General features: G+C 40.4%; 4 protein-coding genes across 21 annotated transcripts in view; 3 read left to right on the forward strand and 1 right to left on the reverse strand.

Annotated features, from left to right (window-relative positions):
- Positions 1-9,167: 9,167 nt before the first annotated feature.
- On the forward strand, positions 9,168-17,425 carry LOC111259912 (uridine phosphorylase 2). 6 transcript variants are annotated; one of them, XM_022832289.2, is made up of 7 exons: positions 9,168-9,261; positions 10,474-10,649; positions 11,416-11,583; positions 11,822-12,122; positions 12,538-12,646; positions 12,814-12,996; positions 13,250-13,465. In XM_022832289.2, exons 2-7 carry the CDS (start codon positions 10,645-10,647, stop codon positions 13,393-13,395), a joined length of 912 nt encoding a protein of 303 aa, XP_022688024.1. In that variant the 5' UTR covers positions 9,168-9,261; positions 10,474-10,644; the 3' UTR covers positions 13,396-13,465. The 6 variants fall into 6 exon arrangements, with proteins under 6 accessions (XP_022688024.1, XP_086824196.1, XP_022688021.1 ...); XM_022832286.2 differs by having other exon boundaries at positions 9,204-9,261; positions 9,499-10,649; XM_022832287.2 differs by lacking the exon at positions 9,168-9,261 and adding an exon at positions 9,304-9,860.
- Positions 16,329-19,101, forward strand: LOC147753564 (phosducin-like protein 3). Of its 4 annotated transcripts, none has more exons than XM_022832293.2 (5): positions 16,329-16,449; positions 17,365-17,491; positions 17,670-17,841; positions 18,312-18,550; positions 18,709-19,101. In XM_022832293.2, exons 2-5 carry the CDS (start codon positions 17,365-17,367, stop codon positions 18,852-18,854), a joined length of 684 nt encoding a protein of 227 aa, XP_022688028.1. In that variant the 5' UTR covers positions 16,329-16,449; the 3' UTR covers positions 18,855-19,101. The 4 variants fall into 4 exon arrangements, with proteins under 4 accessions (XP_022688028.1, XP_022688029.1, XP_022688027.1 ...); XM_022832294.2 differs by having other exon boundaries at positions 16,373-16,518; XM_022832292.2 differs by having other exon boundaries at positions 16,378-16,536.
- Positions 19,102-19,490: 389 nt separating this feature from the next.
- Fim (plastin-2 fimbrin) lies at positions 19,491-53,655 on the reverse strand. 9 transcript variants are annotated; one of them, XM_086968065.1, is made up of 10 exons: positions 53,514-53,651; positions 50,971-51,584; positions 50,363-50,448; positions 46,138-48,349; positions 28,299-28,412; positions 26,924-27,080; positions 26,517-26,670; positions 26,075-26,282; positions 24,856-25,839; positions 19,491-24,560 (listed from the first exon to the last, which is right to left on the reverse strand). In XM_086968065.1, exons 5-10 carry the CDS (start codon positions 28,344-28,346, stop codon positions 24,369-24,371), a joined length of 1,743 nt encoding a protein of 580 aa, XP_086824191.1. In that variant the 5' UTR covers positions 28,347-28,412; positions 46,138-48,349; positions 50,363-50,448; positions 50,971-51,584; positions 53,514-53,651; the 3' UTR covers positions 19,491-24,368. The 9 variants fall into 9 exon arrangements, with proteins under 9 accessions (XP_086824191.1, XP_086824192.1, XP_086824189.1 ...); XM_086968066.1 differs by having other exon boundaries at positions 46,138-48,352; XM_086968063.1 differs by lacking the exon at positions 50,363-50,448.
- Positions 53,656-55,579: 1,924 nt separating this feature from the next.
- gem (transcription factor CP2 like gemini) overlaps positions 55,580-62,411 on the forward strand; it is a 12,975-nt gene continuing 6,143 nt past the window's right edge. For both annotated transcript variants that reach the window (XM_022832281.2, XM_022832283.2), the window contains exon 1: positions 55,580-56,093. The gene's annotated coding sequence lies outside the window, so the exon portion shown is untranslated. The remainder of the gene's footprint in view (positions 56,094-62,411) is intronic.

Here is a 62,411-nt window from a genome sequence, read left to right on the forward strand (position 1 = left end):
CTCCCCCTCCCCCTCCCACTGTAAGCTGTGTTCTGCACGCAGAACAACGGCTACCTTAACAACACAGTGTTTAGGATATTGATCGTCTTTTCTACACCATTGTCTACTTCTACAGGCACCATACTACTTCTACCATATATATCCATTTATGAAATGCCTCTTATTATTATATAAAATAACTTTAATCGTCGACGTTGGACAATCCATGTATGTTCATATTTTTATATGTGTAAGAGAATTCATAACATTGGATTTTAGGCGATCGACTTTTTTTTCTGATTATGAGCAAATTACTCTTGCCATACTTAGTACGTAACTGGCTGCGCTGTTATATCTTAATAATTACGATAGATATTCGTTTGCTAATTAAAAGTAGTAGTCTATGCAGATACCAGTCCCTCTAGTGCACTACATCATGTTTCGTATACCTATTTTAGTTTTTTTTTTTTTTTTTTTCACTATAAACTGTAACAAATCCTATTTATCTCATTATATATTGATATAGTTGACTAAATTCCTTCTTAAATTAACGTTCACTTAGTAATATATGACTCTTTATATTTTGTTTGCTTCGTAATCGCTTATTTTTTAACAGCTAGTTAAAGTCAACAACCAGACGTCCTTTAAAACCTCCAATTTTCGTTCCCTCAAACCTCGAAAATAGCTCGAAAGCAGAAAACATGTTGCGATGTTATCACCGACCCCCTCTAAGCACCCTAGCATCGTTACTACAAAAGACAACCTGCCAACTCACTTTATTTGTTTAGGAGGTTTTGAACGAAAGACTCCATTGAGTCTCCTGTCCGAAAGCAACAGGAAATTCTTGATGAGTCTAACCTTGCTGATGGGATGCTCTAACATTTCGTTCCCTACACTCCTCAGCGATATGACCTAGTTTGTACCGTACTCATACCACGAGTTCCGCTCTATCACCATACTTCTATTGTATAAATGACAGCCAACGGATTTCTCCTAGAAGCTGATCACTAGAATCACACAGTCATTATTACAATTAGTATCTATACCACAACTGCTGTTAGAGTCAGGTTTTTTAAGCATCATAGTCGCAAATTCTGCTGACGCGGCCCTTTGGTGCCGACATAAGCATTCGGTACGGTGGCGTGACGTTGACGGCGTGATGACCGCCACGGCTACACCAACAGCATTGATACGAACCTTGTCGATTATGACGTCCTTGGTCGTCTTCATCTATAGCTAACATTGTCGCCCACTCACGGACGTCTTTCTCTATCCCGAAAAGGTTCCCAAGTATATTTCCCTATGCTCATTGCCCATCGTTATTGCTGTCGCTATATGGCCGCTGCACGAACGAACTCGACAAGCAACAGATGAGTAAGTGAGGCTGGCCGTTGCCTGGTGGTGCTCAATGGAATTCCATAACGGATATCGGGCTATCGAGCCGATCGATCAACAACTACCCTAGTCCCCACACAGACAATTCATCCCATCGCTCCCAAACGTTACTGTCGACCCTTTTTCTGTATGCCCCCCGCCACCCAATGTAACTGGAGGAACAGTTCAAAGCTGGCAGGCTGGCAGACAAAGCAAGTCCTACCCTATTCGGTACACTCCCTACCTCTGATCTGTCTTCAATCCTCTATTGTACCTTACCGTCCCCTTGTCTCCATTTTACCTTTTTCATATCCATGTCCTTCCTAGGTCTCTGATGCGAGAGACGACACTTGCAGCCGGCTTTTTGTTTGTTGTCGGTGTGCATAAAAGCCATCGTTGTTTGATATATGTAAAATAATTTTTTTATGTAGTATAACGGGATGCCGGAATCGGTTTGCACCAACATAAGCTCACGCGACAATCGAAGAACATACAAAACTTTATACGGCTTCAGGCCGTCCACCCTAGCCGTCCTTACCAATGATAAATACAGATCCTGCAAAGTCTCTAGCAAACTTCAGAGCTGACAATTTTCCATTCCAATTCGCAAGTCTATCTTTAAGATCTTGGATTATCTAGCATCATTAGCAGATGTCTAAATCGACACGCCATCTCTAAAAAAAAGGAAACATAACACCGGACGCATCTGAGAGATTGAACGCCCTGACAAAAAATATTGTATTTGCGTTACTCGTCAATACGGTGCCGTTCCAGAAAGTGCGTGTAGACATACTGTGGATACATTATTAGCAATAGGGTCCTACGAGGCGGCCTCGAGCGTTTTGTGCCAAGGCCTAAATGTAGTATTTTTTACATTAAAATGCGATAAACTTTATTTTTTGCAGAGATCAGGAAAGCGTAAATAATATGGTAGCTAAAAAGTGATCCCTCTGACTAAGCCACTCCCTCGCGACATACGAGACCTAGATACACAAACGAATAGATAATATCGTTAAATATAAATAAATACGAAAAGGTGATTGGTCTGAGGCCGTCAGTTATTATTATATGATATATAACCGTAAATCGTCAAAAACTTAGCGTTCGAGGTCGGATCGATGCTTCTTGTCAAAGAATAAAAGCTGTGTATGTAAGCATACCAGTGCTACCCGTGCGTGCAAGTATATGCACGCGCATACAAAGGAACTGCTCAGTAATCGCTGTTATATCAACCTCATGAGCGCGAAATCATCAAGTGCGCATAACAGTGATATAGAAACCGCCCATTTTTTTTTTTATTACGATTTATTTCGCCATAAGAAACCCTGTGTGCTATTTTAGTCGAATAGTAAAGCTTGAATGTTTTGTAATGCCGATGCTTACTGGTACAGTACGAGTGTCCGTAAAGGACCGAACCGTGAGTCAAAAGTAGCGAAATGGGGAAGTTTAACCCAATCGTTCCCAGAGCAGCTGGTTTCCTGAGTTCCGCGATGGCGACCCGCGATACGTTCGCCGAGGTTTACCTTATATAATAAACTAAATACATTCGAACGTAATGGTCCCATTATTAGTAAACCCTTTGTCGATAACGTATTTGCCACTCCTCTGTAACTGCGATAAACTCAAATATATCAAAGTTTTACCATTGCCTAATTTACTTTTTCCTGCTTGAAGCATCCTAAAAGCTCGCGCTTCTCTTGAATAAAACCCATGTTACAGTTCTGGTGCAATACTCGAACAACACTTAGTGGATGCTGTGTAGATATTTCCATCCAGACTCTACTTTGTTTAAGTTGCTTATAATTTTGTGTAAAGCTTCCTGTACCTTCCTGTTCCTTCTTCGTTTACCTTTTGCGTGGAATGCATTGCGGGTTTAGACATACGGTTGGTTAGAATGAACGCCAGTTTATTTCTTGGCGTCTGAAGCGTCCGTCTGTGCTGACTGCTATTGGCATCGCCCATCATTACAATGGTAAGTTTATAAAAAGATAGATAAGAGAGCAGAAAAATCATTCAGTATAGTTCAACAAGCAGAACAAGGGCGATGTGCCTTTTTGGAACCCGTGGTTTTGAACTAATCCGTTCACAGCGTTAGCAGCGACGAGAGTCCTACAAACATCGTCAAGCATTGCGTTACTCTACCTCAGTGTTCGCTGGATGAGCTTTACCGAGCCCGTTCACCCTATGTCTTTTTCTTGTTTTTCCTCCCGTCATGGGTGAGGAAATCGACGATAGCAAGCAAGTGGATCTCCCTTAAGAGTGCTCGTTCCTTGCCTCGCAACAAGAGCTACCTCCATAGCACGGCATGTTTCACTATCCTAGTGCAGAGTACGAGGCTTCCTACTTCTTTGCCGGTATAGCACCGACGATGGTGCTGCTGTGCGTTTTCGTGGCAGCAAGCAGAGCCCTCGATTCCATACCCCCCCTCCCCCCCCAAGAGATGGGTCGATTCTCCAATAATTTTCCTTTTTTCCACTACTACTACTACTACCCGGTACCATAGCCCTGTATACTCTGTGCTTTATTCGCTTCTATTGGAACCTATTCTGGCTCAGTGTCTCTATTTATCCACCCCTGCTGCCACAACAGCCACTACCGGTGCTGATATCCCCAGACGCCGATGCCCTCTGTCGACTACCACCCCACCTCATAATACGTAGCGGGTAGCGGTTCGGAAAGTGCCTCGGCGTGGGAAGAACGTTGCTGACTGTTGTTCAGCCCGCATGTGCACCACTATGACTCGGGGGCTCTGCGTGTGCATGTACGTAGGTGTGTGTATGTGCGCGCAACCGGGACTGCTCGAAACAGAGGGTCCTATCTCTGGGCCCTCTGATAGATAACGGGTCCTTCACGAAACACACGACTTCCTGTTTGGTGACAGTGGACATGATATCGAAAGGAAGAGCGCACGTGCTCCCGGTGGTGCTGCTGCTTACACGGGAGACGGGGGGGGGGGGGGGGTTGATCCTTCATGGAGGCCTAGATGATATTTAAAGCCAAGGGGCGGCCGGAGTAGGAAGAGGGAAAAACAATAAACATGTAATGTTCGACTAATAAATGTGAATTTTACATTGTAATAAAAGTGATGAGACAACGATGTCAGCCAATGTGCTATACAGTTAAGTCACTAGATACGAAATACAGTCCTAGAAGGCTTCGTTTGGCAACACTCATTTTCGTTTGTGTTGAATGGGAATTAGGTGTCGCTTTGCAGCTCTCGCATTGACGAAAAAATACTTATATAAAATAGCTATAATTATAATAGAGACGCACAATACTTGCCACTTACATTAATGTGGAGGTCACCTCAATTAATCTGTGATGTTTCCGATGCCGATGAGTATAAATATTAACCTCATTTTAATGGATCACAACATTCTTTTTAACTAACATGTTGTAACACCGGGTGACAGTGTCCCCGATCGGGTTTCCTCCTTTTATTGACTTTTAGGTTCCTCCTTATATTGACTTTTAGGTATTCAAGCTAGTTCGGGCAGCCGTAAAAATTGTTCTCTCATCTTGTCCATCGTGCGTATACGATTGTGGTATTCCGATATGAAATTCTTGCTTTGCTCTTTAAGCGTGTCGTCATTGATTTCCCTTCATCAACAAAATTATATTTCCTATTTTTTTAAATCGACAGCAAAAGTAATTTATGAGATAACAAAAAATTGCAGCAGAGTGAAGATAAAATAACGTCATATAACAATTCGGTAGAGCACTTTCTTAGATATGAGTGTTGAACAGCGACGAATATAAGTAAGATGAACGTAAGAGATAAACGTTGTATCTGTTATCCTTCATTATTGCTTATCTTCATTTCGCTTGCTAATTTCGCAGCGTATAGACGATTATTCACTCTCTCGATTCACGAACTACCCAAACCTCCGTTCTACTGGTTCCTCTTTAACTCTCTGATCGTTGTCTTCATTGTTGCTCACTTGTTTCCAGTGAAGCCAGCAAATCCTAACAATTTAGGGTTAAAAATGTGATTAAAAGGCAGTTTTATTGATACTTACCACAAATAAAACAGATACGGGACTCTGCGCCACACGAACCCCTATCAGTAACACGTGAAAGTTGATCCTTGTAATAGGCACCTTAAAGTGAAGATACGACCTGGAGGTTTCTCTTCGGCTAACCGATTTTCTGTGATGGAAATCTTTACAATACGTTGTGATGCTAGCTGACTTCAAAATTTATCTCTGTAAGTAATCACTAACGACGGGCTCACGTGTGAAGCCTTTCATGTCCTATGTATGAAAACGTTATGTCCTTATACATATCTGCACAAATTGCAGTCCTTTGCAGAGGAACGAATTCATTTGTAGAAATATTAAATTCAACATGAACATCTTATTCGAGTGATCGATCGACTGCTTATAACTTTTGCCTTCACAACCGTCTTTTTTAAACAAACCAACACTAACTGAGTTGAATGTACGCCTCTGAGACGGATGCGAGCAGCGAATCAGATTGTAGTAGGTTTTATGACAGGCGAAAATTTCTGTGCTTACATCAGAATTTGCGAACGGATCATTGTAAAAAAAAAAAAGTCCCGTTCAAGATTAGGAAACGAACATGATCATTCTTGTTGAGTGAGTTCCACCTGAACATTTATCTTGAGAGCAACAGCATCGACTATTTCTAACAAATTTATTTCCCTTCGCGTTACTTTCCTAGTGATTAATCAGATATTTAAGAATTTACTCGGCCTATCCTCAAGTGATTACAACTGGCACGAACGCCATTTTAGACGCGGAACAATATACAGCTGGGCGCGATGACTTGATTAGATTTAGAAATTTCTGCTTACCGCTTCTTGGGTTACTATTGAACCCGTTGACTAGCCGTCAGCGACCTTTTACACCCGCAAAGAAAAAGAGACGACTGTTGGAGCACAAACGAGCGACTAAATAAGAACTCGTGCCGAGAGGCTCCGTTGTCGAGTGGTTATAGTGAGGCACCACGGACTAGTTGGTTGCTTTCATTGCCACGCAGATTGGAAATCGACATGATCGAATATTGAGAAAGCAATCTGTCCCGTAACTTCTCATCGTTCTCAATAAGCCGCTACACCCTGGCCCCCTTCATCATGCTCCTTGCCCCCTCAATTAAGTCAAGAGATTTCAATGAGCAACAAATACGAAGAGGAGGAAATTTGCAAGAGGCTAAGCAGATGATAATAGACAAAGAAGCATCGAGAGACGCAGTGTCGAACAGAAATATTGTAACCAGAAAGACCCCAATGTAGAATGGAGGATGGGGCCCAATCTGGGGTCATTTTGACAGAAAACGTTTGAAAAATGGTGAAAACTCATCGTTGACAATGTCTTCCTTAAACAATTAAACGGCAAAAAGCATAATCACCCAAACGCCAGCCCAACTTATTTTTCTGCTCCTTCCATGGCTCTCGTTCAGATCTGACCCGCCCCATCTTTAATTTGGGGTTTTCAATTTTTAAAAGCCTCATTCCATTCCCCTTCACTTCCTCTGCCACTCGTTAGCTACTCGACCTCTTCCCTATCCACCACGCCAGTCTCTTTCTCCTCCTCTGTTGTCTAAGTCGTCTGACCATTAAAATCGAGGTACCTGTCAACGGCCTCGTGACCGCGAATGAACACTTCCCACACTCACTGCTGGTGCTAGTGATTATCGCTGTTGTTGTCGTGATCGTTGTTTTCACTGCTATTCGTTCGGCCACCGAACTTCGACAGCGATAAGGCGATATTATCGGCGTGATCGCCGTTATCGGCTCTAGTAATACAATACTATCGAACCAATATCTGAGGTAGTAACGGAACGACACGGCACAGACCCAGCGATCGTTGGACTGTTGTCGTCCGCGCGCGAATCACACTACCGCACCAAACCCGACCCAGATGAAAAGCGGACCCACGACGACATTCAGCTCGATCCTGAGATCCTGGCACTTGCGGCGCAGGCTGAAACCCCTTCGATGGCTGGCGGGCGGGCCTGTTGTCATCGGCATAATTTCGAAAAATTTGCGAGCCATGAAAAGAAAATAGTTTTATTGCTAACTACGGGAAAATTGATTGAAAGATTTGCTTATAAACAAAGGCAGAATCGAATGGGTCGTTTGCATACTATGAAGCTGGAAACTGATCATTCAGCTTTTACTGCTGTCACATACAAAGGTATGGACACCTGCATACATTGAATCTATAGAGGCAATTGTTTCGGTGTTTCCCCAAGCGCCATGCATCGAATAAGGGGTAACAAGTTTTTATTAAGAAATATAAAGGTAAGCTAATATATAGTAGAATATTCATGTAATACTTAATTTTTCACAGCTTCACTTTTCATGAACTCACAAATTCACAACGGCAGACCACTAAACAACTTCGTCAAATTGACGGATAGTTTTCCCCTCGGCAATATTTTTGATCAACCACAAAGCATGAGATTATCGCATTATGTATAACCCAGCCTGTGGTGAATGGTGTATGTACTCAGTTTTTGCGAAATTTAGCAAGCTATACGACGTTACAGGTAAATTTACAGGCAATTTACCTGTTTAGCTCGCATGTGTAAAAACCTTCGCAACTTTCGAAGACATATCGCTTGCTTTCGATTTTAAAGCACTCGACCCGACGTTGCTTCAGTGAACTTTTTCATTTGTTTATGCATGAAATATTCCATAATATCCTCAAGTGGTTACAAAAGAGCATTTAATGGATCAGTCCAATGGTACTTGAACAGTAGTAGACCGCACGCGATTAAGCAACACAATCATAAAAGCAACCAAAATTGGAATTCATAGAGCAAGTTAAAGATTGTGCCGAGTGAAATAATGTCGTTTTCCGCCGACGTTGCCTTGTTTAGCTCTGAAAACTATGTTTAGAATTTAACGAACACCCGAAACTGGCATTTAGAGCGAACTCGATCTACTAGACCGGCCAGTTGTCTAGGTCACAAATTGTATGTGAAGGTTCCTTGCGAGTCTGAAGCACTGCGTACTGATTTGTCTGCTCCCCTGAGACGTTCAGGTTCAGTGTCAATGTTGATACGGAGACACTGATAAGAGCACGCTTTTGAGTGAACTCTTCACAATACCTACGTTCGCTGCGCATTTCGAAAAGAAATAGTGTACGAAAGCCCAGATGTATTTCAGTGACCTTTTTTTTTTGTATTTTTTTTTTACATTATGCGGTTGACCTGGCTCTGTTTACCAGTGCTCAATCGTGCTTAGCTAATAACCGCGTAGGTTATTCTACGTTATGTTTCGCTGCTCGTGAGTAACACTGGACAAACGAGCGGTGCTTTGAACTTTATAGAACCACTGTAACTAAAGAACGGGGCAAAAAATAACGTGATTAGACATGCATTGCGGGGGGCCCTCGATAAATACGAATCCGCTTCTGTCAGCATTAAGCAATCAACCAATGAAAAGTAGTGCTCGTCGTTATATTTGTTTCAACATATCTGATTCTCCGCTAGTCGAATAAGAGTACGCAAGTAAGGCATAAATGTGACGCTTACCGAATGGATCGGAACCGCTAATCATCCAGTGCCGATAGCGGCTAATGTTACGATGATAATAATACGGAGCTTTCAATATCTAGAAACGGAAACTTCTTGGAAGCTAGCCCGGTATAATTCAAACGTCACAGATTAGAGGAGGAATAAAATAATCTATAGGTATTACACTAAGAATTGACATTATACGGATCGAATAATTGTCATTATCTAGCTTTTGTTGTTAAAGTCGTTTTTATAAATACTAGATTTAGAAATAATTCAGTTAATTTTTTTTTTTTTCGCCAATATTTAGTGTGCTTGCGAAACAACGTAGTATTGATCAGTTGTGTAATTTGAGTGGTCAGGAAGCAGTATTCTATCCGAACAGCGTTGCAGTCTCACGCGGAACATAGTCTGATTTTTCAGGTAAATAGAAAACAATATGTAATTATTTTTGTCTTTGGAAATATTTATTGACAAACTTAGGGCAGGAAAATCGAAAGCCTCTAAAACAATGATGAAAGTAGTTGTGCTGGACATTATTGTCGAGAAAACAGACTTCGTGGCCGTTTTTTTAGTATGAATCATTTCGTATGAGCCGAAGATCAGCTATTGTCTATAAGCAACTTTTTTTTTTGTTTTTTCGCTTTACGGTCCTTGCAGTATGTGGACTAGGTAGCGCACGCAACAGAGTATAAAGTCATTGATCTTTGAAATAATTTAGAAATCATCTACGAATGCTAAAAAAAGATGATTCTGAAGTCCAGCCGCTATCAAACGTTGTACCCGTAGCGCCCCCAAACGGAGCTTCATGTACTTCTAAGCGGGGTTCACGTTACCACGAAAAGCCCCCCTACTATCGGTTAGTGAGTGACGCTCGCAGTGTGGTAACCACAGGAGCAGTTCATCGAGGATTTTCTTTGGAAAGAGTTTGAGTGAGATATTATTACCCTTTCAAGCGGACGCGTTTTTGCCGTTTCCTTTACAGAAACGGCTCCGTTTTTTGTGTCAAAGATCAAAACGAGGTGACACACCTGATTTTGATAAAGTATCTATTGAACCCATAGCACATGTTGGCATAACTCTAATACCTGTGTCCACACTTGGTGCACAATAGCTAAAATATTACTATAGTAGATTGAATCGCAATTAGGGTTTACGAGGTGTATTAATTCCCATACTTCAGATTCACCAATAGGTTAGCAAGGAGGAAAACAGATTGATGAATTAAGCGACATATAAATAGTGTTTGGAGCTTGTAAGCTAGACGCTAGTACATTGAAAGGTGCCAAACAAGTGCTATGTGGTGACATAATCGTCATGGACTTTTTACAACACTATGATTCCAATTTATTTTGTGTATTGCTATAAATATAGTCGTATGTATGTACGCATATGTAACACGCCTGTAGCTTTACCAGCCGTTAGCGGCAGCCGTAGCTACACCGCGGCATGTAGAGATGCTAAAAGTCTAAGAAAAAGAAGTTTAGCCAAAAAAGATATTCAGGCTTCTAATATTATATATACAGCATGGACGCAGGACCCGCCTTCAAGTAAGAAATATATGTACATACAATCACTTCTTTTGGTATTAGCCCTGTAGTTGGATTGCTAATCCCCAAAGGGTAAGTGTTGCAGGCCATCGTGGGAAGCTAGCACCGCCGATCGTCGCGTATGACAGTGTGACCGAGACGCAGAAGCGAGAGGGCAAGAGTGTCTCGCCGCGGCGCGTGAAATCACGTCGTCTCCATCTATTAAAACCATCAACAACTTGACGGTCGCACTGTAAAAAAACAAGTCCGAATCTCCATGATGTGAGTGCTGATACCATGTAAAAAAAATAGAACCTAAGTTCACACGAATTGCCTTTAGATCTGCTTGTACTCGGACACGGCAACGGCATGCGAGATATAAAGCCATACATTTACGCAGCGTGCAATATTTCGCGAAACGGAGTGAATATAAATCATTGATTATTCAACTGCTCCGAGGTAGCGGACAGCTTAAGAGCATATCGTACAGTTCTGCTAAGCTCGAAAGCAGTTACCTTAATAATCCTATTCACTCTTAAGCTATTACCATAACCTACGTAAGAAGTAGGACATTTCATTGCTATGAAGTGAGGTGTATTAGATAGATTGCCACTATTTATGGTATACACGAAAGCCTGGAGCTGCCCAAGAATGATTTTGTTGCCGACTGAACTATGACGACATTAAAAATTATTCACCACAATCTAGGTTTGTATTAGATGGCCGTAAGTGGGAAATACGCGGCGTTACAGATTCTGCTTGCCGACGGGTCTCATGATTCTATTCGTTATTACAGCGGCCGCTTAATCCCAGAAAGGGATCAGACGTAGTCAGCAGTGATAAACTCTCAACCATTCACTACTATACGAACGCTAGTTACCAGGCAGATCTGTAGAGTGTAGTGCGTTCAAAGGGAAAAGTAGAGAGAGAAAGCGAAGGCAGATCAGCAAACATATGTATGGAGTGTTATACACGGCAAATAGATATATTTGTTGGGGTTATAATAGCTTAATGGCGCTGTATGCTTCCTCTTCGTTTTGTTCTATAGGTCATCATTACCGTTTCAACCAATTCGAAACAAAGGTCTTATATCGATAGAGTACGACTCAATGTATCACATAGGCTTCACAAGCAAGCAAGACCTCCGAACTATGTTCGGGGATATTCGCTTTGTCTGCTTGGGAGGAACTGCCCATCGGATGGAAAAATTTGCCAGGTATATTGCACTTTTTCGTAGACTAACGGAGCTGTGACTTTTTTTTTAGTAGGGGTCGTTTTCAGCAACGATAAGGACGTATGAAACGTTCTGTGAATTAAGAAAAATCACTAAATGGCACGCATCTGTCCTATTATTTTCGTTTGTTTCGTTTTATTTCGTTATTTTTACTTTTAAAGTTTCGAAGTATTTCGCTACGAAGTGAGCCAGCATTGACACCGAAGTCGTCTCGTTGCAGGCTGCTCGTTCGAGAGCTTCCTGTGAAACTTCCGACAGGTTGTGATCTTTCTGACCTTTCTGCACACTCTCACCGGTACTCCATGTTTAAGGCGGGTCCAGTACTTTGTGTTAATCACGGAATGGGGGCTCCTTCAGTTTCGATCTTACTTCACGAGCTCTTTAAGCTGCTTCATTACGCAGGCTGTCTTCAAGTGACCTTCATACGGATGGGCACCTGCGGAGGTTTAGGGGTCCCCCCGGGAACAATTGTTGTCAGCAAAGAAGTTATTAATGAATTTGGAGAGCCCAATCATACATTTGTAAGTGGCCAAGTCACTGTGGGAACAGTTTACCACTGTAATATTTGTATTAATTCATGTACATACCAGCTTTGTAGCGGCCGCATGCGGCTTGGGGTTCACTAGCAAATCCATAATGAACTATTGAGCCTCTGTGAAAAAGCTCTAAACCTTTAATCTCGCCCAAACGGGCATCTCATAAAATACCTGAAAACCCTGCAACCTTGCGTTAATTAAATCTCATAATCTCACAATCAGTTCATAGCTATTGGGCTTCTTTTGTCAATTTACCTAACTTGGGCAATGACCAAAGGCTTAATTTGATCAATGAGCACGTGTGTACTTAGTGCTCCGACCGAACAACCAAATAATGATGTTACATTAGATAGATTTATCTCCATATCAATATTATAGTAATTGTCAATATTTGCCACAGTCTATACTTGGGAAACGTGAGGATCGCCCGTGCTTCCTGTCGCAAGAGCTTGCTGAAGAAATAATTTCAGTGGGAAGAAGAAGCTACCCCTCTTTAAGTATAATTTCCGGTGAGAGTCATCGCAAACGTAATTTTTTATATGTGAATCAATTTATTTTATGAATTTATGCTGTGCAGTCAGTCCTTCAACGCTCAACAAAGGTATATTAAGAAGAAATCGGTCGCCATTTTTACGGTAGTAAAGACTATCCTTCTAAAAAACATGCTAAAAAACAGGCAAAACGATGTGCACCAACGATTTCTACGAAGGACAGGCCCGGCTTGATGGAGCTTTTTGCCCTTATACGATGGAGTGTAAAAAAGCCTACCTTAATGAATTGCACAACAAAAACGGGGTAACAAATATCGAAATGGAAAGTTCCCTCTTCTCAGCAATGTGTCATTATGCTAATGTGCCCGGTAAGTTTTCCTGAACGTTTCATTTCTATATGGCTTTTCAGACCACAGCTGTCTCGTTTACGGTTTTTACCAGTGTAATTTGTTTACATTTGTTCGTGTTAAGGTTTCCAAACCAGTATTTGTTGGGAATTCCAATGGCAGTCAATCCAATTTTTTTTTTTTTCTATGGAACTAATAATTTTCGTTTCGTTCCCAAATATCGATCATTCGATCGAAATAACGTCTAATTTTACGTCTTTTTATCCCTTGATAGCGGCCATAGTGTGTGTGACTCTTGTCGAGAGGCTGAAAGAAGATCAGATCAGAGATGAAGGTACCGTCAGCCTTGCAGCAGCGCAAGAAATGCTTCAAAATGTTGTTCTTTCCTATATTAAGCATAAGCTTCAAGGGCAGACCTGAGGCAGCAATAAACGAACAGTTTTTCTTGACTTAATTACAATAAATATTAGGTTTTGCTTAGAATCACAAAGAGTTCTCTAGACTCAGCTATTAGTGGGTCATAATGATTGATTCTTAGACGACTGCTTAAAACCAGGTATTCTGAAAAGTATTTTTTGCTTAAAACCAGGTATTCTGAAAAGTATTTTTACGAAGGAAAGTTTAGGAGTGTAAGATTCCTACACTTGTATTTGTATTGTTTATTAAGTAGAGTATAATACAGTTTATAGACCCTTGTATAAATGCATCAGGGACAAGCAGCGCCTTGAGATAAGAGAAGGCAACAGAGCAATCTTTGAATCCAAAGATATTAAAACAAGGGATGTACAAACTGAGCCTCTAACTCAAGTTGTGCTATGATTAAGGAGCTTACGATAACTGTAAATGCATTCCAAATCCTTTTTACAGTTAAAAGAAAAAGGTGTTAGGTAATAAATGCCAGATCTTTTAACCTGATATTGAGTCATCGAAAGCTCTTGACAATTTTTCTAGTTAAATAGCGAAAGCTCTTGACAATTTTTCTAGTTAAATAGCTTTAAAGCCACATATTTTTTTATAAGGAGTCGTGCCGAGGCGTTATCGGTATCATGAGATCTGACAATAGTCACTATGTCAAACATATCGGAATGCCGTTATTCCGACACGCGATGAAAGGCAAAAATGCTGCCTTTCTTCTGCCCAATTCTGCTACGATTAAGGCACAAATGCTGCTCAAAACCCATAAACAATGCGTGATATTCGATCTGATGGCGAAGGAAACGGGCAAGAAATTGGGATTTGTCGCTGTCGTTTTAGAAATTTAGGGCAAAAGACGCGCCTCGTAGTGGTCAAGTAGCTACAAAACAATCGACGAAATCATAGCGACCGACACATGAATAGCCATGACATGTCAAGGAACTAAACGTCCAATACCAAGTACTTCTAAATCCTTTGAAGAAAACTAATTACGCCATCAAAATTGACGCGGAAGACTACTCGATCGTATTTCCAGCTGCGGAGGTCTAGAAACGCAACGAAATTGAGTCGATTCTAAAACGATCGATCGTGCTATTGAAATAAAAATGCAAATGTATTAAATAAAACTATTTCACAATCTGTGTCACTGACGCAAAAAAATGTGATGCTATGTGTTTAATGAGATTGGGAGAAAATCATTATTTTTTAGCTCCTAGCAAAAGGATCCATACGGATCCCTACTGTCTACAACAACTAGCTAAATTACCATAAGCCATCTTCCACAATGACAAAGCTAGACATATACATAGTTGGCTACCCGATCGTTGATTAAAACGGTGCATATTTAGCTCAGTAATCTTATTTACTCCTTTAATTTATAAAGGAGATTTGCTTAAAGCTTGTTTTTAAAAAAGCTGTTATTTATTTAAGAGAGATTTTTTTAGTAGCTGCTGCACCTTCATGAAAAACCTGCAATCACACACAGGCTCACGTTATTTTTGTGCTCAAATCAAATTCAGAAAATAATGCACGCATGGTTATGATATCTAGTGGTACTAGCGATAAGCAGACTGCGAGTTTTCGATTGCCGTGCCATCCATCGGTCCGCGTAGGTCCATGAGTCACACATAGAACACGAGCATTTCTACCTGGAAAACTGGTCGATTCGCATTTGTTGTATATATAACTATTTTCCAAAGTGAATCCACGACTATGTATTTGCCATAGTGAATCCACGGGAGATTTATTGTTCACTGAGTTTTCCAATCCTAGATACTTGGGCGTTGATTCGGTAACACGTTACATTGAAATGGCAGCTTTGGCCAAGAGAGCCGTTAACATCCAAGCTGTACATTCGTGATAAGCCTTTGTGATTGTGGCAATGCATCATTGCCCTTAAGATCATGACTTCTGCAGACCTGCTGGCTGATCTTCGGGCGTCCTTACTAATATCTTCATTGATCTTCAATGAATTTGCGTATCGCTGTGGCTTTCAAAGGACAAAAACTTCGTACTTCGGGTCGATTTTCAAGTGTTAAAGATATTTTCCTTTTGAACACATTTTTCCCGGAGTAAACTCAACCAGTTTTCATTCGCAAGTTTCTAGAAAATTGAGGTGCCTACCACCCCAGTTTCGGCGTGTGGTTCCAAGGTTATTCATTGTTAAAGTTCGCCTTTTATGATAGCCTGGTAAATGGGTCGTTAATACAGTTTTACAATTCAGTTCTTATCGTCGAACCTCTTTGCATGACCACGAAGCACAAAAATAAGTGAGCAAAACCTATGTATGACTGCTTGTGGCAAACGCTTTAATAAAAGGTTCGGTTTTCATTAATAAAGATATAATACGTGCAAACAGTATATACATACGCTAGAGTAACATACTACTCGATGGAGAGCATCTAAGATGACGTTTCAAAATTACTATTGCAGAACTATTTCACTATTGCAAAACGTATAGAAGTCCATTACTCTGTCCAAATAAGGTAGAAGCCGCTGCTGGTAAAAGTCAGTAAAACGAGTTGCATTTGCCTATTAACTCAAACTCCAATAGCCCAGCTAATAGGGGGAATCCTAATTAGAGCTTTAAAGATTTCTTAGAAGTATCCCGCTTTATCTCAACAGTTTCCTCTGTCCTTTTGTGTTCGTTATTAATTAGTTACAAAATTACATCGTGACTAGCATTCTGTACCCTTTTAGAGTAATAACTAACTCTTTTTAATTTAATCCTCTAAACAAAGAACAGTATGATTTGTAGCGACTTCTTATCGACCACTGTCCGGTTTAATTGGCGGCAATTAATCACATACGTGGTATTGACTCCATAGGATTAATTCAATCATAAACCCGAAATTCTAATGTACAAAGCAGCCTATGAGTATACGCGCCATTTGTTCATAGCAGACAACATCGAAATTATTTTCAAATTCTTGTGTTTATTTTGGTCATGCAAGCAATAAAAGGTCAGTCCCTCTTTCAAAATGGACAGTGTCGATTTTCGGAGCCTCACCTCGTGCTTCATCCAAGACAGCTGCGATTCTTCAGGGCTAAATTGCTGTAGTGGGTTTTTCTATATTTGGTTAAATCGTGTAGTATAGGAGAGCAGTGTACAGTGTGTTAAACGAAAAGGTTGCAAAACGTTGACAGGTATTTTCAGTTACTGGTAGTGAATCGAATATGCTCTACTTTGCGCGGCTTGTCATTCGAAGTGGAATGGTTTCAACTGAGGTTTTTGACGGATTTAGCTTGTAGGGTTACGACCTCGGAGGAAGAGGAGCATAATAATGAGTAAATAAGATAAACCATCAAATGCTTCGTGTCATTTGATTCACATGAAACCTCTCTGAAAAAATTCACTGAAAGTTTGACCGATTGCCGCTTTATAATTTTACGGTAGAAGCCGTCAGTGAAATGTCAAATGAGCGACCTATATTTTTTTGAATAACTCAACTGCCAACTTCCATGCCTCAAATGGACATTTAGTTTAAATCATGGCTGTAACTATATATACTGGTCGTTCAAAAGTTTAAAGCGGTGATGGTATTACTGCATCATTGGTATTTAATGACGGAAATGACTTCTTTTGTTATAATACAGTTGTAGATTGCTTAATGAAATCGTTGTTAGCAATCTTCATGATCGGACCAAACCTCCAGGGTTTCAAAGTGATGAGTCAAGCAAAGTTTTAAGCTTTATTTTGAAGCTTTATTTATTTTATTTTAGTTTTAAGCTGGCCGTGAAGCTAAGAAAGCTCGAATTAGATTGGTTTTGTTTGCTGAATGATAATTGCTGAACCGAAAAATGGTTTGGCTCTTGCAGCATTCCTTATCATTATTTGCCGCTTTTTGGTGCGCCTAATCTGAGGGCTGCACATTTGTTTGTAAATTAGAAAACGTCTGTTACGATAAATAACTGTTCTCACTAAATGATAAGTCATGCTTTGCCTTACGGATGTATACGTCTTCATCATTGCAGATGGATGTTAACGCAGCAGTTCAACAAGCGCTGGCAGATAAACTGCTCGAAGCAGCAAAAATAGCGGAAGACGAAATTGATCGTGAAATTGAACGTCTCGAAAGGCTTGACGAGGACGATCTTGAAGGTAATAGCTGCACTAGTAAAACATTGGTATATTTATTTCGAATACGAATTTTTCATGCCTCGAGTATTTTCTCATTGGTGAGACTCGCAGTAATAGAATTAATCGAGTAATCGTATAACACGCGATGATAGCGGTTATCAATAATGATTTATACCCATACTATCGTGTCTCTACACAGGTATTCGTCAGCGGCGATTGGCTGAAATGAAAAAAGCTGAACAGCAGAAGAAAGAGTGGCTTCAGCTAGGACATGGCGAGTACAGCGACCTTGCCAACGAAAGTGAATTTTTTGACGCTTGTAAGAAATCTAAGAATGTCGTTGTACATTTCTATAGAGACGAAACAATGCGGTACGTAGTGAACCATCAAAAATAGCATTGGTGTTATCTACTAGATAACAACTAATAGCATCTATAAACATAGGAAATTGCTATTAGAAGGATTAGTATACCATTAACTACTGGGGGTTACGTGCAAACAAATATGCCCGAAATGAAAATTTGATAATTTAGTTAATAAACGCAATTTGCTAGATAAGTATATTAATCTTGTTAGCGCATAAAGGATTTTGTTATAACGATTTTCTTGAACATGTCTCTAATCTTATTGGATAAAAAGTCACCTCTTTACGATGCACATATATTTACAATACTACCATACACAATGATCTTTGTGGAGAATAGAGAAAAATAGAATTCTCAAGTTCTTAAGGTCACCTTTGCAGTCGGATGATTTTACGTGGAAGGCTGAAATGATAGTTCTCTTCTAACATAACTAACTTTGTCTGTCATGTTCGATCAACATTTTCCGGTCACATTAGATGTGGCATCGTGGACAAGCATTTGCGGCTACTTGCTGGTAAACATCCCGAAGCGAGGTTTCTTCGCATTGCAGTAGATAAAGCACCATTCCTTTGCACCCGCATGAAGATTCGTGTGCTGCCTACAATTGTGCTATTTAAGGATTTTAAGAGTTGTGACTATATTATAGGGTTTGATGATCTTGGTGGGCGTGACGAGTTCTCAACAGAGATGATGGAATGGCGAATCGCACAGAAGGGTACGTTGTTTCGAGTTAGCTAATTTATTGAGAATAGTTGGATAACATTTATAAGCTAAATGAAAAATTATTCGATTTTTTTAAAAATACGAGGACCATTTCTCTTGCAGTGAAACTCCCTTGCCTTCGCAATACTTACGTCGTGCTTTCATTTTCAGCTGTTATCAATTACGCTGGAGATTTATCTTGTCCACCTGATGAAAAGCCTATAGAAAAGAGAAAACCAATTTTAGGCGGGATCATTCGGAAGAATATTCGAGGAAGAATTAGGAACGACTCTGATGACGAAGATACTGAACATTGAATAAAAATGTAATGGGCAAGAGAAGGTTAGGAAATAAGTAATTTTATAGCGAAAAATCTTCGCTTGCAGATTTTTACGCCAGGTTGTTAAAGCGGTGATGCAATAATAAAATCAGCGCTATATTTAACAAAAAGTATGTTTCGTAAAATGCTACGTACTAAGCATATATATTACTCAAATATGCTGACGAGTGTAATATATGCATAATACTAATAATAAATTCAACTAGTTTGAGAACTCAGATCTACTTGGTTCTTTTGTATTTCTTGATTAAGGATTAGCCGTGCTTAACTGGGTGCCTAGAGCCTAGACCTCGTGTTTTAAATTTGACGAATTTAATTGAACGAATTTTAATGCGTCGAGTACGTCATACAGGCTTATTTCAAATGACCTAGGAAATCCTATTTATGATCATTCTCATGATAGAGCCCATTTTTGCGTGATTTTATATTTTCTTAAAAGTTAGTTATTCTGCAAATAGGACATATAAATCTTATATAAACGAATACTAAATCCCAACTATTATGCAGCACCATATTTCAGCTCGTCCTTGTTTTGCTAGTTTAACTAGGTATTATCGATAATGACAATTAATGTCGATCAAAAAGTCTTTTTTTACCTAAATCGTGTGGCACATTTGTTTTTTGTATAAAGCCTCTGAGTTTATTTATCCTGTCGTTCATCCTATCGTAATTATTATCATCATGTGCATCACTTACATTGTACAGCATTGACGCTCACTCTGTTATTTTGTATATGTCCAAACAACTGCGATTCAGCGCTTGGCATTTTTCTTCGTATTCTTGACTTAATCCCAATTTCGCGTCACGATTCTTCGGTAGATTCAGCCTTTAAAAGGCCCATCTATAATAGGTCCTATTTAGTGAAGCTCTTTCCCGCTCCTACTGTTGCTTTCAATACTTCTTCGCGTCACTCTGTATTCAAGCAACAGATGCATCACATATCGATTTTCTTCCTTTCTTTAGTCTTCATAGCCTCTGTTTATTCGTTTTCGTAATATTTATATTTACTGCTTTTCTCAACTTGTTTTCTTCACTTGAGCATACACAGTCCATTCAGCCAGCCATGCTGGTTCACTATAGCCGGACAAAAACATCAGGCCTGACCTTTCATTCCAGGTCTTTGGCACTATACAACTTCAAGCACTCAAGTACTCAATTGTGGCAATAATAATAATAATAACGATAGCAATATTCGTACTAATAGTGATCCACTGATGAATTATGAATGTCCCGTTGTATCTTGGGCATTAGAAGAAAGAGAAGGCGCATAAATACTATAGAAAACAACAGTTACAACATTGACTAAGTGTCAAATCATATTTTAATTATGATAATATCATAAAAGGACAGCCTAAAGGAATAAGATTAATGTAATCAACACTCGTAAATCAAGAACAACTCTTGTACAGGTGAACCTATTTCATACTAGTGTTGACTGCAGTTAAGGTTTTTCCTTGTCCAATGTATGTGACTGACGTATGTCGTTCATTCGGATAGATGAATAGCACTGAATGAACTTATTAACTGCTACTTCGTATATATCTATACATGGTAGGCCAGAAGTAGGTTTCCAATTAAAAAAAAGCTGTTTTCTAGTTTCGTCAGATAACGCTTCAATTGTAACCCCACTTTTGTTTTACCTTGTATATATATATATATATATATTGGGTTGTTGTATTTTATAGATTTTTATATTTATGGCTCATGGATTAGCAAGATTAAATCCATCGATATCATTAACAGCATTTGAAATTTTCATATCGATATTGTTTTGCCGTGGAGTTCAAATATAATATGTATATATTTTGTATATATATATATATATATATATATATATATATATATCTATATGTATGTATATGTATATGTATATAAATAACAATTGAGGGAAATGGGTGCCAAAAACCAAACGAAAACGGTGCAGAGCATCAACATAAGTAGCAGAGAGAGTCTAAAAATATTCAATAGCACATATGATCTTTTCTTCAAATGGTACTTCTTTACCGAAATTTCATTTGTTTTTCTGGTAGTTTTCTGCCATTATCTCCGTGCCGGTGGGTGCCTATTTAAGAACAATGAGCTTGTAATAGCAATGCATTAATATTGTTATTAGCGACTTCCTGCTCATTACATGTTGACTTTCAGTGTGATCATTATTGTTATTATTAGTGTTATCCTGGAAGAACGGAAATATTTAGGGCGCCTGTTTGTTATCGATACATAATAATATACTCTATATAAAGATTTGCTTGGCAATTTGTTTTGGAATAGATTATGTAAAGGCACGCAATCAACTGGAAGAAGCTGGTAGCTGTCTTAGTCCCCAGCGGCGCCAATTGGTTAATATGTGCATTGATTAACTCGTTGAACAAACGATTATATCATCGCTTTCATATGCATGTATATAAAGCCGATTCATTAATTATAATAATTACTTAATTTAATGTTTGTTTGATTCGTTCCAAAATTATTTGCTTCTGCTTTGCTTGGGAAGGATGCTAGCATTTTTTCAATGCCAGTAACAGTTGTAACCGACATCAAAAATCAGCACATGGTCACCTAAAGGCAGTAACTGCGCTCGTGTAAAACGAATGTTCCTTTGACCCTATTGGTGTAGACGTTTTGATGTTACCAATAACTAAAAAGGGAATCAGAATGGAATAAAAATGGAATGAGTAGAAAATTATCTTCTGTTTATAATTCGGCGGCATCATTTTTGGCGTTTGTTGTTATTGTTGTTATCGCCAATTGTCAACTACCTCATTTTTCTACTTTTTATTTACTTTCTACACGTTTGTATCTTAATAATATTAATCACATCGCATTGTCCACTTTGCAGATGACATCTATATTCGATTATGACATATGCTGCCAAATTTCTTCACTGCATGCATATGCTTCTATTAACAGAATGACGAGGTTCAATAATATGGATATACTAAAAATATCATGTTGCGAATTTGCAACAGTTCTCCAATACGAAATTATCCTCGTCTAGTCCATAATACTGCGTAGAATCGAGAGCATCAACAGAAATGCAGATCATTAAAAATGGCGCGCACCAGAGCAGACGAAATAATTTCGACGCTAGTTGGAAGCTTGTGGACGTCTTAACTTACGCGTCTATTTAATGCGCAGAATACAGTGATTCAACGTAGGCGCACATGAAAGGTGTTAGATCCTTCACTGGGAGCAAAAATCATCTTGACTTCAGTTTTAACGTTTGATAGTACATTCCATTTCTATGCTAATTATTTTGCTTCCCTTATTGTTTTTAGTTTACTCACTTCGTTATACATGCAGACACACACAGCTTCAATCGAAAGGTTGGAATGCCAGTGCAATGCTTTTGTATAGATACGTATTTGTTTTAAATATATGAGGACGTAATTTTTAAATGTACGGCTAGGCTAGTGTGATTATGAAGTTGCTTTTTGCAATAATAACAATAACCATTAATGAATTAGTCATCAAATCCAATGTAATTCGTCGTCACATGGTGAAAAGCATTTGTTTCCTGATTTATCCCATCGCTGATTGGTGATATTCGAATGATGTCAGTAATCATAACGATAATAATATAACCATTGTAAAAAATGTCCGCTTACTTCTCTCCTGCTCAAGGACAACGTACAAAAATAAACGACGATACCGCCTCTGCTATTACACACCTAAATATATTACAGGATTGTATTTTTTCTCCGCATTTATATTCGCCTGTCGGCATGGGGCCAAATTTTACCGTTCAAGTCTTTGCCGACGTTCTGCCTTTGTCGCATATTTTGACGATTCACATTTTGTCTACACTTACGCGATCACTTTGCATTGAGTCTGCGTTCACTCTTTCCCGAAATCCTAAAGCGATGCGCGATTTCAAATCCGACCTTTACATCCAGTATCATTCAGATTATGAACAGTACAATAATGGAATTGTACTATGTACGTATCGAATGTTCCGCACGTCTTTCTATATCCATACATGCGTGTTTCTTCGTCAACACGATGATTCACCGGGACTGAAAATATCGCTGACTTCTACAATGCTAACGTGCGTAACCTGTCTTGTATGCATTAATATGCTACCTTTAGATCTTCTTCCGTCATAGCGTGCACGTAGATCAGTCATTCACTCGTAACGATCGACTCACAGCATCAACATCCTCCGCCACGTATCGTTTAGTGGCAAGAACAATTTGCAAGTTCTCCCCGCCACATGTTACTACTATCACCTGCTTACAGCTGTGTTGCATGCCTGTGTACCAAGCACCCTATTGACAATTGGAATAGGTTGATTTGAGCCACAGGAACCAAATTTTCTTGACATTGTCTTATTCTATCGTAGTCATTGAGGATAATTATGCTTTGTTTTTTCTTCAGGGGGGAAGGGTCCGCAAACGTTATGAAATGGTCATAACTGATACGTCTGAGCAAAGCCAAAAAAAGCTCTGTCAGTTCATCGATTGCTTTTTATTACCATGGGCACACATATTCACGACGTCGTAAAAATCAATATAATATTGATTCATAAAACGAATCAGAATGGTGCTGTTTCATTCGAAAATGAAGCCAACTTGCCATGAAGCTACTATGTTTTCGTCACCCCAATGCATTTTGTGCCATCATCACTACAATCAACAAAATTACGCGCATACTGCTTCTACGGCCATTTACAATCTGATCGTATTTGATCTCATCACTTACTTCTGATTGTTGTTATTATATGGGCCGATCAATATGCTACTGTGGCGTACATCTGCAATATTTCACCGTAACCAGTTATTTAGGGAGAGACCTTAATTGAGTGACGTATCCGCGTTTTCAGTGGCACTTTTTTTTCTCTACCTTCACGTATCTCTCTCTCTCTCTCTATGTGTCTGTTTGTCTGTCTCTGTCTCTCCGTAGTTCAATATTCCTGTCTTGTTAACTTACAACCTATCTATTTATTCGCATATCGATCGAACTATCGATTGATCGATTATAGTTGAAGTTCCTTCGCCCAAAGGCCTGTGTGGACTCCCGTAGAGTGACCTAATCTAGGCTTCGTTTGCATCTCTTGGACCTCCTCTAGAGTCGTATTATTATTATTACAATAGTACATCAGCAATAGCATACCCCGTTCATTATTCTATGTGTCTGTCCGTCCCTTTGTGTGTCTGTCGGTGTGCAGGTATTGGCAACGTTCGGGGATTCGACACGGCCTTGCGGATGTGAAGACTTTCATTCTCTAGTGAATATTAATGTTCGTCATGGCATTAGAAAATCATGGGGGTTTGCATTATTGATGGTCAGGCCTTCATCATGCCATCACAGCTGCAAGCGGGAAATAACGGCAAGGATTGATAATTAGTAATAATGATAATAATTACGATATTTTCCACCGTTGCGGTCTACAGGCATAGCAGATAGTCGCCCTGTCTTCTCCAGACACCTTCCTAAAACCAGGAAAGCAACAACAGCGGCAGCTGTACGATGGGAGCTGACGTAAGGCTGCTTACTCCTTGGCGCCCATGTTGGGTACGTAATCGCGAGCCATTAGACAGGCGAACACCGTCATGACCATTTTCGGCTTAACCTCGGCAATATCTTCTGGCAAAGCGTAAATTCGAGCTCCAGTCTTACGAGCAATCGAAATTGCATATTTAGCATTGCCTAGCCGTTCCTCCTCGTTGTCGCCAGGTTTTACCTAAAATGATACAACAATGCCTGCCGTCAGCTTAGAGAGAATAGCGGTATTAGATTTTGAAGGTCACCAACCTCAACTAAGCGCTGTGACCAAGCGTGCTATGAGCATTGCGTTCGCTACCAATGACAGCGGTGACAACCATTCATTTTTTATTTTCACATGCGTAAGAATAAACAGTTAAGACATAGAGCGTTCTAAATAAGGGAGCGATGTCTTTAGAAGCATGTACCTCGTTATACTTTTTGGAACTGCATATATAGTCGGCAGTTGCAGCACATTCGGTGTACACACTTACCTGTGAATAGTTAATTGCACCGGGTGTGATGGCGTCCACAAGATCGAGCACGGGCCGTGAAGTGGCGATAGCCTGATCCTGGAACGACCCGATTCGGCTTTCCTTTCCTGCTGCGGCCAGCTTTGCGTTGACCCATTCTACGATTTCTTTTTCAACTACTGGCTGTCCAGTACCTTTACATTTGGACAGCAGATTTAGAGTGTAGGCGCGCATCAGCTGCCAGACGACTGCTAGCGTCAGTGTTGCATTTCCATCGTTGATGTCCTGACCCGCAACGCCGACTAACGAGAACCGGAATTCTTTAACGGCCAATTCAACGGCATAATTGCAATTTTCTAGTTTCTCCATAAAGCCCTTGAGTTTGCTAAACGTACGATGCACGCGCTGCCAATTGACAACCCTCGGCCTGATGATGTCAAACAATTGGAAGATGATGAGACCATCCGCAAGGTCGGAATAGAGCCAATTGACGTACGGCGAGACGCCCATTGAGTTCATCCAGTTTCTGCACGTCTTTTCTTCGCGAGATTCCTCGATGTCATCGAGTTCGAGTGGACCCTCGGGCTTGTCTAGGGCCGGGTGGTTATTAAACAAGTTGGCGAGGAAGAGCATGTTCAATTTGTTATTTCCCTCGACAACGTCCTTGGGTGAAACGAACTGACGGCAGCCCAGTTTATCAGCTTGGTCAAGCATGATATCAGCTCTTTTCACTAAGTCAGGCTCAGTCATAGCGTGCACATGAACACCGGCAGTCTGTGGGGCGATCTGCTGCAACAGGTACGTGTAGATCTCGGAATCTTTGATGTCCGATGTGAAATTGGTCATCTTGCGGTTGCACTGGCTCTTGGCAAGGTGATGATTCACCCAACGCAGCAGGATGCTTTCCTGCGAAAGCTTATTGAGCTCTGCGATCTCTTCGCCGTCCTCAAGAAGAGCGACCAGGCCCGGGCACTGAACCAGTGATATGGTGCTGAATAAACCGATCTGGAAAAAGGGAAGGTGTAAATACACGCATATGCGGAGAACTCAGAAGAAAAAGCACACAACAATACGTCAACTTGTAACAACACGTCAATTACTAACTTGTTATGCTTTCAATTTCAATTCAACAACCGAAACGCTACACAAATAACGTGGATAAACATTGGAAAAAACGTCTTGTCGAACCAAATTGGGAGGAAAAATGGGATGACACAAGTTACATCATGGAATCACGTACCTTAATGATTTGCCATAGAAGGGCAAGTACAAGGTGCTTCACTCCTTTGCTGAGGTCGTGTGCGTCAATGTTGATGATATAGCATCCAATGGCCTGCGCGGAGTTGAGCGCTAACGTCAAGTTTTCATGCTTAGTATAAACGGAAAGGTTTTTCTTATTGATGGCCCTCTCGTCAATCGTGTCTGGGCATGATTTGTTGATCATTTTGCTGTTGCAAATCGAGAGTAAACAGTAAAAAGTGTCGCATAGAGAATGTTAAAATAAACCGCTACAAATGCAATTCTTATTTTGCATGATGACCAATGATCCAATGATGATTGAATTATGAGAGCAATTGAATGCTATGGCTGAGTGTATTGAATTCATGAAACTAGGGATGCTCGGTAGGTGCTTTTTCGCATATAGGACAGAATTAATGAAAGGGTATATATGAGGAACTGACCATAGCAAAATTCCATCCTTCATCTTTTCGTAGAGGGATCCATCTTGTTCATTGATAGGCAGAATCTTGACAAGGTCGGGATCTCCGCCCAGTTCCCGATTCATCCACGACGCGAAGGCAAACTCCTCTTCGAATCGTACCGAATGTGTCGTTCCTGACAATAAAGAATTGAACGTTTTATTGGTTATACTCTTTTCCCACACGTCATCTTTCAGAATCCTTTACGTTAGTTACATTACAAGATTCTGATTATTAGAAGTGAATCTTTAGGATACCTAACGAGTCAATACGATGCATATTTGAAGACAAAATTCTACGAGATGGTGAAATAACTTTCTGTTAAAAATGGACGCCTGTTGAAAATGCTGCTTAACCAATTGTGGGCTATTTGAAGACCACATGCTTACCTTCAGATGAGGCGTTTGATGATCCTCCAATGGTCTTCACTTTTTCATTTTTTTGAATCGCCTTTTTGAAGTGAACACTTTCGTCCTTTGAACGCAAGTCCGTGTATAACTTTTGGAACTCTTCGAAACTTAATTTTGATGGATCCTTTAATTTCCCCTATGGAGCGGAATCGGGAAATCAATTTAATGCGCGAGTTAATATGCTTCACATTTACAAGGCCTTTCATGTGGAATCATAAATGATACTACCATTCCATAATATCCCACGGTAGCAGCAATTGGAATTATTGCGTTTTTCTAACCTAAACATTCGTAGATCATATACCAAATACTCTTGTTATAATATTTTTTGCTTAATTTTAACATGCTAATAACTCAACAAACATACCGAACACATCCTCAAATGACTTAAATTAACACGAGTAATTTACCCTTTAATTTAACATTTAATTACTTTATAAGAATTAACAAATTTCATGGTGATTTTTGCAGAATGCTTCTCTGGCAGCTGATCTAGTACCCACAAGTATATTCTTACAGATGATTATGATTTTTCTTTCACAAAAGATCTTACATTATAATACAGATGACCAGTTCAATGTTTGGTGGCCGTTGTTCTTGTTCAAATAGGCAAACGTGTTCAGCCACAGTGAAAGTTCTGCAGTGAATACATTTCGATGTAACCACAATCAGACATTGACCAAAAAACTAAGAAGACCCCAGATGTACGAACAGTAGAAAAATCTGTAACGCTATTTGTTGTTTACAGTTGAGAGATTTATGAAGTGGACTAGGTCTTGGATCACTTTTTCACAGGTAACATAAAAACGTTTATGTCAGGATGCGACTTAGCGTTAATGTTTTCATAAATAGTACTATGTTTTTAATTTGTTTGTTGAAATCGGTAACATTTGTAAGACATGTAAATACACTTATGGACGCGTTTGGAGATTGCCACCAAATTTTTTTTTATTACGCAACCCACTTTCCATTGAAAGCAATGCAAGCTTCCATGTAATCACCCAATGAATCCTTCCCATATTTTGTGCATACACAGCCATGCTATGCCACTCTTTTTTCGACTTCCTATACTTTTCTACTTTGATCGACTTTACCCACTTTCATCTCGAATCTAAAGCTTTCCTTTTCTTTACATTAACCCATTTCACCATCTTTTCTTCTGTACCTTCGCCCTATTTCAGCCATCACATTGCTTAATCTATCAAAATCGTTTTATCACTTTATCTAATGGTAGTTGAAGCAGTGAGGGAAGCAGAGCTTAACGCTGAAATAACATAAATTGTCAATGAATATGCCCATCAAATTTAGAAAAGGACAATTGTACCTATATACATATTTAAAAAGAATGTTCTACCTCTTTGGACATGTCCTCGGTGAGATTGCGAATTTGCCATTGAGGCATCTTAACGCCGACGAGATCAAGAGCCTCCTTCAGGTCCGAAAGGTTAACAAAGCCATTGTTTTCTAGCTGTAAACAAAAGAACAGAGGGTGGTCGTGTTAAAAATGCACCTAATATGACAAAATAATTTCAAACAAAATATTTCACCTTAATATATCATTATCTTATTTATAATGTACCCATAAAATTCTGAACTATCGAACCTGTCCTATCGCTATACAGCGCGCAAGTAGCGAGACGTGGTTCAGTACCCACATGGGCATGGCTATGGGCAGCTCGTGACAACGAGCTATCGTAAGGTCGGTGTACATATTAGTCATGAATTTTTTTGGATTATTCCAACCTAAGTACGCTCTGTGGCCGAGTCAGCATGCGGTGATAAAGAGGTCCACTCATTGCCGAATCACTCCCAACATTATGCAATGATTTTGCAATAGCAAAAATGCCCTTCTGTGGTTGAGGACCGCAGCGGGTATCTTTACTTCACAGCCCTTTTTATTTAAAAACTAATTTGAATTAACTAAACTAAATATCAACATCGTGCTAGGAACGACGAAGACAAGCAGCTGTTTCTGACACAGTTTTCTCTGCCTAGTACACGTGAGCAATACACAACTGTTTTTTTTATCGATTATAGTTGTACGGAATAGCTTATATTGGCAACTTCCTATTTATTTTTCCATATTCCATACGGCAATAGTCATCACAGAAAGCAAGATGAGCGTCTCGTTAAGTTAAATAGTCAGTAGCGAAAATCTTCCCTAAATTTTAAATACAGGCTTCCGCATTGAAAAGATAAGCTTTGTGCAACGTCGCGCCTTGGGCCATACCGCTGGTGAACGTTCGTGCCATTTACAATAACAATATGACAATAACAAACCAACATCTAACGTGACATTAACTGAAGATGTCGAACATCATAAATAGCACAATTACCGGTTGAACAGCAAAGCGTAAATGGAAAAAACTGTTGCTAACTCATCGGGTAATTGTTGTTGTCTCCTGTTTTCACTTACCTCCATCATGGAGTCGATCACTGACTATACGCGCGATGCGCGAATCCTTATAAGGAACCTTGCCGTTATTGTCATTAAAACAAGCCCTTCAACGATACAATATAACAAATGACACCGAATATAATTTGTTCTAATTTCTATCTCATCCATGTGACTATTCCTATCAGTCTCCTTCGAGCCCAAGGCGTATTTACCTCAAAATAGTCACACGTTTCATGTTTAAAAACAAAATAAAATTTCAAACACCTTTAAATACATTTACATCCAATAGTAATTAGAGTAAAACCATACTACCAATTGTTACAATGTTTTGCCTGCCTTAGATGACGTTAACTTTCGAAGACTAAATACATATATATATATATATATATATATTAGCACACATCAATATTCAAGACTATGTGTAGATACAATAAGTTGTATTGTCATAGCGCACATATCAGACATAAAAGATGGCAATGAACTCTTGGACGTCAACAACGGAAAGTGGTCTGTACTCAAGCTTGAACCCATTTAGCCAGACTGCCACCGCGAGCCTTAGCTCACCTCTAGAAACATACTTTTTCCCAAGGAACACTCCTTTGATTAAACAACACTGCATAGGAAGACATTTTCACAACTCACTACTGCAATTGCTATTGGTCAACAAATATGGTGAATAATTAAAGCAACCTGTTTGAAGAATACCAAAATTCTAATTTATCACATTGCCCTTATTACACTTTTGTAGACGAAGGAGAAATGAGCTATACCTGTCACAAGCCCGCCAGTCTAACAAGAGCAGTCTTTTCATTCAGCGTTCACCCGCACACATTACGAGAGATTTATTTGTATTTGGCTGATTTGGCTGGGAATAAGGTGAGCACAGCTTTCCTGTTGGCACCCGGAATAGTGACCACGAGCTTAAGTGCGCGGAATATCTTTGTGCAAATTTCGTGTAAATGAAGCGAACCTCAGAGACCACAAGTAAGTCGGTGTATGTCTGTGTCTATTTGCGTCTGTGTTTGTGTGAGTCTGTGTGCCTGTCTTTGGACCGCCCTTCTGCTGGAGAACGTTATTTAAATCTTATGAATGAGTACAACGTCGACTCATCCAACATTATCAGCAGCATACGACGCGGGTCAGAGAACTCCATATGGAAACAGCAGTAGAGACGAAGATGGGGAAAATGCTTGAACTCAAGGCCTGGTGTCGTCTACAAGTTAACTCGGCTTCTTTCTGCCTCGTCCAATTCGTCTTGTTCTCCATTCGAAAATCGTAGTCCAGTGCAAACAGCAAAGATTCCCGCAAAGCTGGCAAATCGAACTTTTTATTGGCTTACTTCTTGCTGGTGCTGCACACTGCATGCTGCCTCAGGCGATGCGGCTGCCATCCCAAAAAGACCTTCATAGAAAACGCACTCGCTTATTATTTTTATAGAACAATGAGTATTGCGAACATATGTAAGCGAATTTGACCATATCGATTGTCCTTTTACATTGTCTGTTTTTGGCAATACTATTGAATCCTACCAGTTGCTGAGCAGTCGCGATGATTTCAGTTGAATGCTCGTGTTAGCTTTCAGACGTTTCCCTTTCATCACTTTACTTCTAGGTTTCCTGTAACGTTTCCCTGTCAGCGTATCAACGTCTACTTTAGGGCCAGTTCAATCGAGCGGTCAATAATTATTAGTGAGATTCCTATGGCAGAGATTGGACAGCATTATCTACTATCTCTAATGATGTTCGAGATGCAGAAGCCTGCTTTCGCTGCTTTTCCATGAAAAGTTTTGGAGCGTAGAAAAACTTGCGCGTGGCCGATTACACCTAAATAACATAAAGACGGTCGAAGATAACCTGTGCCGGAGCTAGAACCCCAGTGCGGTAACAAACATTCGAACCTCGTAGCAACAGCAGCAGTAAGGAAGCAGGCCCGTTGTTGGAACAGGCTCCTGCCCACGCGCATGGACATCTCGAGTGGCCAGAGCGACGCCTGCAGAACAGCGCGCTTTAGACCTTCTAACCACAGGAGCTCTGGGCTATTTAGACCGGGACGACTGCAGCGGGATACGTTCGTCGCCGACGACGTCAGTGCTGTGAACACGGCAACATCCAACGCTACTATTAACAGTAGCTGTTGTAGGTAACGGATCCTATAGTCGGTCACGGGCTGTCTGTTGAACCCAACTAAGATTACTGGATTTAAGCCGACTAGTTTGAAGAGCAACAGCATCGATATATCGCCAGTGACAGTTTATTAGCTGACCCCATTGTCCTTGTTACAGCTGCTGTTGTTCAAGAACGGGCCATATCATCATACCGTTTGCAGCTGCAGTAAGTAGAAGAAATTGACCTACCTCAGATACCGTTAGAAGCTATGATGAACGAAAAAATAACTGAAACAGGAGGGCAATTAAATGTCTGCTCTAAATGCACTTCTTACCATTGTAAGCCTTAGCATTATGCAATGCTTCTCAGATATCGAGCATCGACCATCCTGAGAACAGCCCACAACAAACATTGGCAACTCATACAACAAGCAAGCTCTCTAACAAAGGCAATGTATGGTCTACCACAACAACAATTAGCGGGGTCATATAAGAAAGCGTATGACTGTATTTTTTTTTTAGTAGTTTTCGTGGTAGCGAAATAGTGTGCATTTCAAGTATCTCCACCAGCGGCTGAAGTAGCAACAATATGACCATTTGAAATATCTCCGTGGAATGGTTTAGTGGTAACATTTTGCCTGTTATGTCTAGGAACACGAAAAATGGTCGCCGTTGGAAACGGGTGAAACCTCGTTTCTCGCTGAAAGGGGCCACCATGTATCTGATGAAATGCTATAGTAATAGCATTGGGTTTAAAACTCAAACTCGCCTGGAATAATATACCGCCTGGAATATTGTACCGATATATCTGTGGCATACAGTAGCGATATGCTGAACCTCTGTTGGTTCGATAGAACCACAATGCGCAAAAATAGACATCATTAGTTGTACAATCCGTTGTGTTTCCCAGCTTCATAAACGTTCAGTTCATATTCAACGGGAGCAGAAATTGTGGCGAAACGCAAAATATGAGATGATATGAGATCTTAGCTGATGCAGAAAATATAATTTTGTACAATTGGATCAGAAAGATGTAGAGGAACTCCACATTTAGCCCCATATAAGGTACAGGTGATTGAAGTTACAGTTACATCTAAATGTTTCTTAACTTAACATGAGTTTTTGAGGACTTACTTTTTTTTTTGAATTTTATGAAAGCAGCATCTCATAGCCGAAGCTACTTATTTTGAAATTTGTTTCTGGAAAAAGGTAAAATAAAAACGTTGTTGTTTTAATTAATATTTTTACTAGATGCAAAAGTGTTATGTCGTGAATTAAATTTACTGACGCTGACCGGGAAATTATAAAAGCATGCCATTCGTTTGACGGATCTTTTGGAGATCTACTGTTTAAATCAATAATAATGTTAAAGAAAAGCGAAATTAATAAAACGGATCATGAACGGGGTGGAGCCCGTAGTTATCAGTATGTAGCGGTTACATCTTGCCTCTTAAAATCTACACCTAATAATAAACATTCCGAAACGTATTCTATATATTATACTACTACGACGTGAAGAAACAAATAGACCACCTCGGGTATTTCACAATGACAGTCAGGTTTTTTCGGCAGCATTGAGCAGCACTTCACATCACGCTAGTAACTCTAGCGATAATTTGTCGCGTTTATACAAACACAGACTGAAGGTGCTTACGTAGGAATGACTCATTGACTTGACCTAAATATAAAGAGAAACGTTAGCGGGAAAATGGCCAAGTCAAAAATGAATTCAAAATTCGTAGCACATAGTTAGAAACAATAATAATTATACAAAACAAGAAGCAAATCGGTAAAGACTAATCCCAATTCTTGTCGAAGAATCGTTTCTCTTCAGCGTATCGAAACTATCACATCAAGAACGTCGCAGCACAGACCGCTGTCCAAGTGTCCATAAGATTAAAACATGCACACCACACAATATGAAACAGCTAGCTATATGTTATGTCTCTTGATAGTTGTGCCTACATCCTTACTTGTACGTAGGCTGGCCGGAGTGACGTTATGGTATAAACCCTATCATCCCGGGCGATCAGGCAACAGTCTTCGAGTCCTCGCTGAAGCTAAGGGTTTGTTCGAGGGAGCAACGCTTCAGCGAGACTGAGAAGCGGAGGATCACCGCTTCAATAAGCATATTAGCATCTGCCCGTCAATAAGTCTATCAATGGAAGCGAATTCCCTTCGTTTCGAATTGGACTGATATACCTCAAAACACATGTCGACTGCTGACGTTATGGCCTTTTTAGCTACCTGTCGTGCTTCGACACATGTACTTTTCAGCTAGAATAGCAAATAACCACATGAGTAAAGCAATATCAGTAAAGAAAACATATTTCTATTAACTACCGTTTAGATGAAGTAATCAATACGTAGTGCTCGCGCATGTTCCTCCATAACTCGCTCTATTCAGAACAATAATTTCCCGGAATCGGATCTGTATTCTGACTGATCAGGTGCTACCGATTTGAAAGGCTGGTTCTTTTCAGTTTTGAATTAACAATGATAGCGTGAGCTGACGAAGCATAATAGTAGGTAGCCACATTGCTACAAATCGCTTAAAGTAAACATGTCTTACTATTAGCAGCGAACGAATTGGGCCCTTATGATTCCAAAAGCAAACATATAGTTAATAAACACATATAAGCATGCGATTGTCCATGCCTGGAAAGCCCGTTACTGCAATATCTACTCGGTTTGCACTGTCTACAGGCATGCTAACGATTAACTGTACACTTCTCTTGGGGTCTAATAGCGGCTTCAGTGAGTCCAAGATAAGTAAAGATAAAGTATTGTAGATTCCATTGTATAATAATCTGTAACCGCCTAATCTGGTCTGCTCTGACGTTACTTTACTACTTAGTTATTGTAAGTTTAATTAGTGGCGAGGCTCGTAGCATGACCGATTGAACCAGCGGCTTTCCCGCTAACTCAACAATTTCTTTCCCCTCCAGTTGACCGTCCGCCATCAACGAACAGCAGGCACCGTATAGCTGTACAGTACTTGTTGTCATTTGACTGACGGCCCGCTTTGCGTAGACAAATATGTCCAATTTTGAATGTGTTAGCACGTCTGAGTCGTCGTCACCGCACGACTGCTGATTAATAATGTTCAGCTCGACCGTGTCGAACAGACATGTAGAAAACAGGCATTTGGCTTCCGATGAAAATGATCCGTAAAGGCAGTTACGCTGACACGATGTAACACGGTAAGACCAAATGAAATAAGGTGTAAGACGACCAATGCAACAACGGAGGGGGGGGGGGAGCTAATCTTCAGCTTAAACAGCTGCGGTTGTAGAGCAGGGCAGTTTTAGTAAACGGACTAGGATCAAGATGCTGCTTCCGCAAGGGAGACGACATTCCAGCCTATTTGATGTCCCCACCTCCGCACGTCTAACTTGAGTTCTCAGCTAGTTCACATTCATCATTTCTTCGTCACCTTTTCTTCATCTCCCTAATAGGAACTATTTTTTCTAGCCTCGAAGTCCATACACGGACAGACGGCCGAAGCGCCTCCCACAAGCACGTGAAGGTAACGAAGTCTACAGCAGGAACAGCACTTATAGATACTACTACACAATTATGGCATCTCAGGACCATATTATGCGATTATGAGGACAGCGAAGCCGGTATCGTTTAGATGGTAATAGAAAAGCTTATAAAGCACTTAGATATGCGGCTGGCGAGTTGCAATATATTCGCAGTTTCGATAACAAACCATAGCCGACTCGGATAAACCATTGATTGACCGAATTAATTTGTTAATGACGCCAGTGTCGGCAAATACTCGAGCCTCGACCATCAAATGTGCGCGCCTGTTTAAATTTTAGAGCGACTTTTATACAAAAGGAAAGTATTATAAATAGTAGAGGAAGTGAAACGTATTAAATTTGATAGTGAAAACCTGGTCTGCACCCTGGTACTCTATTGCATTTTTTATCACAGCCCTTGTTTTATATGGTAGATCAAAGCCTTTGCAATCTAAGACGCCACAAGCGGTAAGGTTGCGTCGTTTAGGTTGCTGAGCTGTAATAATCGCAAAAAAAAATATTTGACTAAAACACAAATTAGACAAAAACGACTAAAGCGTTTAAAAATTATCCTAAACTGGTTTCAGCGGTTCATTATTTCTTACTGTTTATAATGGCAAAACAAATAAGTGGACAAGCGACACCGCAATCGATACGATATTGAAGACTCTGTTGAATATTTAGACTGTTACCTGCTTAACTGTAAACTATACTACTACCCCTACGCGGTGCTCTAGCCTACTAGCGGAACTATTAATATAGCCAGCTTATCTAAAGCAATTGGAAAAAAACTGCATGATAAACATTTTCAGCACTGTAAATTGTGATTTTGATCGTATAAGCTGCACGGGTAATAAGCCCAGAATGTCTCGTACCTGCCAGTTTAGGTAGTCGCGTGCAGGTAAATACTTTCATTGCACCCATCTCGGCACTTAAGCGAATATAGCCAGGCATGAAGTGATGGCAATACAGTGTCGCTAACCAGTAACTTTTCGCGCCATGACCTTCTAAAACGCGCTTCACCAGAATGGGTACAGCTACTGCCGGGCATAATAGCGAATCTGTCACTCCAGAAGTTCCCAGTGGAAGTATGCTGTGAACCGTAGGCAATAATAATAATAATGAGTAAAGTCGCTGCCGCGAGCATCATCCCTACAGTCCTGGCAAAACGTCACATCGTCAGCTGAAGAACAAACAGATAGCTACGTAGTGCCAAGCGTGAACCAAACGACTAATGGGGGGCAGCAGCAATGGCTTCGAAAAATGTTTCGCCATAAAAAAAAGTACTGAATGAGTATCTACAAACGGCTCTACATCCATAAAAAAGCAACTAGCAGAAACATTTATAGGGCGTGAAGGGGTTCTGTTTAATAATCTTCCTAGCTGCGCATCTCTTTCTCGCATTCATTGGTGTTACTCTTTTCTGAGTATTTTCAATTGGGAACGACAAAAATACCCGTTATCATCTGTAGACGGAAGGATTACGCGGAAGTTCTGTGTCCTTAATAGAGTTCGCTAAGGTAAGATTATTACTACCATACGGTGAATATAGGATTAATTGACCGAAAAGACGGTTTTTCATAGCAATACAATATATTCTACTGTGTCATCGAAAATATTGCCTGTTCAAACGAAATAAATACTGAAGCGTATTATGAACGTTAAGAAGATGCCTAACAAGCGAAGATATGGCTTCACTGTCATTAGAAGAGCATGAAGATCGTGTGCAATGTTGCAAATAATGGTAGTCCGGTAGTGTACGTAAATATAGAGCCTCGGCGTGTAACACCGTTAGATCCAACACGATGTTTTCTATAAACAGCACTGCCTGATCATTGAAATGTTTTGATACGAACTTTATGCTATTAAGCGAAATAACGTTACACAGTAGTAAAATAGATATGTGAAAGAAGCCATGCGGACGCTTAACATAACAGCTTCCTGCGTTTCAAAATGAAAAACTACATTGCCTAAGTATACCTATACACACAATGTCATCGAATTCTACGCGCGTTTCGCTTCTATACATTTCTAACGCTCGTTCGAAGCCAACCAAGTTAACGTTGCTCATCGTACTAAAATAACGGCAGGAGCAACTACGCTCCCTAGCTGTCACATTTACAAGTGCTGAGAGAAATAGGGGCAAAGCTTCCTTGAAAAACAAATGTCATTCGCAACCACGTCCTGACTGACGAAAGAACCGCTGTTGCGGTGTTACCAAATTGCGCGCGCACAGGGACCACGATGCGCCGATACACAACATCTCTTCAGCCTCAGTGGTGACCCCGAAGCGGACAAACTTGAGGGATTTTTCTCGGCTGACTGTCCCGTCGCACCAGTGTGACTGTTTACCTGCCTGCGTGCCCGCTTGCTTGTTATTACTGCTCCTATAGTCACTTGGTCATTGGGCTGTCTCCTATAAGAGCATACCCAGCACGCATCCAGCCAGTCTATCAGCTGCTGAATACTGACATGACCGAGGCTACGCTTACAAGGAGCTGCACGGCAAATTCGAGTCAACTCTGGCAAAGCCAGTGGCTAGCTGGTGTCATACTGTCGCGGTGCTAGCGATGACGCGTAGAGACCCACACACGCCCAGATTGTTACACAAACACAGCCATGTGGGCATAACCCATATTGGTTGTTGGCAGTATGGCTTTGATGACGCTGTTGTTGTTTATATGGACAACTGGGCTGTCTGTACTAAATGCTGGCATGAATGATTAACTAGCTAGATTTGCCTGTTCCATTTCTCGAACGGCTCGGCCTCCTTCTGTGTACGCACACTTTCTTTCTCAGCAAATTTTCCTTCTTTTTACTACTTCCGCCAAATGCCTCTGTCGCTATACGATGCGCTATAGCGACTAACCTTAGTAAGTTCCATAATTTTACTACATTGAAACCGCACCGTCGGCGTTGCGTGGTCCGTTCATACTTCAGTTGTAACTACTACAGAGGAAAGATATTACGCGTAGTTATCTTTGAACATCATTTCAATAATAACTTATTTCAAGGAATAGCATAATTATTTGCGTTTTCTATTCGAAAGCTCTATCGTTGCACGCGTGTCAAATATACGTTGCGCCACTTGTGGCGATTTGTTGATCATGTTCAGGATGTGTAAAGTTGGGAAGATAACCATAACCGAAAAAATTAAACAATAAGTATGACTTTTAGTCGGGTCGAAACAAGCTGTATATATACAAGTCTTTACTACAACGCTGACTATGCCGCTGATTCCTGACCCGTGACTACATACAGGAGTCAGGAATCAGCGGCAGCCCTAGAAGCGATCATCGATGGCGACGACGTGGTGTATGCACTCACGTGTACGCATACAGAAACATACTAATTCGTCTAGCTATATAATAATAACTTGCAGGGTCATTCGAGCTTAACCACGTAAGCTTCGCATCAGATAGAAGATACGCAGTCTTCAATTTGAACCGACGCGACAACACTTGAGCGTATGGATTCATCACATCTCTGTGAATTCATCAATACCTTGACCCGGGCCCTGAAGAATAAGATGTAATTTGAAGGATCATACATATAAATACAATATAACGGTTTAATTTAATCACATAGTACGCCTAATTATGTGTGGATCTAAGCGTAAATCTATTGCGTCAAAGCGCCCTATATGAATGGCTAGCGACAGGGATTATGTGAGAAGAGGGCGATGCGTACTTTCCTAGTTTTAAGGATTAGCAGTCGCAATAGCAACAGCCAGCAACATTGAACGCATGACCCAAGCTCCCGACCCCCCTTTGGCCCCACTCGCGCACCTTTCGAGAAGCAGTCGTTTATAGTCCTCCTCTGAGGAGAGTTCATTCCCTGGCTGGCGTCGATTAACCCGGCCCTTATAACAGTACCGACTATAGGTCTCGGCCTAACGAAGCACGACCCTCGCCTCCTTTTAGTCAGTCAGTCGGAAGAAAGTGTACTTTGTCTTCGCTACTGCTACTAGCGCACGTTTGTCGAAACTGTGGCAGCCTATAATAACGACTGTGACCCTCTTACTGCTGCAGTTATGCTGAGAGGCACAGGACAAATGTGGAGGAGGATTTGGGCGTCTGCTATTGTGTGACGGACCTGTCACTGTGCGTCATCCCGTCATCTTAGTCATACCTAAAACTAACAGTACCCAACCAACAGCATTAAGAGGAAACGAAGTAATACGGTACTGCTGATTTAATAATGGCAAGAGGAGTCGTATTAATGATAGAATATATAGGCACAAGGATAGGCGACTTCATTGAAAAGTTGTCGTGTGCTTTTGGTGCCTGTGGACAGCAAGCGCACTCTTTTTCTGTTGATTTTTCTTGTAGGCCGTGAGGAGGAAGAGGTCTTTCATCGACGTTCGTCGTGAGCTCGCCAAATCCTATTTCAGGACGTCGGTGGCCGAGGTTAGAATAGCTAACACAAAGCAATGAAACGAATGCAGCTAACGGTAACAGCATTACACCGACAATGCATCTTCCACAGTTGGCTGGAAGGCTGGCACCTATCTCTTCAGTATAAGCCAAAGCTGGTTTCGACTCTGCTCTGTGTATGTTGTTGTTCTCAATGTTTCCTTTTGCAGCTTAAATGAGATGGTCCCGTGCAGAAATCGTTTTCGTCAAAGCTGTGAGACTGGTATCTGAAAACTGTTCATGTGGCGATATTTTGTTCAAGCCATTCTTGTTAGATCCGACCGATGCAAAGTCGTTTGACCGACAAATGGCAACGTAAAAGACAGTGCTGATGGCAAAATACATGCGGTAGATATGCGGAAACACACATATAGATATACATAAACACGCACTGTATTGTGAGCTGTCGTCCGTGATCAACACATAGAACGACAAGAACACGGTTGCTCCGGCCATCGCGTATTTCCCAAGGGACAATGACGACGTTCGGTGTTTCGAGTTCTTACACACCGCTATCTGGAGACGAGCAGCTTGGTGCTACTTCCGCTCACGCAATTATTGGCTTCGCTTTCCACAGCAAGGTGCAAAGCGATTCCAAAGTTGGAAGTTGTGAAGCACCCCAGATCGAAGATCAGCCTGGAAGTTTCGGGTTCAACGCGAGAGCTCTTAGGAACGTATCCTAACAGCTGTAACAAGTTTAGTAAGCGCATCTTCCGATGAAGTTGGAGTATAAAACGCACAATATGTTGACGTTTTGTTTATTTTGGCGCTCCACCGATTGCAGACGCACATCCACAATGGACTCGAGCAATGATACGTAATGAATGCCATCTGAACGTACCGATCAATGGGTGTGGCGAAATCGTAATATGATTCACTTATGCTTGTAAAATATCTTTAGAGGAAATTTGAAGCACCTTGGTGACCGTTGTGAATCATATACAAAAACAAGCCCATCACCACTATCATATCAATGTCAACAATAACATGTACGCCGACTTCACGTCTATTACAGTCAGTACAACTATTGGCTTCAAAGTAGTTTCGCTGGCAACGGCAGTGAAAGGAGTACACGAGAACCAAGAGAGGAATCAACTTTCACCGCGATTGGACATTGCGCAGTCGCTTGTAGCGGAACATCAATCAAGTGCTATAGCATACTGCTGATTGCAGCCTGTCCCGCTTGTGTATGTATGTATGTACATGAGAAGTCATAATAGTAGTTCTATAGATCAAAGCTCCATTGCAAATAGACGTTCTCCTGCTACTTCTAATGGAAAAATTTGGATCCCCGGTCTAATGCCGGTTGGTAAAATCGTTAGCGGTAATGTTGTTTCCGGTCCGATATCGCCATCGTCGCTGTTTGTGAATGAAAACAAGAGAACAGCAAATATCGCAGAGCCGTTCGCTGCTGTTTCTGAATCTCTCGACAGTTGTTTCTAACGGCTAAGACATGCACCATCACGAATATGTGCTAGAGAAATATATAGGCTCAGAATCCACTGTAACGTCGTACGGGGGAAATAGTTGACTGTTCGTTAAACATAGGTCTTCACCAGATCGAATGAAAGAGGGAGGAACTGGGAAAATCTCTATCAAGAACGAGACAGCAGCAGCCGATGTAAAACATCAGTAACAGCTTTAAAATATCTTCTATAGAATCATCTATCGACCAGCACGGGAGTGGTGGACTTGGTCAAACGGTCTGTGTCAGCCCGGCCGTCGCCGCTGTTATCCTAGCTATTCTATTGGCTCTATTGGTGCGGGCGGCAGGCAGCGTTGTTGTCATCGTCACGCATACGAAGTTGCTTTAACTTTTTCTTATAGCGTTCATATCGAAGACAACACCCCGTTTAGAGTATATCCCCTTTACTAAACATCTTCTATATGAGCTTATGTATATTATGCTGTATGCTTCTCTTTCTATGTATCTTCGTTCTGACTATATCAGTTCACCCTGTTCTATCTCAATAGAAACAAGAAAAAAACACTACTAGAGATAACAGACGCCGTTACTGAGAGGAACAGATGTGAATGCATAGCGTAATTGTATAACTTCCTGATGAGGAGTAAAAGGATAATAGTAGTAATAAGGATAATAGTGATAACAAACATTCCGCTTGCGATTGACTAAATAAAACGTATATGATATGTACACACTGGGACTACGCTAACCGTTTCATATCTGTTAAATAATAGATGTATTATTGTACGCTTCTATTGCTGTTATCAGTAGGGGGGAGGTGCTGGTAGCCGCGGCAACGCTGCCGGCGGCTGTGGGGGTAGCGACGTCTGTCCGTTTATCCGAACCGTGATGAGCCGCTGCTGTTAGCTGTTGACGCCGCTGACGTTGAGTACGCACACGTTGTCGTCTACATACATAGATGTATGTCTTGTACATTGAGTGGAGGGGGACAAATGTTAAGCAGTCAAATACGCCAGATCTGAACAGTGTGAAGCTAAAGCTATGGTTGTTTTTTTTCTATACACATTCATATGCTGCGAAATCAAAAACGATCCGCCAACTCAAATCTATTCGTAGACCATCGCCCGAACAACAATGAGCGACAATGGTCGCCACCACCACCATGATCGCCACTACCGGCCTACGCTTGCTTTTCTCTTCGCCTTTAAAGCTGCACCGAGTGAGTGAAGCTTGCCTGCATCCCTCATACGCACAATTCTAAGAAATGGCGAGATATAGCTACTGCTCATTGAACGATACAATGACTAACATATGCCAATAGCTACTACTGTTCATTTAATAAAAAAAGAGCGGGCAACGATTTTTGTAGACACTCGGAAACACGTGCGAAAGCGGTCTGTGCCAAGGAAACTTATATTTGCACCACATAAATTCCTTGCGTGGGAGGTAATTTTCGAAGATGCGTGAAATGGCAAAAACAAAACGTTTTTAATTTTCATTTGCGTAGTCGGCGAAGCGTCGCTTTACAGCGGTTCGTCGTTCTCCCAAAAAAATCTTTAAATAAGCCAAACAACGATGTGGTAAAACATTACCCTCAGAAATGCGAGCTACATCATTGCCATGTCATATTCAATACGCTGGTGGAGACAACCGTATTATGCTCTGTCGAAGACCAACGACCCTTAAAACATGTAAAGATTCATTTACACAAAGCTATAAAGTTGAAAAATTTGCAGAGTGCGTAAATCTATTGGATTCGAATTCGTAGAAATGCTATATCCACCGCCCAAGTTGTTACTAAGTGAAGAATTAGCCATTGGAGCTCAGCTCTTAAAACAAACAATACTTAAACATTTAAGAGCAACGCACAGGAAGAAAGGACCCTACAGAAGGCCGATGTGGCAAACAGCCTTAAAAGGAAACTTACAGCAGCAGCCGCCGCTGTCGTCGTCGTCTCGGTATCAAACAAACACTCGACGGGATGACCGTCGACCCGTCCAAGTCACTTTCTTTCAGTCCGATAGAGAACAAAGAAACAAAAAAAGGCTTGGTCAACTAGCGGACTGACTCACGTCAACGTCTGAAAACTGTGCCAACACACTGCGTGAAAAACGTTAATATTCCAAAGCCAGACAGGTCTCGCTGTCTGCGGTGATGCGCTTATTGACTCGTATTCAGCGCTACATGAATGTACCGTGCGAATTATAATGTTAAAAAAAATGTTCACCGTTCTTTCAATATCTTATAGTCATGATGATAATAAATTATATCGATTATATAATTACCCTCGCTTCATTTTATTTATGGGGATCAAGAACGTAGTAGCGTGATTACGATATCGCCATTCGTGCAACAAATTTGAGTCTGTGGGCGGCAAAGGGCTGCACCATGTCACTGTAGTAGGATATTGTTTGGATTAGTATCCTAATAAAACAAACGAATAAAATGTCTCGCCCTCGTAATTCAAGCAGCTCAGTGTTGACTGACGTCAATCATCCAAACCGATATTATACTTCACTATAGCTAGCAACTGTTTAAGTTGACGTCCTTTTGTAGCAATCCATCTTGATGTGCAAACAATCTATTCAAGACGTATGGTCTACTAGATCTGGTTACGTATGTTATGGTAGACTAGCGCTATTATCACGATATCGAGTTTCTGATGAGAGCACGCAACGAATAGGCTGGAATAGGTTGTTAGGGCAGCGTGGCACGGAGAAAGCGAAAGCATGGACATGTGGCCTCCATAGCTATTTTGTTCAATATGGCCGATTCACCGCCATGACTACTACGAAATGGTGGCCGTAATGAGACAGAACTATGCTTCAGGCCGCCTTTGTCTTTCAAGAGCTTTAGAACGTCGGACACGGAATGTTTAAAGTTCTAACATATATCCGAGGGATGAAACTCCACGATATTAGGGGGAGTCGCGTTTATGCAGATTTTTATATGTATTTAAAATAAAACAACACAGCCGCGGTAATAATGAAGCGGCATCATTTACTTTAGACAATAGATCAAGTAGTATGATATAAAGACACGCAGTTCGCAGTTCACGTGCTAAAGAACCAGGAAATTTCATTCTACGTGACAAAACTGGCCAGGTAAGGTTGTCCAGAGGTATCCGCCCGTCTTGTGTTGTACTGTTTTGTAAACATATAGAAAGCACGTTGGTAGCACGCAAAAGCACCTCACTGCTTCACGAACAGGACGAAATATAGATCAGTTTGTTCCGTTGAACACAAACGTCCGAACATATGTAGCAAAACCTAGTTGTTATTCCTGCTACTGATGAACTCATAACCATTACATGTTGAGGATTATAGTAAAAACAGTCACTGTCAACGACATACTGTTATGTGCTGACACGAAATATGGCTCGATAAACACCGATCATTACGGTACTGTATTTGCTGGTCCATTCCGAGAACAACATGGAGAAAAAGAAAAGGCCCACATAGAGCATAGCCTTTCAAAAAACAGCGCTACGTCGGAGTTATTTATGCTGTCAAGTGTGGCTTTCAGCCGGTGTCTGGTTGACATGTACGGACTGTTTGTTACTAATTGTTAACTAATTAAGACAAACATGAATTAAATCAACACTCTGTCCCACAGTATGCTTATTTATGTTTATTTCAACCACTGTGCGTTGAGAACTGGGAAAGCAAAATATGGATTAGAGTATAGATATCTATCTGGATTCGTTCTTTGGCATCGCTCGATTCGAGTAAGATCGAGCTGGCAGTCTTTCTAATGTCTAATATCGCTAATAATAATAATAATAATAATATAAAATAATATCGCTATAAAAATGTCACTTATAACCGAAATCTCCCAAGACAAACAAGCAGCCTAAAGAATACAAACAGTAGAGTATGCGGGACAACAGGATAATGGGCGTCCTTATCAACTAATCAAACTTGCATCTATTTGCAGACGCTCCCAGGTATCAGCTGGGGAGAGGCTAACGCCATTCAACCGACTTCCAGCTTTTGTCGGTCCAATCCTGTATATGACACACTCAGCCTGCTTATTGAATCTGAGGCGGCCTGACAGGTGTCACATTCAGGTAAAGTCGTTAGTACCCGCACTAGAAGTCATAAAAGATATTGGATTATTGTTCAGTCAACTGCAAAAAGAACAAAGTGTACGATAAAGGTTATGCCGAAAGGAAACTAATAAATGTCGCGTAATCAACGCGACCGGCTCTTTTAAGAATTTCTCACAAATAAAAAAATACTTTTTTTTTACTGAATCATGTGTGACTGATGCTATAAACGCTTATAGAAGTATAAACGCTATAACTCTAATACACTTCTATCCATGATTCACAATACTGTGACGTACCATTGAAGCATGCACTGTTCTTGGTGAGTCCTCCATCAATATTGTATTCGCTGGTTAACAAAATTGATGACAGATTAGTTGAGAATACGGATAAAAATAAAAGCTAATGTTTTGATTAATTATAACGCCTATGTTTAGTTCCCAATGAAGCGCCACTTGCGGGCCTTGCCTTGTGTCTGTTTTGCTATTAAATTTTAAAGCCCAAAGGCTAACAATATTTATAATAAAAATAACGTTAAATGGAAGCCAGCTATTCACTAGAAACCGTTACCTAACAGATTTCGACAATTTTCATACTGATGCATGCGTAGGATGCTGGTGGCCGCCCTGCTGTTGGTGAACGTTAGTGAAACGTAGTTTTTAGATATGATAAATGGGAATAAAATTAGCATTACGCTTTATTGAAAAAGGAAACCCTTCTCTCTATAGGGAAATACTTAGCCAATCGGCCTCATCTTCTATACTGATCTTCTAAGAATCAATCCTTAGTGATCCACAGAGATTCAGCTTCATCGAACCACTTAGTCGCTTTGGGCCCGACAAGCAAAGAGACGAATGGGGCTTCTAGCGTACTAGTATATATAGTATATATACATATATATATATATATATATATATATATGAGGTCACACACCACCGCCTCTTCAGCTATAGAACTATAGACAGATTTTAATTAAGTAAAAATATCGACCCTTTCGAGTCAATACATTTGCATTGAATAAAGATAAAATCACCTATCAGGACATACACATTATGATTTGAATGGAAACGTGAAACGACAAGTAAATACTGTTCTCACAAAATTATCGTTTTCTCTACGGGCGCATATTCTGGTAATGCTATACTTATTATTATTGTTATATTATATATATATATAACACGCTCTCTCATATGATTTCAACAATACTTTCGCATGTAATTTGGGGTCGAAAAACTTTAAAATAAATTTAAAAAAAAAATTAGAAAAAAACTTTACCTTCTTGGGTTTCAGCTCGTAAGCTGAAACCTTTGCGTAAATTCAGGATCGCCGAACACCACATAGTTATGGGAGCAACACCTGGTGAATCGGAAGTTTTAAAAAACTTCCGATAATATAACGAACCTTGACGATTTACTAGCAGCGCGGTTCACTTTCAGCTCATTTGTAACCAGTCACCCATTCGATGGCAAATAGATTAACGCCTTCCACTTAGATATTTCGTCCAATATCGGTAGTAAGTGGCCGTTTCGAGAAAGTCTGAACATCAATGTAACGTTTGCCACACGACAATAACCTTTATGAATAAAGGTGTAACTTCTCTCTCGTTCTCAAGTCGTCAAGGCTCATTTTTCTCGTGTTTTTTGGTTAGCTACATCGTTTCACCTGTCAGAATTGTCGAGGCAAGATAAGCATTGTGCCGTTGTTTTGATAACTGTCGCGGTTCCACAGAACGGGCCACCCTGACCTGTCGTTTCATCTGTGGACTGAAAAACGACGGACCGCCACAATCGTCTATTATTTGGTAGTCGTCGGTCGCGCGCGGCATGCAGTTGACACAGAAATTAGGGCCTCGTAAGGAATATGATGAAGTTGGCCCAGAATACACAGAAAATGCCACCCAGCTAAAAGAAAGTCGCGACGGTGACAACAAATTTTCAGCTGCCATATTTGCAACTATGCTTTGTTCGTATGACAGTACATAGACGTTTCCCCTTTATGTTTATGAAAGTTTTATTCAATCAATGATACTTATGATACGCTGTGCTCACTAAATTACAAAAGATAGGTAATCCCAATGTCATAATAGAAGTAGTGAACATGATTAGCACCATTGATCCTCGCCGCCATGGCTGCGTAACGCGTGATATTTATGGAATAAATAATCTACCTAGAAATCAATGCATTATAAGTGCGAAATGCAGCCGTTGTGTCCCAGATGGATTTCACTTATATAACTTACAGTAGCGTCGCACCCATAATCGCCACTGTTTACAGTGTGCCTTCGATTTCGGAGCGTTACGTCACTTGTATATTCTACTTCCGTTGCTGGCCTAACTTTTCCTTTATTTGTTATCTCCGCTAGCTTGATTATTAACAAAATCCAGCCTAATCCTTTTCCCTAATTTCTGACGGAGCGTAAACATTGGGCTCTGATTGTAACAGCATGATATTACCACACAGACGATTAAGTCATAAACAGTGATAAGAAAGATTAGGAAAAATGATCCTACCACAATTAGACAATTGGCTCTTCCGTCCCTGGTGTTAACGTCAACGTAATCGCCTGAACGATAGTGTTGTCGTAGAACTAGATAGACTCCATAACAACGGTTGCGGAGAATTCTGAGCTATGCACGAAGGTTTAAAGGCGGAAATTGGTAAAGAGATGCCATTGTTATTACACAGAACCTGTGTGTGTGTTAGTAATGCGGCATAAAGGAAGGCACCCACTTTGTCAAAGAGCGTTAAAGAGCTGTTGTAAGCCAAGTGATGACACCTTTGCACACCATACCAACTGGTGCTCATCTTTTTTATAAACAATAATACCGTGATGTTCTTAACGACAACAATCGATTCTACTGAGACAGTTTCGACGGACTTTTCTTTTAATAGATCTACGTTTTGACAATATGCTTTCAGGCAGTCTTGGATTCTAAACGACCATTCCTTCGAAGTGGGATTTTAAGTTGGATACCTTTCCGATGCTTAGACTGCTTTTAAAATATCAATCACAATTTTCTACGTATAGATAAATTTTCATATCGTAGGTTTATGTACATATACGAGCCCATAGTTGTAACTGACGCAATATAGAGAAAACAAATAATCCCTATAGTTCTTTTTTGTTCATGAAAAAAGTAACAAGAAACTAATTAATATGGCAACTATGCCGTCATCAGCGAAACTTGATTGATGCCACTTCGTTGTTGTTTTTACTGTCGTTGTCTTTATTGTTGCTGTCATTATTAACAGAAGTTGAAGCCATAGCACCTTTTCGGAGCTTTGGAAACCTATTCGCTAGCGGTAATATGCCTCGCGTAAAATCGACTGATGAAAAGAAGGCCAAGCGCTGCTTAACGAGGACCAAAGTCAGCAACTCTACGACCTGCTGCAGTGCGGTCGTTCATCAACGCCAATTCCAGTTCCACTACCGATTTCGCCACAACCGCGACAGCACCAGCTGTAACACATCGAGTCACTAGAGATGCTGCTGAAACAGTGAAGTGGGCAAGGGTAAAGTATGAACAGATGACAAACAAAAAAAAACTTTGTCAGAACTTTCCAAAGAGAGGAGAATGCAGTTGGTGCTTATAACAAGTAAATAAGCGCTGACCGTATATGATATAGATTATATATATATTGGCTTTTATTATAAGGAACAACCTATGGTGTGGCGCGATCAAGTCCTATGCGTGCGTTGCAAGCAGACTTCCCACCGCTTGACTACTGCTGACTATCTCCGAAAGCTATCCCCGAAATTCTATCCCGAAATCACTAGCCACGGTTAGTTCTTTACAACAAGAACGATGTCGAAGCAAGAAAAGCGCATATCATGTTTGGCTAGACATCGTATACCGTTCATCAACGCCAGCAATCGTACTGTTAGCGTCTCGTGTTAATAGGGTCAGATCTCCGACACATGAATGCGACACTGGCTTCACACTGATCAATCCAGTTGGATATAATAGCAAACGGTCCCGCCTACAAAAAACAGCACGGTCGCTGCTACTTCACGTGAGAGCTCATTAAAAAGAAACTAGCAATATTAATATTTGTACGGATGTCTGAGAGGAACTAGCTGCTCCTAATCACCAATTGATGTATCGTACTTCGCATACGTGAGCAAGGTTTGTTGCTTTGTTTGGCAGTGTTTCCTATTGAGAAAAAAATCTGTTTGCCCTCAAAAGCTAAGCATTGTCTCCATGCTGAAGTAAAACAACCGCAACAAAATCAAAGATACGTTTTCACTTCAATTACTGCCGTTACCGCTGATAGTCGTATCAGAACGCTAACAGAAACCGATTTACGTCAGATGCAATGGCTGGGCCTAGCAATTTTACGAACAGACGCTTGAAAATTTCACACATGCACACAAATAAGGTGAACACAAACACGCGAAATTTATATTTGATATTACGTGGGTAGTTGTTTCGTACGTTTGTATAACGTTCGACTGTAATATATGTACGTTCTAATGGCTAACAAAAATGTGATTTCTATTTCCCTATAAATCTGCGAAATGTTACAGTTCTTAGGTGTTTTCAACGACTAAGCCGAATTGCTACCGCGTTGCCCTTACTTGCATCTACTGGAATTAAATGTGCGTAAATTAACCGTGCGAAGAAACAGTGTAGAAGACAGTAGGCGAAGAAGCAGCACTGCACGAGCCGATACAAGTAATGTTCATAGTGCAAAAATAGATACGCGGCAAGAATTGCCCGGGCCGATCTAGCTTTGATCCGATAGCGGTAGCAACATCCGGCTTTACTTTGATTTTAGCTCAGTCGTAGCAGTTCAGAGTAACATTGCAGGACTGGAACAATCGACGGACAAGCGAACCATTGCTTTAGCAGGAAAACGCTAATAGCCTGTTTGTTAAACTTCGCGGATACAACACTAGAACAAGATAGACATGCGCTCTGGAAACTGAAGCTATGAAAAAACTGAAACAATACTCGGCACAAAGATTAAACAGCGATAGTTTTTGTTATCCCACACTTTCTTTTTACAACCCCGGTCAATGAAAAAACCACAACATTGAAGGCCAAACCAGGGTAATAACACTGCGTGTATAAAGAAAAAAAGAACGACTAGAAGCGATACAACGGCAACTTCGAAGTGAGACACGTGATTCAGATGGCTAACGGTGGCAGCCGCTGTTGCCACAACGCTCTGGATTAACACAAAAACAACATGTTCTCTGTCACAATGCTGGTCAACCACTCAATGAAATGCGCTCGTATCTATGTCGAGATTATGTTGATATTGTCTGGGGCGCGATACCTTTGCATATCGAGAATTGCGAACTGCGCGAAGTTCTCGAGTACCATAAGGCAAGCGATGCAATGACAAAGTAGGGGGCACCATGTACAGCTGTCAAGCCAGTCATCAACAGTTTGATTTGTTCTTAATAATAGCCGCAATCATTTGATGAATACATGAAATAACTTACAAGCCACAACAATAATGGTGAGTAAATAAAGCATAACAGGGTGAGCACCTTTTCAGTCACATATTGAAGTATTTCGCATTGTTTGATGGAATAGAAATTTCAACTGCTTGTTCGCGAACCTCAATGTGGTCTTGCTGAAACAAAATATCTTTCTTTTCTTAGAAACGTTATGTTTCAAAATGGATGATATAACTAATGTTTGGTAAAAGCAGTATGGATATGTAGGCAGTTTTAGACCTTGCGCTACGCTTTGTAGAACTATCGTTTTAACTAGCTTGGAAACACTCCGAACGCTAAGCACACAGTACGCATATGGTAAACACTGATATTAAACGATTGATGATAAAAGTTATCGGGCATTTAGATGTTTCCTCTATTGCGATTTAAAACCGGCACTGGCGCGCACACTTTCATCGCTATGATATTAGATTACATTACTGTTAACCACAAGAACCCCCCTTGACAGTCTTGGCAATTCCGGTGTGGTACGGGATGTTCTGCCAATGACTTGTGTGCATACGCAGGTTTGAGCAGCTCGTCTGTGTTTATGCTCCAGATACTGCTTAGTAAGCCAGACAAAGAGCCGATAACGACACAAGAGAAGCAAAAAAAGGACATACAGATGTAGAGAAGTAAATCAGAGGAGCGAGACTAACTTTTCGTTTAAAGTGTTGTTGGTCGCCTTCGCTGCCAGTGCTATCGATGTTGACGGCGTGGTAGTGCAAAGCGACCCCAGCAAGTCGTCGGCCAAGCGCCAGAAGCCGAACACCCCAACAACACCGGCCGCTGATGGTGCAGCCTGTGCTAGCACTGCTGCTATGGTGCCCATGAAAACCATCGAGTAGCTCGAAGCATTCCCGAGGAAGGCCCTTCGAACGGACATACGTGTATCTGGGCGGCGGACCCCGATGAGCGGATGCCCATCACTGCCAGCATGACGGGCAAAGGCACAACCACTAGCGCCATTGCAACAGCAAAAACATCGTGAACGACGACAACGACGAGTAGTGATGGCGACACAGTAGCAATTGACCTCTTCTGTAGGTAGCCAAAACAACACGCTGCACACACTCACAAATAAACAGCCAGCTAGACGTTAGCTATCTATACAAGATCGGTTGCTATAGCTCCACGGCCAGAGTCAAGAGAACAGCTTTAGCAAATAGTACTCGAGAGTGGCGCCGGTCGCGACGACAGTGAAAGCACAGCTCGAAAAGGCTCTCCACCGATGCTGGATCTCCGTTCGACGTCGCTATTCTATCCGTTACCGCTGGCGCAGTCGAGAAGGAAAGAGAGACGAAAGCAAGTGTTAGAAGGCCCAGAATCAAATGTCAGTTGTGGACATACCCAGACAACGAGTCCAACCATTTAACAGATCTAACCACTCAATACGTGGTTGCACATTTTGATACGACATACGCCAACAACTACATAATAGTTACCCATACGCATCGAACAAAAACATTAAAAGACTCTCGCAAAACAACATGAAAAATAATCAAAAACAAAACCAGAGAGTTGTTTTCATACTCCATATATATATATATATATACTTAATCATATGTATTGGACTACGAGACTACTGCAGATTACACATTATCAATAGGATCAACTTGCACTTACGATGACTAAAGAAATATAGGCTCTATAAGACGATTAGGCATGTCCGCACGGTGATTACTTAGACTATTGGCAAAAAAAAATTAAGGCAGCTAGGTTTTCTGCTTTTTAGAGCAAGTAATGGGCATATAGGGACCGAAACCAAGTTCGTTCCATTTATTATTATAGATGTTGGAAACTACGGTTCGTCATATCACCTGACTTATATTCAAGTTCATCTTCTAAGCGGCAACTGTTTAATTTACGAACAAAGATTTACATCTCTATAGACACACATCGACGTGGTTCGCGATAAAATTAAGCCCATAAGGATATTTTGTTTGTCGCACTTCTACCACCACCACCATCATCATTTACTTTCGATCGACATTTCCTATGGTTAAGTTAGGTTACCATGCTCGAACGGAGCAGTAAACTTTTTGGGAAAACTTCCTTGCTATCAACAAATAGAGTGTCAGCAGAACGCTTTGGCTTCAAGAACAGCGTGTCCGAGCTTAAGCTAGTGTGAGACCGCACGCGCACAGACGGCCGTCCGAAAGGCCGAATATATTGTGAAGTTTTTAGTTGAATACAGCTCTGATTAGACATATTGTAGCGAATTTTTAGACAGAGTGTTGTCGTCGCAGTCGTCTTTGGTCTACCTCCCATTGTTGCTACTTCTAGTTATGCCGTTATATTGGATCTTGCGTCGTCCCTATAGTCGAGAAAAAATAAAAATGGCCGCAACGTCTCCATAATCTGTGTAGAATACCTAGCTATCAAGCAGGCAGATAGGCAAGCGATTGTCGTCCGCAAGCAGACCCACAAACAGGCTGAGAGGAACAGACGGACTTCACTTCTGTTTGCCTGTATCTGCTGAAGCTCTGTTGGTTTCCACCGCCGTCTGCTGCCGTCGAGTCGCGACAATGGTTACCAATGCCAGTGCCAACGTTAGTTGCCTTCTACTATTACGGCTGTGGCTATCCGATCCGTGACTGTCTCTGTGTCTAGTCAGTGTCCTGTTTATCTGTTACGTCAGTGCGGATGCCGCGGTGTTGTCGGCTGACGCACCTGACTCGCCCCGATGGGCACAAATCAAGCCGCACCGCGCGCACAACTGGTGTATTTTGACCGCTAGGCCACACAATTTTAACCATTTCCCGCGGTAAACGCGGTCTTTAACCGTTGAGACTAAACATGTTAGTCGATAACATTCAAATTAATATAATATACTGACTTAACTACATAGTAGACGTATTAAAAAAAGAATGTGAATGGAAAAGCTTAGCTGCGGTTTCGACTGTTCACACACTGATCAACTGAAGTTTGCTTCATTGGGAACATCTTTTCTACATGAAATCTAGCCTTAACTTAAAACGTTTGAATCCAGTTCAGTGAGCCTAAAGACAGTCGTAAGTCTTCACCAAACTGGATCCAGTCTGAGTTGAAAATAGCTGTCTCTATACGTGACTAGCTACATTAGCTCCTCAAACACTCTTTCCTTACGTGTTCGAAACTTTCGATAGATCATCGTAACACTTGACGACATAAACACAATCAGATAGGCAGACCTTTTTGAATTGGATTTAGCGCTACATACCGAAGGGATCGCTGATACCAGGTCCTCCCGTTGTTCATCAGAAAGGATCAAACTGTGACGATTCATTTTGCAAGTTTTGCGGGTCGAGTGTAGCACACAAACGAGCACAGATTCACTTGCGTCGCTGTTGTTTTTTTGCGCCTTCGACACGATCAATCGGGGTGCGAGGTCTTGCCGGGAATACACACACGTGATAGATCTCCGAAGAAAATAGGGGGCAACAATAATCACTAGGGAAAAATAGAGATTAAGACCACGCACGGAATAGTCACACGTACAAATAGAGAAACCTTCCACGCCTCTAGCACACACGGCGCCACCGCACGACCGATACGGAGCGAACGATTTTTCCCAACGACGACGAATCTCTTCCTCTCTGCCTAATCACACCATTGAATTGGGTCCTCTTTGATCGATTATTACGACGACGACGGCGATTGTGGCTGGTGATTAGAAGAAAAACCAAATGACGGTTACGACGGACTGAGCGCGCTAAGTAAAACCAAAGGTACTACTAGAAGTCGTCGAGATAACCGCAGTAGTTCCCACAGTCGACGTCGCCCTAGCTGTACAACCGCACGCCACTGCTCCAGGCGCAAAATAACCTGCAGAGAGGCAGGCAGCTCAAAGAGAGGCGCAACAGCAGCGGTAACAGGAGAAATACTACAACAACAACGGCGGCGAAGGGTGCGGCGGCGGGAGCGGCGGTAACGACAACAGCGAAGAAGTCGCGGTTAACACCAATAGCAGCAGCAGCAGCAGCTGTAGCAATAGTCTGGAAGTCACTGTCTGTCAGTCAGTCAGTCAGTCAGTCAATGTCAGTGGTCTCGTCGCGGCCACTCCACTGCCCAAAGTGTGGCGAATTTCCCTGCGACGTCTCTCTTCGTCACTATTTACATGTCCAACAGGAGTGACAAAAGCGCCCCCTGGCTGCGCGTGTCCAAGTCAAATCGAATAATGCCATCGTTCGAGCTGATGCTGACTAAGAACGACAGACATTTGGTTGACTCAAGAGTGATAGTTGCTGCCCACGTTCATGGAGATTAGAGGCAGCGGTGACGGTCGTATTGTACGAACTAGAACAGGACAAGAAAGCGCATTAAATAGGGTCCTTTCCTAGAAAATTGCTGTGACGTATCTTATGGCGTCGAAAGAGTTGGCCACGGATCTTTACCGTGCATATGGCTGATGGAACGACAACAATTTACCAATATTGCTGTGATCAATAGTAGTTACTGTATTTAAACAACAATAGGATTTAACGAGGATTCAACGAGAGTGTTGAGCTAAGTTAGCCGATCTGTGGACTAATCGTTGGACTAAATCTGATCCATATGCTCAATTACTCATTCACTGTTGGTGTATTTACATTTGTAGTACTAAGAATGCAGATCCGCGAGTTTGCCCGACCTAAAACGACCCTTCAGAACATGGGCCTAATTTTTGTAGGTGCTTTGTTAAGGTTCCCTCACGAAAAGGTGTGCATGGAATATGCAGCCTGTTGATTAAATATTTTTCATGACAAGGAAAGGGCTTGCTTTTCCGTAAAGTAAATATCAATTTGGTTAGATGTAAACCGACAGTAGCGATCTCTTTATTAGTCTTCACGATTAAAAACAACATCGCACCGGTATTTACAAATGAAAATTGTGACGCGTAAATGAGCGCATATAATTGACATGCACTATCAATAGAAGAAAATAAAAGTTGGGTAAACTATCAATAAAATCGTAGCTTTCTGAGACTGCTGAAACAGGCAATGAAACTCCCTTTTTCTTTGACAAGTTTATTGTCACCTAAATAGCTCAAATAGATGCGTTCTACGAGAACTCATGTATTATCTAGCGTTCCAGCTGAATACCAAGATCTGCCTGAAAAAGCATGATTTTTTAACTTTTGAAATGGAAACAACATCATGCGTTGAAAAGGTTGTCTCTTGCCGCCCTAATCAAGAGCGCCATGTTTTTAACCAGTCGCTCGCCAAGAGCTAATGTCCTGTCCGTGCCTGTTACTAATGCACTGTCTACATAACAAAAGGAAGAGAGCATCCCTTCGCATTGTTGTGGCGGTGAAGTAAAAGTGTACACAAGTGTTGTTGTGCGTTTCTGAGTGAGTGGCGACAAGCATTGTCCTGTGATTTGAGCGCCTCGTTTATTATTATTGTGTTATTGCTAGTTTTATTTCCGTTTTGTGTCCTATTAGAGTTATGTCTGCGAGCAGAGGAGTCCTATGGTTGTGGCCGTTGCCGTCGTCCACCGTCAGTGGAATATGGTGCTGACCACCCCCGCTCTGACTGCTGCTTCTCATCCGAGCTCGGTGCTTTCAGCAGCGGTAGCGGGGTTCTTGTCGCTTGCTTCAAGGCCGTGGACTCTTCTTTGTGAATGGATAGCAGTAGCAGAAACGAGTGCGATTTCCTCTTTCGATGTCCTCTTCCATGGAACATCTTCGCTTGACCGTCGCGTATTGGTAGTTTGTTGTCGTCCGTCTTACTCCAATCCCTTGGCTCGCCCCGCGTCCCGTGTGGCCACATTTCGACATGGACTCCTGCCCATTCTTTGCAACCAGCAGCCGACGAATCAAGTGGGTAGTCGTAGTCGATGTATTCTTATTACAAGTTGCGGTAAGCGCAGAAACGGGGCTGGTAGGCTAGTTGTTGTTGTTGTTGTTGCTGCCCTCGCGATTATTATCGGTCTTGCTATTACTACCAGCCATCGTGGTATTATATCGCAGACTCGCGTGATTCACATGAAATCTACGCCCATATTAGTACTACAGTAGCGAGGTTAGTAATACTGACCAGAGTGATTAGAAGCAACGATCTCATTTTACGTACTGGATTTGAGAAGCAGGCTTTAACTCGAACCGATCCGATTTGTACTGCCGCGCATGTAAGATTTTTCCCTACTTGTAGCATCCTACGGGCTGCTAATAATAAGGCCGTGATTACGATGTTGACGGTGGTGACGATGCTCTTGTTCGCTTTTGGGCTCTGCGCTGAGTTAAATAGCTATGACACTAGGCAATCGGTATCATATATGTGAGCCCGTATGCGTGGTCAGTAATTGCCGAACAATAGTAGCGCTGAATAGGATAGGTTAGGATAGCAGATCTGATGAACCGGCGAGTTCTCTGATAGCTCTATTAGCTACTGTAAAGCACCACCAATGGTCAGTTGAGCAGTTTTTTGATGAAGCTATAAACCTGTTTTAGATCCTTTCAGTCCATGCTATCATAGATGATGCTCGGCATGGGTAGATGGCTTAATGGAATGCTTTTACCCAGCCAATTAGTAATATTGATCGTGCAGAGAGAACAAAGCAATATAACAGTCGGATCGCTTGTAGATGCTTTAAAACAGGATTTCATTTTGTCGAAATGAAATGAGGGTATCATGGCATTATTCAAATAAGTAATTATGATAATGAGAAATGACTGGATGTCATCACTCGTAATACGATAATTGTGTCATGCACACAAGATTATCATTACGGTTCTAGTCGAAATTATCTATACATGTTCATGTGGGCATGTATAGATGGGCACAGTGCGCACACCTTTGAGTCTAAGGCATAAAGCTGTGTATGTGGAGAACTCAACGTAAAATGTTATGATGAAATGACATTTTTGATCCAATCATTCACCACTATCATGCGGCTTTGACTTGATGACTATGATGATAATATATATATATATATATAATAATAATATATATATAATATATTAAGTGAACAAGTTCCGTAAATAAATAGCTACTCAACATACAAGTACAGTGTTTGTGTTAAGCAACGTAATTAGATTAAGGTCAGGAAAAACGTGGTCATCAGTCGTTTCTGTGTGTTAGAATAGCTGTATGTCCTATTTGTTTAGCCCAACTGTTTGATTCATCGCTTTCTTCCGCCTGTAATTGACAACCATAGATATGGGCCGGTGCTCTCCGACGTAAGTCAGTTTCGAACTTGACTTCAAATCCTTGACTGTTATGACTACTCGGTCTATAGAAAAATTAGGCTAGGCACTCCACATTTTATATTATTAACTGTAAACAGTCTTGTAAGATATTTAGTGCCCTCTTTCGAGTTAATCGAACCTTTTCCCGCCGGAAAATCTTTTTTTTTAATTTATTTAGAAAAAAATTATTTTTGTCGTTTGTTTCCGACTTTTTTGGTAAAACGCTTACGAAGGAATAGATCATCCCTTTATACAAACAGAGATGACTAACAGAATGATAATAAGACTCTAAAAAATGAAAAGATTAAAATTTAGCATAGATCATTTCACGACGAATGTGGAAACATTGTGCAATATGATATAATATGAAGAGCGTGTGTATATATAAACGGGAGTTCAGGATTTATTTTGATACATTAGAGCCATCTTGGATCCGCATTGAAACGGACGTAGTCAACTTTCGACGTTGCATTGACCCCTGACAGACAACGCTGACAGTTTACTGGTCACTATTGACCGTTACGTGCTTTGACTCTCAATTGGCAGAGTACATTCGTCTGCGCTGCCGAAATTATTTTGGGTAAAATCTGAATATCTGACAAACAAAGGTTTCGTTTTGTAAATCCGTTCGTCTCATCATACTCGACATTATAGACGCATTGTGCGAATAGTGGAGTCGTTTAATTTAATCCTTGTCATATTATCATTTTCCAAATTACTTTATTTAATAAATACTTGTATCGTTAAAACGCTAGTATATAGTAAATCTTCTGTTTTTAATTTTATGAAAATTTTATTTATAAAAAATGTGTATGTTTTCAATTTTATGAAAAACTATATTTTTTTTCGTGATTAAATTAGCCCTCGTCAGTGTCGTCATTGGTCATCTATCGCTCTAGCCGGAGAAGGGGTTCGAATCCCGAGATGATGAGGCGAAAATTCGAAAGTCGTTCTATTTTACAATCACTTATCAGTTTGTGTCTTAAGTGTACAGTACTCCAGATAAATATCGCGTACAACAGAATTGTTGAATAAAATCGTTAAAATCAAACAGACTTTTCTTTTGTATAGCTATGCATGATTAAGTGCGTTGTTCTAGGTAAGCTATATGTTGATTTGTTTGGTGATTGTTATTAGTGTTTGTTATTATTAGTAGGTTTTACTGTAGGCTTTTAATCGCTCACACGAACCAATCAATTAGACAAATGGATGACAAAACCTGATCAAATGTATTAATCTTTTAGATTATGTATTCAAAGTGCACAAGTGTAGATAAACGTTTTTTTTATTGGATGCTCTTCTACTTTTTTCTGCGTGTCTACGGCAGGTAATCCTTATCGTCGCTCCAGGCGAATATTTTTGTGACGTTGGTATAAAGTCGTGTCTTAATAAGTCGATAAAGGAGCGCATCGTCACATTGTGATAACTAGGAGCACTAGTGCAGGTCTTGCATGATTGTTGATGGATCAGCTATATGTGGAGTCTAAGACATAGGTTAAGAAATCATATCCACTTTTGTTCGATCTCTGAGAATAGTCTAAAAAAAACGAAAACGACTAAAAAAAGTAATTTTTTGTCTTTTTACTACCGCCAAATGTAATCTAAACATTATTTTTTACTAATATCAGAATAATTAGAAATGCGAAACTATGAAATCGCATATCCTTTAGTATGAGAAAAGTAACAGCATTTTTTATATAATGCAACATACATAGCGTTTTTCGTAGAATCTAGTGGTTATTCAAGGATAATATAAGTATGCTCGAGAGAAATAGACATGGTTTAACTATGCCTGACTATAGCAAAGCAGATTTGTACATTATTGTGCAACCTAATAATATTTACCATTGAAAGACTAACTTAAAAAAAATTTACACTGCTAACGTTAACCTGCGAACAAACTCATCTTACATTGTTGCACTTATATTGGTTGAAATCTCTTCGAGTAGTTCATTACAGAGTGCAGTCAATTTGTAGAGTTAAACTAAACAACATGTTCCAATTTATTCCCTTGAGTGTTTGTGCTGAGTTTTTTCGCAAGTTAAGCTGTTTCGGGAGATCTCAGTTTTATTAAAAATGTTCTCATGGTCTAATATACAATATGCATCTTTATACCATATTACTAAGACTGCATTAGAGCAAACCACAAATACGTGTAAGCTGGTAAAAAAAAACATAAAAGCTGGTAAAATTTAAATTTTCCACAAAACTATCCAGGCTCTTCTCTGAACTGGCCATCGGGATTATTTTTTACTGAGGGAATATCAGCGTTGAGAGGTTTTAACTCTTAAAAAAAATGAAAAGCGTAACTAAACGTGTGTGTTCCCAATTTGTGTTTCTAGCAGGTTTATTGCAAAATAAGCGTAGATACGGGTATTCGTATCATGTGGCTAAAGTTATTTTTCTGTCCGAAGTTCTCCAACCATTTTTTTTTACTGATTTTGTTCAGTAAGTCAATACGTTAGCAAAACAAGTAGATTCTATATTAGAAATACTAAACAGATCTTTTAGTTACAAACAAATAGAAGTTTATTTTTATATACAGGGGCAAAATTATCCGGACGAATATAACCTCTAAAACATGATACAATAATAGCAATAAAAAAGTTGCACTATAAGATTTTAACCTTTTAAAAAATGTTTCATTGTTTTCGCTTTCTGTGCTCCTGCACTGCAAATAACTTCAAAAAACAGCTTTATATTTACACACGACCTTAACAAGCAGAGCGTTGTTTAAAATGTCTGAAGATTCTCTGTTCCGAGAATGGCCATTTAATTGTATAAATAACTTACAGCAACTAAATCAGCATGAATATTTGCACCAAGGTTTTTCGATTTTTTTTTTCTAATTTTAAATAGGCGAATTAGAAATAAATTAATTTCGATAAAATTTATTTTAATGACCATTCCTTCTTACATTTACGACGCAAAACTTTAAAAAGATTTATTGTAGAGGGATTAATAGTGAAAGGAAAAGCGAAAAAAAATTAGAAATTATGCAAACACATCCGTATAAAGCAATATAGTACGCCAAATGCCTTAAATTGTCTTTCCTTTTGCGAAGTCATGCTTTCTCTGAACTTATCTTTATGGATTGAATTAAAATATAAGTAACTGCGAAATGCGACTGACAAACCTTAATGCAAACAATATAATTCGACGGGCGCTGCAATTAGCATTAGTGGATTAGGGATCGATTTTGAATAACATATTAATTTACTGAGAAATGACGGAATAATCCTTTTATTTTAGGTCAAAACCCAGAAGATAACCTGACTGAAAGTATTACAAGTTAACCAGATCTGTCTGTCGAGTTTTATCTTTGACTTGTAAAATATTTGTTTTACACGTATGCTCAGATTATGTGCTTTTAGGTTCATAGAACTTCCATTAAGGACAACGAACCCTTGAAGAGGACCAGGGTTCGATACCTCTGCTGTATTATTAAAATGCTGGGAGTATATGCGACTTCTGACCAGCTATAGAGCGTTCGTAATAGGGCCTAGGCTCTTTTTAAGGAGCGTTTAAAGTTGAATACATGGCATAGTATTAACAACGGGCCGAATAGTCCACTGTTATGTTGCTAATTAAAATTAATGTACATTATAGTTTAAGTGTTTGGGTCAAAAAGCTATTAAAAATTAATTGTATAAGGCGAATACTATTGCGGTTATTTTTTAAGGAAGTCTGTTATTACATAAGTAAACTGAGCTTTATTAGATTGTTTAATAAAAAATAGTGCCCAAATTGTTGTACATTTTTATGTATTTTATTTATTATTATTGTTATCTGACGAAAATATCTTTGGCTCTCTAAATTTCGATAAGTATACAGTAGACATTTATTAGCACGCAATGGCATTGCTAATCAGTGGTTGCAATGATATTATTCCCTACCAATGCTTCTTTTTTGAGTTTAGAAAGATCTCTTGGATAATACCCCTTGAGAGGCGACATCAGTGTATGGACTGCCGACGAAGTCACACCTACCACGGTATCTTTAATATAACCTTATTCACTGATGTCGAATGACGGCATACGTCCGGATCGTAGGCATCAGAAAATACCCTGCAATATAATAACGGTACTTATATTAATTGGGGGATTTACTAAACGGTTATCCTAATGACACAATAGGTTGAACTTTCCGCCTCTACGGGAAAAAGAGAAGTAAATGTCATAATGATATTTGCCGCATACGTTTTCCATATCACATACGTCACCTCGTGATGATTACTATTCAGTTTTACTTCGAAATCTAACCGCTCGCCTTTATTTGACAACCTGAAAGATTTTTGAAATATACACCTAAAGAGCTAAATCATGTAAAAAGCACATCGGTTATAGTGATATATGAAAGAGTATTCTAAGTTTTGACTCCGAGATCAATTTGAAGGTTCCCCGTTATGTCGAAACTATTATTAAAAAATATGAAAAAATAATTTCAATTCACGGTCGTGTTGCCAGTGGGCACTAAAGAGATAACAGGCACCTTCTGTCTTACAAAGAGGAGAGGATTACACGAAAATAGGTCTGTAGATTTGGAGGAGCAGAAATTATTTACTAATAGGAACTATCACCTTGAAAAAAGTGAACAATTCGCATTTTAACTTTTTTTAATAAGAAAGGAACCTTTTGTTCGATTGCGATTCCCAAAACAGACTACTGTCTCCAAAGGTAGCTGCTTTTTGAAACATAGCCTTACTTTTGTACTTGCGGCCAAATCACTGAAAGTAATAATATACGAAGGTTTTTATATCTGCGTCGATTCATTAGGAAACAATAGGACATCATACACTCAAACACATTTGGACTTGCTTAAATAATAAATCGAGAAAAATTTAGTATCGGATTTTTTGTGATCTAATCCGGTAAAACATTCTACTTTTTGACTTTTTATTTCCTTGATATCTTTGGATTCATCAAACTATCTTTGCAACACTTTGTATAT

The sequence above is a fragment of the Varroa jacobsoni genome, unplaced genomic scaffold (assembly GCF_002532875.2).
Source record: "Varroa jacobsoni isolate VJ856 unplaced genomic scaffold, vjacob_1.0 scaffold_382, whole genome shotgun sequence".
NCBI lineage: Eukaryota > Metazoa > Arthropoda > Arachnida > Mesostigmata > Varroidae > Varroa > Varroa jacobsoni.

What these genes read in the sequence shown, in the direction of transcription:
- LOC111259912 (XM_022832289.2), top strand. An exon ending in CTCTTTAAGTATAATTTCCG is followed by an intron (nt 12,647 to 12,813) that starts GTGAGAGTCATC and finishes GCTAAAAAACAG; the next exon opens with GCAAAACGATGTGCACCAAC. An exon ending in TCATTATGCTAATGTGCCCG is followed by an intron (nt 12,997 to 13,249) that starts GTAAGTTTTCCT and finishes ATCCCTTGATAG; the next exon opens with CGGCCATAGTGTGTGTGACT.
- LOC147753564 (XM_022832293.2), top strand. Translation starts at nt 17,365, where the DNA reads ATGGATGTTAACGCAGCAGTTCAACAAGCGCTGGCAGATAAACTGCTC. An exon ending in TGACGAGGACGATCTTGAAG is followed by an intron (nt 17,492 to 17,669) that starts GTAATAGCTGCA and finishes GTCTCTACACAG; the next exon opens with GTATTCGTCAGCGGCGATTG. An exon ending in ATGGCGAATCGCACAGAAGG is followed by an intron (nt 18,551 to 18,708) that starts GTACGTTGTTTC and finishes TTTCATTTTCAG; the next exon opens with CTGTTATCAATTACGCTGGA.
- Fim (XM_022832285.2), bottom strand. Translation starts at nt 53,579, where the DNA reads ATGAATCGTCACAGTTTGATCCTTTCTGATGAACAACGGGAGGACCTG. An exon ending in ATCAAACGCCTCATCTGAAG is followed by an intron (nt 26,671 to 26,923) that starts GTAAGCATGTGG and finishes CTTTATTGTCAG; the next exon opens with GAACGACACATTCGGTACGA. An exon ending in TTCTATGGCAAATCATTAAG is followed by an intron (nt 25,840 to 26,074) that starts GTACGTGATTCC and finishes CCCTTTTTCCAG; the next exon opens with ATCGGTTTATTCAGCACCAT.